The 71248-nt window shown below is 48.5% G+C and overlaps 5 protein-coding genes across 5 annotated transcripts; 1 reads left to right on the forward strand and 4 right to left on the reverse strand.

Moving 5' to 3' along the window:
- Positions 1-9416: 9416 nt before the first annotated feature.
- Positions 9417-13823, reverse strand: PtA15_6A28 (uncharacterized protein; the record flags this gene model as incomplete). Its single annotated transcript, XM_053169979.1, has 14 exons — positions 9417-9484; positions 9586-9735; positions 9835-10551; positions 10709-10750; positions 10817-11151; positions 11234-11391; positions 11480-11803; positions 11912-12127; positions 12193-12294; positions 12372-13063; positions 13141-13219; positions 13301-13498; positions 13576-13749; positions 13821-13823. 14 exons carry the CDS (start codon positions 13821-13823, stop codon positions 9417-9419), a joined length of 3258 nt encoding a protein of 1085 aa, XP_053020955.1.
- Positions 13824-15514: 1691 nt separating this feature from the next.
- PtA15_6A29 (uncharacterized protein) lies at positions 15515-15820 on the forward strand (the record flags this gene model as incomplete). The annotated part of the gene is made up of 1 exon (XM_053169990.1): positions 15515-15820. The coding sequence occupies one exon, from the start codon at positions 15515-15517 to the stop codon at positions 15818-15820; it is 306 nt and encodes a 101-aa protein (XP_053020956.1).
- Positions 15821-16770: 950 nt separating this feature from the next.
- PtA15_6A30 (uncharacterized protein) lies at positions 16771-17046 on the reverse strand (the record flags this gene model as incomplete). Its single annotated transcript, XM_053170002.1, has 1 exon — positions 16771-17046. The coding sequence occupies one exon, from the start codon at positions 17044-17046 to the stop codon at positions 16771-16773; it is 276 nt and encodes a 91-aa protein (XP_053020957.1).
- Positions 17047-21865: 4819 nt separating this feature from the next.
- PtA15_6A31 (uncharacterized protein) lies at positions 21866-22359 on the reverse strand (the record flags this gene model as incomplete). The annotated part of the gene is made up of 2 exons (XM_053170013.1): positions 21866-22200; positions 22278-22359. 2 exons carry the CDS (start codon positions 22357-22359, stop codon positions 21866-21868), a joined length of 417 nt encoding a protein of 138 aa, XP_053020958.1.
- A 76-nt stretch (positions 22360-22435) lies between these two features.
- PtA15_6A32 (uncharacterized protein) lies at positions 22436-25041 on the reverse strand (the record flags this gene model as incomplete). Its single annotated transcript, XM_053170024.1, has 2 exons — positions 22436-23317; positions 24991-25041. The coding sequence occupies 2 exons, from the start codon at positions 25039-25041 to the stop codon at positions 22436-22438; spliced, it is 933 nt and encodes a 310-aa protein (XP_053020959.1).
- Between the last annotated feature and the right edge of the window lie 46207 nt (positions 25042-71248).

A 71248-nucleotide genomic window follows, 5' to 3' on the forward strand; every position in this document is an offset into this window, starting at 1 on the left:
TTCTCCATCATTGTTGGTACCGGCTCTTTGAAGAGGTTGGTCCCGCTGTTCTTTGCCTTAGCTGCATTGAAAGATAATCCTTCCGCAGGTACAGCTGTTGTCTTCATAAGAGATCGAGCAGATTTATTTCCGCACGTAGGAAAACGGACGTTGACAGCAGGGATATTTGAAGAGACATGAAAATTGGAAACGTCGGAGATGTTTGATTGAGAGAAAGAAGAAATAGAAGAAACAGGAGAAAAGGAAGAGGATTGAGGAACAGGAGAAGATAAAGTGTCGAGAAGAGGAGGTAAAGTGGAAACAGAGACAGAATAGGAAGATAAGAAGATAGAGACATCATCCCCTGCCCCTTCGCAATGCCGATCATCCTTCACCATGTGGTGTGGTAAATACCAACGGTTGCGCTTTGCTTCCCATACGCAGCTGAAAGCAAATTGGCAGTTTGCCGAAAAAATATCAAACTGCTCTACGTCATTGTCATAGAACACAAAGGCATTAGCTTTCCGCAGTGCAGCCATTGAGATCAGTGTAGATCTGGCATCCTCACAGTAGAGTACACCACGAAGTACGATCAATCAACCGGATGGCTCGAGGAAATGGAGGCTTCCCACACCAGTGATGAAGGATTGGTTGCTGGCGGTAGCTACCGACAGGGGCAAGGGCTTAGAGAGTTGTTTGAAATCATGAAGAAGCTGGCGCATCCCAGTGAAGTGGTGAGATGCTCCAGTATTGAAAATGGCAGGATTACTTACAACATCGTCCCCAAGCGCCATATTCTTGAAATCCAGCTGATCGAGATCATCTGGAATCTCACCAATTTCCATGAGTTGCGCAGACGCCCCCCCCCCCCCCAGCTGAAGTCGTTGCATTTGAAGTCGAGGTCATTGACGCTTGCTGTTGATTGGTGTTCGCAGCGTACCGGGGTTGATAGTAGTCGGCTAGTCGTTTTGCTTGAACTTGAAGGTTGGACATGGGGGGGGGTCTGGAGTGCGCCAAAGGTCGAGCTGAGGGACTGGCGGGTTGGGTGTACAGAGAACCGACGAAAGTCGCCTGGGTTCTGGTTGCTGGTTGTGGGAAAGGCGACACACCCGGACCGCGAAGACGTTTGTTGATTTGATTTGACTTCACCCGCTGCGGACATTCTCGTAGATAATGATCCGCCGCCCCGCATTGCCAACATCGATGCGCCGTTGCCGCATAAAAATCTAGCGCATCCGGCCAGTTGTCTTCCGGAACATCAGCTAGGAAAGCTTCGAAGTCGAAATCATCGCCATCAGTCGTCGCCATTAGTACCGAAGGTGCCGACGAATTTGCCAAGGTTCCTTCGGTGGCTGTCGAGTCTTCATGTTGTTTTCGGCAGACATTGTAGGTGTTCACCAAAAAATCGAATTTTGGCAAACTTTTGGACTGATCATTCTGCATCGAGTTTTTGATGCGCTGCTCGAAATCCTTCTTGAAAGGTGCCGAGGATTTCAAGACTGCCCGTTGGAAAACGAAACCAAAGAACGCATCCAAGTGGATCCTGACGTTGAGGTTGTTCCATTCGGTGTACAGATTCCTCATTGACGACGTCAAACCCGTACTCTCGCAGTCGTCCACGGAGAAGTTGAGGAACCGGTTGAAAACATTCATCTGTGCCACACAAGAAACAATCGAGAATCGCTTCTTCAGGAGAGACAACATTTCAAGTGCGGAGTTCACACGTTGAAGATCGGGTACCAAGGAACTATGGACACCCTCGAGGACGACTATTCTGGCGATCTTCTCAAAGGTCATGTTGTCGATTGGTTTGAAGAAGAAGTCGCCATTCGACATATGGGCGGTACCGATTTCGCTAAGTTCGTTCAACCACCTCGCCAGATTGGACCCATTCGCAGCCAGGCGCTTTTCGTCGTTCCATCGGTCATTGATCAGCTTAGCCGTTTGACTAACTAGCTTCGCCTGTTCAAGCTGTAACTTCGCCGCGAGGAAATCTTGCTGGGCCCGCGTGAGATCGTTTGCTGGAGGTATCGGCCCGGTCGGAGGTTGTGTTTGGTGCGGAGCTGGTCCTCTCAAATGATGAGAGCCCAAGCCAGTTGCAGCAGGACCGGTTTGCTGGCGAGTCCCCAATGCTGGTGGTCGGATTGTTTCGTCTCCTGTACGGTTTCCCGTCGAACTCCCAGCAATCAAATCGAAAAGGTTGGCCATTCTCTCCCCGCCATCTGGTAGAAAAACTTCGCCATCGGAATGGATTGAACCTCGTCGAGACATTTCGCCGGAGCCGGAGGGAGAGGGCAAAAAAAAAGAGAAGTAGACAGGAAAGGATAATCGAAGTGTGGAAAAAGGACAGAGCTACTCACCGCAACACTGAGAAGTACCCACGTTATAAGAGATGGAGGAAAAAGAGGGAGTAGAACGGTGCGTCACAAGACGTCCCTTTTCTGCACCGGTAGGTGGGCCACACCACCGTAATAAGCAGGATGGCTAGTCCGCTTAGCTTATTCAGGTAAGTTCGATCAACACCGTTCAGAGACAGAGATTGGGAATGGCGGAGTCTGCTTATACCGAAGTACCTCACAGTGTTACGGCAAAGTAACACTGACCTTCCCGATGACGGACGATTACGCTCTATCCTGAGCTACCGGTCAAAAAGGTATAACCGACGAGTCGAAGCGTCGATTTGTGAGTTGTATCGGTCGAGTTTTGAGTCTGAGTCCTTGATTATAGATCGAGAGGGCTCATAACCTATTGAGACAATGAGACACAAACTCTGTAGATTCCGTAGAGAACTCTCCTACGCCCGGGATTGTCCCGGGAAGAGGAGTATGGTTCGTGCTGCGGCGAGTCACGGAGATGCCTGTGACATCTATGTCACAACATATACTAGATTGCCGTAGGCGTTTCTCTCCTCAGTGAATCAGAATCATCTCTTTCCTCACTCCTGAGTGTCACTAGACTTCGCATCTGTGAACTTCAGTGTTCATCTCCTGTCATCCTCAACAGGTTATGAGGCCCATTGCTCAGCCTGCTTGCGACAAATTTTTTTTCTCATTCACCTTTGAACTCGCTCAACTTCTAGTCACAATCCAAAACTCGCTCGATAAGTCTTCACTAAGCTCACCAAATCAAATAAAGAAATGCCTCCACTATTGATCCAAAGCCCCTCGGCCCTCATCAGTAATGTCCCAGTCCTCAATGGGAACTCGGTCGGATTTCCTTCCTGGCGCACTCGACTAGAGGAGCTCTTTGCGATCGTGGGGGTGCACAACATTGTTACCGGCAAACTCCCTCGACCCGAGACGGATTACAAGGACAAGGAAATTAAACCACTCACTCAGGGTTCCCAGCGCCTTTACTACGCCGAAGAGTCCGGTTCCGACTGGGACACCCTCTCTGACATGTGTCGGGCGACCCTGAAGATGACCCTATCGATCGATCTGGCCATTCGCTACAAGGAGACGAAGCCGGTGAACGTCCTCTTCAAGACAATCTGCGATGCATACAAGAAGAACACCCGGGCTAGACGGATGATGCTTCAAGATGCTTTCTGGTCAGCTCGTCACGACCCGAACAAACCCATTGCCACTTGGATAGCTTGATTCAGCAACACCGCCTCCGATCTGAAGTCGGTAAAGCTATCTCCAGCCAATCAACAGATCTGTGACCGGCTCCTCCGCGGTCTAGACGAGAGCTGGAAACCAATTCGCGATCACCTTGTATACTTGCTGAACGAGATCTCGCTCGACGATGCCATTGGGGCCCTCGAAGCACACAAAGTTTCCATGCAGGTCTCCTTTGATCAACCCCCGGAAACGTTTGCAGCTCCAGCGGTTGTTAGGAAGAAGAAACCTGGATGTTGGAACTGCGGCCAGGTTGGCCATCACTCCTCGGCCTGTCCCAACCCTCCGGCGAAAAATAAAGGAAAAGCACGATTTGAAACCCGGGCTGGTGCGACGTCGGTGGTACAACTAGGTGGAGGCAATCAAAGCGAATATGAGGAAGACAATTTCGACAGAGAAATCGACGTCGTCTGGGGATGAACTCTGAAGTAGAAAGAACTTTTAATTCGTAGGAAGGGCAACACCGGCACAACCTGATAGCTAATTCCTCATGGCGATATGTTTAGTATATTTGTTGTCATGACAGTTCCCTGCTTCATATTTCCACTGGATCTCTGGCTTGATTATACTTTTCTTCTCTGTCCCCCATTAGGAAATATCACTACCAGTTAACTTATGTAGTTCTCATTATTTCAATTAACTTCGTTCTGTTTTCAGCAAGGGGGTGTGTTGAATTATGCTTATATTCATTATACAGTATGCTTCAAACATAACACTAGCAATCTTGTATATAGTTTATACTAGATTGCCGTAGGCGTTTCTCTCCTCAGTGAATCAGAATCATCTCTTTCCTCACTCCTGAGTGTCACTAGACTTCACGTCTGTGAACTTCAGTGTTCATCTCCTGTCACCCTCAACACCTTCTGGCGTACAACTCGCCCTCACAATAGACTCTCAAGAACCACTCCCCACCCCCGGCCCGGACCCACAGGACCCGGTAGACGCCCCCTCCCCGATGATCCCCCCCTCCATGACCGACTCAGGCCTCCAAGCCCCAACAGACACGACTACGGCGGGCGCCTCGGGAGATCCCGGAGCGGGACCGGAAACTAAGCCGAGGGACTCAGACCAACCAACAGACCCAAAAACAGGGTTTCAAACCAACCCCCCGCCTGCCCCCACCCCCACCTCCCAGCGCCTCCAGCAACCTCTCCACAAGAGATTGCATGAAGATGCTGATGTCCTCCCAACACGCCAGCATCGCTCAGGCTCACGTGGATATGGTGGAATATGCGGCCTGTCTGGCAAGAGCTGAGGAGGCCGCCGCCAATCGTACAGCCCGACTGGAGGAAGAATTTGCAAGCCTCCTGGATAGTTCTCTGGCTTTGGGTCGGTTCACTGCTATACCAAGGGACCAAGTGGATCACCGTTGATTCAACACTGCCGATGCGCTGTGAGAACTCCTTTGGGACGGGTGGCAGTTCTGTGAGGGGGAGATAACAAATATGATATATGCAGTTAAGCAATATTTATGTTACGGGTGGTTTGAAGGACCTGCCCCTCTATTGTACTACACAAGGATTCTGACAAAAAAATTTATTTATTTGTTGTGGCAAAACCTTGATAGAGATTACCATGTGTAGTAGGCTCTATCAGACTTAGATCAAACAATGCAGATGATGTGCAATGACACAAGCTATTTGAGAACCTGATTATGATCACAGATGTTGGGTGAGTGGATGTTTGAGATCACACTGTCAAATGAATGAGTGACTGGTTGGTTGGTGGCTGCTATTCACATGCTGAATTCAAATGAGGGGGGAGGAAGGGCTCCTTATATAGTAAAATGTGAGGGATTTTTGCTGGTGGGGAAGTCAGTTGAGGGATTTATGCTGGTGTGACTTCTCCTGTGAGTGATTTTTGCTGCATAGAAGCATCCGTTGAGGGATTTTAGCTAGTGAGCCTTCTGATAAATGTGTGATCCAACATGTGACTGATGATGTCATGCAACCATACAGGGGTACGTGTGTGCACCTGTAGAAACTACACCCTAACTATGTACTTTTACTTGATTCTATACTATGTACTACCAAATATAATTCTATAGTATTTGATTATGTTCTGTCACAAACCATTTAACCAAAATAACTTTTGACTGAGTGGAGCTATCCTAGTGGTTAAAGTGAGTGACTAGGGGTTAAATGACCTTCAGAATCTAAGTATGCAATAATAAATCTAAGAATATATCTCCTTCTCATGTATTCAACCATCACTTTATGTAATTTGATACTTGAAACAGATTTGGCACACCACAGCGCCAAAATATGTAGGCCCCTACATGGAGGTAGAGCCTTTTCTACTTTGGATCAACGCCGTGGAAATCTTCTTCACGTCAAAAGACGTCACCAACAAACACGACAAACTCCTCATCATCGGCCGTTTAATTTCGGAAACGAACCTCCTGTCCTTCCAAGCCGAGGCGCAGAAGATGACCGGAAGATCTTGGGCTGAGGTGAAGGCAGATCTGTTCAACGCGGCCCTACCGTCACAATGGATTTCCGACCTTCAGAGAGAGGTCCGCTACCTCAAGATGATGGACTCCAAGTCCTTCAATCAGTACACAACCCGCGCGCGGACGCTCCAGCGGATGATTAACTTCAACGGCACCTCACTCACCGACTTCCAACTCGCAGAGGGGATGACATTCGGTCTCCCACAAGAGCTTGAGAACGAAGTCAAGAAATCAGACATACTCAAGCCGGAAGGGTTCAAATTCAAAGAATTTGTCAGACAAGTGGGGAACTGTTACAATGCAATGCCTAAGAAGATCCCACGCTCCCGTTTTGGAGGATCAAACTTGACAGCTCAACAAGGATCAACCCTGAGCTCCTTGCCTCAAGAGGAATACATCTGGCGGATCCACTCGTACCTGGACTCGGTGGGCAAGTGCCATCATTGCAAACAACATTGCGGCAACGCGGCCGGCACTTGCCCTGGACCGGTCTACCGCGGCCCCATTGACGTTCCTCCCTCCTTCATTGTGCCACCGAAGCCAGCTGATTATGTGGCCCCTAGGGCGTGGATTAAACCGCAGACAAACGGAGCCAAGGGAGGATTCTCACAACCTGGACGCCCAAGTGGTAAACCGGCAGGAGTAGCGGCAGTTGCCGACCAGGGGGACGACTTACTGGACCCAACGGCCGTGATTGACGACAACACCAACTTTGATGAGTATCACGCGGCGGCGATAACAACGGTTGACAACATAGATTCCTCCCTCCGTGACGACACAGACGTCGGACCTCCCGGCTCGTGCTTCACCTCAGTTGCTGCTACGGCAACGGATTCAATCATTGAAGCGGAACGTCAAGCCTTCATGGAAGGCGAGGCGCTCATGCAAGACTACCCAGGATTCAACCCGGCCCTGCTCGACGAACTGGCGGTGGAGTTCGCCGAGGACGATTTGGCTGATGATGGGTATGTCCGCCCCCATTCACCCCGACAGAAGACACTCCATCAGTTTCACGCTGGTAGGTGCTTACAAGGCACTGTTCATACAGGTCAGAGGATTGAGCCACCAGGATTGCGCCGGCGACCCCAGGAGCTGATGACCGGCCTGACTCCACACAATGCAATGCTCACCATCCGACTCCATTCGAAATTTCCGACATTTTTTGTCTGCGCAATGGACCCAACTATCAATTCATCCGCTACCCACCTGACTAAAAAGCCCGTTTCCACTAAAAACACTTGCAACCAATCAAAACCCCCCGCGACGCGCCCCACTGCACCGCCTTCTGCTGCTCCAACCACGGCAGGCTTGCGACCATCTTCCTCTTACTCTGCGACCCAACAAATATACCGCTGCGCCTCTCAACCGCCCTTGTCCCAATCAACCACTCGAGCCTCCTTCCCTTTCAATGTAGGGGGGGAGACTGTAAAACCCCCGCGCCGGAGGCGCCGCAGATTTCACAAGCCTTTCACAAGACTCCACTTTGACCCAATATAGCCTGTTCCCCGGTCTCATGCTAGCTCAGCAGAGATCCCAACTGACTACTCATCTCTCCTGAGCTAGGTGAGCCTCCCATTTCATTCTTCCATCTTCCCTTCCCTTTAGTTGTATATAGAGCAGAGATCCCAACTGACTACTCATCTCTCCTGAGCTAGTGCAATAAAAGACCCCACATTGGTATCAGAATCTCAAGACCATTGTCTCCTCAGGTGTTCCGGCCCCTAGCCCAGTGAAGAGTGTCCCGCTCTTACACCCTACTGCTTGCGCGTACAATAGGGTGACAAATCCCACACCAACCACATTCTGTTTAGGCCACAGCAACAGGTACATGAGGGTGAAATGGTCCCAACACCATTCATATTGATGTCACTCTCCGGTACAAACAGTGTGTGAGTGGTGCTTTACACTTTAGTTAAACTTGGTTACAGACATGTGGTCCATGTGCACCTTTGAATGACCTGTTGAACAGGCCATCCAGAGGGTTGGTTGTACACCTCCGGTGTGCAGTTGTGCATTATGCAACTGGCCTAGTTGGGTTTGCCAAACAGACCTGTGATAAGTGGACTCCAGGAGTGTTCTGGAGTGGATGCACCAAACAGACAAATGATAAATTTGCTGGCAGCACAATTATTTTTATGAAACCTGCAATTAATTTTGGGTGTTATGAATTTTATTCACCAGGAAAAAACAATGATCACTTGTCTGCAGGTGACACAGCAAAGTACAAAGGGGCCTTTTTACTATTTCATGTCACTTGTAGGCAAGTGATCATTGTTTTTTCCTGGTGATTACACCATTTATAATATCACACCAGGTGTCCAAACGGGGCCTAAATGAACAATACCGCATAAGTCCCTCCGGACGTGGAGGCACTAATTTGCGCCCCCACCTTTGGACTTAGTTAAGTTTGCTGCCTGGAGGACTCTCTGTAGGAGAGGCTTATGAATAATGTCTGAAAGCTGGCAGACAAAGGAAGGACATTCACCCCAGAAACACAAAAACACTATTTAGAAGTCAACAACACATGTATGTACAGAGGCTACAGGAAACAGTGGGCCAATACACTAACATTATTTGTTAGTGTAGTGTATTTTAGCCAAAACCAGCTAACAATAACAACATTTTCAGTTATCTTGTTTTTTTGTTGCTAACAATACAGGAACTTGCCCAGGAAATAGTGATGGATATTAGCAATAACTGTTATTGTATCCTGTTAGTAGCAATAAAATGCCTGTTATTGTTGTTATTGCTTTTATTTCCTGTTATTGTTAGTATGGATACTTGTATCTGACATAACAAATAACATGAATTTGGGAGTCAATAAAATGGCTACACTAACAGTTATTGTCCAATAACGTTAGTGTCGTGCAGTGGCCCATTGCTGCTACAGGTGTAGGATCTGCAGATATCTGCAAGGTTGTGAATCCAAGATCCACAAGGCATGACGGTTGTAGATCCTTGTTCACATCTCTTCATCCTTTTTTATTTTTGGAATATTAGTACAGGTAGAACGGCTGGGATTGAAATTAGACCAGTGCCAAATGAAAGCTGAGGTCCAGAAGCATCAATGGCTCTAGGGCAGGTCCGCAGGAGCTGAGGGTGAGGCTTAAATGTTTTTCCTCCAGCCATTTGTGATTTTGTGATTTCTTTGTCAGCCACCCTTTGGGAGGGACAGCTTCGCCGCCAGCCACAGCAAACCTCCACCAGGGGGGGCTTGTGTTAAGTTAGGTGCAGAGCCTCTGAGAGACTTAACTGTCAGATCATCGATAAATAGAGAATTGTCATATGTATATCTAATTACACCAAATCTCTACTCAGAACACGGCAAAAGAAATATGAATGTATAGATATACATTGAGAGGGATTTAGAATTCCATTTTAGAACTTTTCTTTTCCTTGACCCAAACCTCGATTTTTTCTTTTAGCGACACATCTGGGGAGCAAAAAAAGGCAACCGGAGATGAGTGAACGATATGCACAGATTCTGGGAATATCGGATATCAGAGAGAAGCGGGATTTGAAGGAGACACAAACCAGGAATAACATCTTCGATCTTCAACGGCATTCGATTGAAAGGATCAGTAGCATCGCTGAGGAAATGTTGCTTGATGGTTGACAAATCGACCGTCGTCTTGGAAGTGGGTAAGATCACCGGCTCCCTCATTAAGGTAGCCATCAACGGATCTATAAAAGATCAAAAGCACAAATCGGAAAATAGTTCAGTTAGAAGCGAAATTATTGAATTATTTGGATAGGAAAGAGTAACCAGTGTCAACAACCAACCTAAAAATTCATCAGGGATGTCGCCCAACTCCAACTCTTCCTCTGCTTCTAACTGCTTCAACTCTTCTACCTTTTCGACTAGCTTGGCCAACTTCTCAAGCTCCTCGGTCGATTTTAAGTTTGCCTTCCTGGCGATTCGATCAGCCCTTTCGAACAATTCTTTGGTGTAACTTCTTCCATCGTTTGCGATGGCTTCATGAAATGGCGCTCGATCCCACAAGTTCAAATAGACTTGTAATAAATCAGATAATAAGTCCTTAGGTTGGAAGTTATATTTTTTAGGATCTTTCACTTTCAGCGTTTGGCATTTGGGGCCGGCTAATGTGTTGAGATTGTAGTCCAGCATGGCGGCCAATCGAACGACGATTTCCGATTTCAAGAACGCATTCGGTGTCTCTTCTGTGAAGATCTTGAGCATCCTAACATTTTCATTGGCGAGACTCAAGAAGCTGGGGCAATGGCGCTCGCACGCCAACAACTTGCCTTCTTCCTCTTTCCGCTCCGATTCTGGGAGGCTTTGCCAGGCCTCTCGATCGGCCATCATAGTTTCGATCCGATGGACCTCTTGGAGCTGTCCCAGGGTATCGTCCAAAAGGTATGTCACATCGTTCATCAATAAGTTCGCAAATCGGATGAACGAATCCGTCAATGACTCCTTTTTCAGAGCTGCCCGATGTGTTTGATTGTCCCACACTTTCCGAAGGATTAATGCAACATCTGATCAAGCGCAACATAGGCATACCAGATACGCGTCAACATCACTTTAAAGGTTGCCAAAAACCGGAAAGAGCTTACATCTACGAGAGTAAACTGAAAACCGACACCAACTACTGTCAGAATAGATTGATAAGTCACTACCAATGAAATGACTGACATTTATCATAGAATTGAGTGTGGCTGCCGGTGATTTCCACCTCTTTTCCAAAAATGACAAGTTCCGGTGAGCGCTTTTCAGATAACAAAACTTGAAAACTTGACTTACCCACGTAAATCTGCATCAAAGCAGGCATGAGATGAGCCAAGGCGAGAGGATGGTAGTCCAACGAGTCGCCCAGAATACCGTTCTTTCTATTCTGAATGGGCAAAGTATTATAATATAGGATCTCGATGAACTTGGATTTGAGGTGGTAATTTTTGAGATAAGGCGTGGTGAGGAAGACGAGGGTGAAGGTCAACAGTTCGTCGATCACCACAGCTGATTGAAGAAGCGTTCCGGGTGAGTGTCGGGAGATAAAAGAGTAAAACTCAATGACATCTTCCAAGACATATTCGGGTAACATTCTAAACTCCAATGGACACTCATTTGGTAGGGGTAATCTGAGTCACATTGATCGCATATCAACGAGTATGATCAACTTTAAGATCAAGAGATCAAAATGAAAAAGGAGGGTTTACTAACTTGATTGGAACTCGTGGGTGTTGGTGAAGAGGATCGACCATCTTGACACACCAAGTCATTACAAAACTACAAAAGCTGTTACATTTACTCAAAAATTCGGGGTCACACATTTGGACTTCGTAGGCTACTAGCTGTGACTCCAGCTTTAAAATCTCTTTCTGACTCGGGAGTAGGTTTGAGGAAAGGAAATCAAGGAATGTCAATCCGATACTCAAGTCCAGCTAGATTACGACAAAAACGGGAGACCTTGAATTTTTCCAAACTGGCTTTGCGGGCAGATTCCTGAGGCGTCCCATCCCAGCGTCGATCGGCTTCCGCACGAACCAATTCTTTCTTCATATCATCAATGTCCCTAGCTTTCGTGTTCCAATTCTTGGCAATCGTCAAGATACCGAGGCGGAAAATAGCGACATTGAGGAAGAAAATTTCACTGATGAAATTCACCGGTTCCGGATTGGTGGATGATCCGAGAAATTCCTCAGATTCTTGTAGCGTCGCGTTGATTTTCGTCTCTTCTCGGATGTTCAATCGAGTTGATCGTTTGAAGTACAATGGGTCAACTTTGTCAATCTGAATTGATTACGGCAGCGGATATCCCCAAGAAACATGTGTTAGATGTGAGAGGATCTCAGACGAAACGGCTAAATTAAAAATGCCCTGTGAACCTCAAAAGCAAACCTTGCTGTATTGTGAGTCTAAGAAAGGGGCAGCAAATTGTAACAGGACGGCTTGCGTGTTGATCATCGTTCCATCTGAGGCTACCGCGTTCTTATCAACTTGAATCGCCGCTCGCTTGTTGTTCAGCTGTATAGCCTGCGCCCAAAACTCGAGGACAGCCTCACGAGGAACTGGTCCAGACCGCACAATCCGATCAAAAATATTAAACAGACTCAACTAAGGAAACCAGGGGATTAGTAAGGGACAAAGGCAGGAAGAACTATTCATCTAGATAGGCCAACCTGTAACGAATTCAGAGTGGCTTGCAAGCCTTTTGAAGCTGATTCGAGATCGGCATGAGGCCTCTCCTTGGAGTTGCTGAAATATTCGGATGCTATAGTTGGCTGTATGCAGAAAATTGTGATGAAAGATCGAAATCAAAATCCATCGGAGGCGTTCAAGCAATGTTAAGGGGTATTACCACTCGGTCTGGGAAAGTGGATAGTGACATGATCGGTCCAAATAGCCAGAAAAATTCGATTCTCCTTCCATTATCGTGTGAGTTGGCGAGCGGCATCCAAGCCGGAAGATTGGGTACCATGCGTGCGATTGGCTTGACTTCCATCAAATCTTCAACAGTTCGAACGGGTACTCGCCATTCATGGCCACCGATGTGCCATTTCGAGGTTAAAAGGTTGGTGTCCATTGCTATTCGAACCAGAGTGGGTCCGATGACATCTTCCAATCCATCATTATCAAACCGATTTGCGAGCTCGTGAATGAGTGTCCACTTATGGTGGATCAAAGGATCGGATGGGGCAGGATTGATGAACAGATTGACAAGTTCATCTGTCCCGGATTTCGCATTTTCCGAAGTTGGGAACATACTCGGCTCTACAGTGACCAGCCCAATATAACTGACGAGGAGTTCTTTTATCTTCTCGATCAGCCGTACCTTATTCGTGGGAGATGACTTGCTAGCCAAGGCCTTAGAGCGCTCTTCCAGTGCACGACTCCAACTCTTGGTAAGATATTCGAAAGCGCTTTGGTTCCGTAATTGGGCTTGAATGGCCCCCATATTTGGCTCGGGAGACGGAAGATCCGAGGGGTTCAACGATAATCGAGCAATCAATAATCGGTCAGCAATCTCTACTGAAAGTAGCTTTGATGAACCTGAAAAGTAACCATATACAATTTTGATGACCATCAGTTTCTTGATATATGTAGATGGTTTGATGTTGGGTACGTACCAGGCTCTTCTTCCTCTATTTCATTTCGAAACTCTTCCAAATAAACCAAATCCGACTGATACTTGGCAGAGACTTCTTTCTAAATCAACCGAAACCCAAAAAAGCATCAGTAACACCACTGTGTCGCATGTTTTCCTACAGGGTGACGGGTAATCTTCACATCTAAGGTTGCCTTGAAGATCCTAGTCATCATGCCATGTTCCCATTGACGGAGCTCTTCCGGACTTAATGTACAAGGCTTTGAAGTGGTATTGGAATAGGATCCAGTTTGTGGGGTGGCAACTCGTGGGAGTAGTTTTTCAGGCTGTTTTGGGGCCGGAGGCTTCGCGAAAACAGACGAGGAAGAACATGCTGGAGCCTGAATTCTCGATCAAACGATTGATTAGCTGGTAGCATACTTCCGCGGGCAAATAAAGGAGAAAGGACGAGACATACCGCCTCTTCTTGTGGTTTAGGAGATGAGTCTGAATCAGTCAGGGATGATTGTAGTTTGGCGATTCGTTTGAGCCGAATCTTCTCAGCATCCGACTTGGTAATCGTATCGTTGTTGCCCCCGTTTTTACCTCCTCCCATAGCGCTCGATCTTCTTGGGAGTTGTTGGAGTTGAAGCTGGAATGCGGAGGATGATGCGGCAATGATAGGATCGTGGGTGTCACAGATCACGGGTCGCGAGCGGTCACCATGTCACCAAATATCTAGACTCCCAGGCCCTTGGTCTCCCTTTTCATAATTTGGTTGAAAGGATTTTCCGAGCTTAGCTAGTCCCAAGCCCGCTGCATGTAGCGCAGCTGTGGTGTTGTTGAAACTGATGCTCAATAAGTGACTGGTGATCTGATTGATGAAGATAACCACTGGTGATATTTGGACCCCACCCCGAGTTGAGACCATAAGTGTTATTTCATAGAGAGGTTCTAGTAGGGGGGTTCATGATTGAATTTTACTAAACTTTGGAGCCAAATTAAAGGCCTTTAGAGCATCTGCATTGGGGCCTAGGGATTAGCTTAAATTAAGCCCGCAACTAAGTCCGGACTAGCACTAATCCGCATGGTCAACCACATTGGTTTCAGACTAAATATTGGATTAAGGGCTTAATCTGGTCTAGCCCCGGCATCCACATCAACACTATTGATTTGCACACTACATACTCCTTTCCTCCCTAGCTCCATGGACGAAACAGAACACAGACCCTTAATACAACATCATCTTCAACTTGGACAACAGATGATTCACAATCTCCTCAAAGATGAAGCAACCCTCCAAACCCTTTTTGAAGAACTGGATTCTGACTCAGATGGCGAAGAACCCAAAAATGAAGAACGTCGCAGAAGAAGGCCAAACAAATACCGTGACCGTTACATTTTTCATGATAAGCTCATGGCCGATTATTTTAATGAGAACTCAACCGTTGAGTCAACGTATGGATGGTCTTGATTTTTTACAGCCCATAATTAGCTGATTGAAGCTGACCTCAATGATGATTGCTTCTAGGTATGATGATTGTGCCTTTTCGCGACGGTTTCGGCTTGATAAGGAGGTTTTCATGCGCATCCTTGAAGATTTGAAGTCAAATTATCCTTACTTTGTCCAGAGGCCGGACTGTACCGGCAAGCTTGGACTCAGCCCAGAACAGAAAATGACAGCCGTCCTCCAACAGCTAGGCTATGGACTCCCGTTCAATGCAACAGATGAATATTGCAGCCTTGGAGAAACAACAGCTTGAGTGAACATGTCAATGTTCTGTGTGGCAATCCAAGAGCTCTATGGTCCAATCTACTTGGGAAGCCCAACTGAAGACGATCTCCAACGGATTCTGAGTCAGAACACCAAACAAGGCTTTCCGGGTTGTCTTGGCAGTTTGGACTGCATGCACTGGGGTTGGAAGAACTGCCCAACTGCTCATTCTGGGCAGTTTAAAGGCAAGGAGAAGGGGCCAACTCTTGTGCTCGAGGCAGTTGCAACACAAGACACATGAATTTGGCATGCCTTCTTTGGCACTTCCGGCTCTCTTAACAACATCAACGTCCTTGATTGCTCACCTCTCTCCCAATCTACAATTGCGGGGACTTTGTGGAACATCAATTTTACTGTTAATGAACACAAGTACAACCACGCTTACTATCTGGTCAATGGTATATACCCTAGTTGGTCAACCCTTACTGAGTCAAAGGGCCTGGCACAAGATCGAGCAACTCAAAACTTTCCTAAGAGTCAAGAATCAGCTCAGAAGGACATTGAACGAGCTTTTGGGATGTTAAAAGCACGCTGGAAGATACTCACCAAGCCCGCGCTTCAATGGTACCCCGGCGATATTGCCGCCATCATGAACACATTCATCATTCTGCACAACATGATGGTGGAATATCAGTATCCACCAATGCATTTCACTCGGTCGGACTCTTTCAAACTCATTCCACCCTGTGAACAGCCATTCACTATCCGGGAGCAAATAATCCAAATGGTCAAAATGAAATCATGTGTAATCCATGACAGGCTCCTCCGGGATCTCATTGCCCATGGATGGAGGCTCAACGGGAGATCTGAAGAGACGGAAACGGATTGGCAATTAGATGCCAAGCTTGATGCCCAACTGGACGCCGATTTGGACGCCCAAAGGGCCAAAGAATCTGATTCGGACTCTGAAGATTTGGACACCCAAAGGGCAGAAGAACCCAAGGTCTAATTCTCTCATCTATGACCTCTTTATCTCAACTGAAATGCAAGCCAGGTATTTATTGTGAGACAACCAAATGTTTCAAAGAGAAATGAATACAACTTTTTTTAATTGAGATCGTTATTTGGTGAGATTGATAAGCAGGAAAAGTGAGACCATTTAATTGAGATTGTTATTTGGTGAGATCAATAAGCAGGAAAAGTGAGACCATTTAATTGAGATTGTTATTTGGTGAGATCAATAAGCAGGAAAAGTGTGACCAACACTAGATAACATGATCCCTAATTTTTCATTGAGCTTCTTATTCGGTGAAATCAATAAGCAGGAAAAGTGAGAACAACACTACATAGCATTATCCCTAGTTGTTGTTTGGACTAGGGAAGCATGATAACAGACCCAAAGAACATTACAACAAGGCAGGATTGATGTTGTCCCTGTCCGCAAGCGAAGGCGACAAGGTGCGTTGAGGGCCCAAGGGTGTCTGAAAGGCTTGGTGAGAGTCAAAGGGACCGCTGCCCTCACCCGTATCTTCATGAAGAGAACTCGGCGCCGCTTCCAAAAGATCTGGAGTACCAAAAGGATCCGATCCTGCTTGATTGTCAGGATCCAAAGTCGCAGATTCATTCGCGGAAGCTGTGGCCAATGCCAAATGGACTTTTGCAGGTGGATTTTGGATTTTTTCAAGGATGCACTTCCTACGAGCAGTCAGTCATTCATGCAGCTCCTCTTCTCCGCACTCAGTGAGGTCCTGTGACATCAACTTCAGGTTGGAATTTTGCTCCTTGGTTGCTGCAAGTCGCTCTTGGATTTTGTTCAAGCGATTAGCCGCAGCAATTCGTTGGTTGGCGTCCCTGGTTGCTTTCTCAAGAAGCTTGAGTTTCTGACGACGAAACTCACTCTCCTCAACCTTTCTTTTGGCTTGTTTGATCCCTTTGGGTCGCTTCCATCGAAGTTCAGACTCATCGGCGCCTTGAGGTGTAGAGGAGGGATTTGGCTGAGAGCGAAGGTGACTCAGCGGATGTTGAGTTTGCTGCTGAGTGGGATGAAGGGCGTGGAGAGGGCCGAGCACCGTTTTTTGTGTGTCCAGTCATCAATTTCTTCCACTTCGGCGCGTCCTTGACGATATTCCAAGCTGATTCATGGGTGAAAGCGCGATTTTCAGTCTGGAGATACATCTCCTTTGCATTAATGAGCCAGTCCAATGGGGAGGTTCCAGAAGCTGGATTATTGGCCATTTGATTGTATATCACAGCAAATGGAAAAAATGTTCATAAACACCTTAAAATGGGTCCCAAAGTTTTGTAAATTTCAATCGTGAACCCCCCTAGTATGTTGACCAGGTTGTGCACCAAGTCATTTTTTTTGATGTGATATTAAGCTTGCTGCTGCCCAAGAATATATACCAAAATTTTAGGCCCTGTTTGGCAGCGTGATTATTACGCAATAAATAATCTTGCCATGTCCCCCTACATTGTGTAAGACACTAATTTTCCGCCTGATCTTTTGGAAGTAAACTGCCAAGCCTTATGAGGGTTTACTTTTGAAAGATTATCCTAAAAATACATGTTTTACCATATATAATGTAGCATGTTTCCTATTATTACGCTGCGTAATATGACACTGCCAAACAGGGCCTTAAGTATTTTGGGAAAGAGTGGGATAAATAACAACTCACATTGCCTCCAAGAATTTTTGGATAATAGATAGTTGCACCAGAGTAGATTCCACCTACTCCTAAAGTCCCACTCAACATTATGTGGCTTGGAACAGTCTTTCTTGCAACAGATGTCCACCAAAAGTGCCTTGGAGTTTGGCAACTTGTCCAGCTTCTGTGAAATTGCTTGGAACTGCCAAAATTAAGCTTGGAGAAAAGGATGCGGCAAAGGGGGGGCTATCCTGAAGAGACCAATTACAGGACCAAGGAGCAGCCAAGGGTGGCAAGGTTGGAAAAATGGTGCAAAAAATACAATACATGTATTTTATTTTTTGTATAGCATATACATTGCATTTGTATTGTATTTTTTATCCAATACAATAAAATGTATTTTTTGCATAATTTATTGCCCTCTCCAAATTTAATATATTGTGGATTGGCATGGTCAATTGTAAGGACTCCAATTAGGGGTCCTTCACTGTCCGTTTGAGTGGGGGCACAGAGGGTGAACCTCAAGATAAGTTCTGGTTCACGGGCTATGTATTGCTCAGGGGAAAGGGAAAAAGAACCTAGCCGGGAGAGATGTGTGTCAGGGATCTCTCTATGAGTACATACAACCAAGGATAGAGGGGGAAAGGGGAGCAGAGAGAAGTAGGAAAGGAGGGGAAAATAGGGAAACTAAGGATGGCTTACCTAGCCAGGAGGGATGTGTGTCAGGGATCTCTGCCGGCTAGGAGAAGTGCGAGGACCGGAGGACATAGTCGAGTGGGAAATGTGCCTGTGATTGTCCTTGTGAAACCTTGCAGTACGCGGAGGCTTCACAGTCTCCCCCCCTATAAAAAAATGAGGGGGAGGGTCCCTCCAGCTCGAATTTGACAATTGGGAGGGAAGGGAAACAGCGGATCGGGTGGACGGTTGGTTCTTCTTAGTCGCAGGGTGTTTGATCCGTGGTCGTCTGCATGCTGATGGGTTGGCAATCCCGTTGGTCTTGTACGGTGAGGGCGATGGAAAGGGGTTTTGGTATTGATGGAGAGGGGCAGCAGGGTGGTGTTCCCATGCCACATGAATTTCGCAGGGACAACCGCGTCTTAGTTGCGTTCAGTGAGGGCATTGAGGACGGTTGCTTCAAGGTTGGTCTGGGGGTTTGCCATTCCAGGATCAGCGGGGGTGATCATATCCTCCGCATCAGTGGGAGTGATTGTACCCTCCGACCTATGGGAGACCCTTGTAAGCATTGCCCTCTGTGAAATTGATGGGTCAATCTGAGGGGAGACAGTACATACTTGGCGCTCCCACCTTTGGCGATGGCACCACAGGCCTTGAGGAAGGAGGCCTGATTGAACTGAGGGACTTCAGGGACAAATTTGTCATCTCGCGTGGCTGCCGAGCTACTGAGCATTTTGATTGCGTTGGGTCTCCCGCTATAGTTGCTGCCTGAATGTTTTCTTCCACGGCGGTCAAGTGCCAGTTTGCAAATCCATGCGCCAAGTCGTCTAAGTGCCCGTCAACCTGCGCCAGGCATGAGGTGGACAATTTGTCTAAGTCAGGCGCTTTGTTTGTGAGTCCTGCAACACCTGCGGGGCGGCCAATTGGGCGGCCTGCGGTCGCCGGATTCGTCTTTGTAGGGCCACTATTCTTTGCTGTCCACGCCACTGGGGGGGCATAGTCTGCTGGTTTGAGGGGTGGGACAAATGAAGCCGGTATGTCCACCCAACTCTTGTCCATGGGGTTGAGGCAAGCTTTTGGGGCGCTCCCGCAGTGTCTCTTGCAGAAATGGCACAGCCCAACGCTGTCCAGGTAAGAGTGGAGGCGCCAAACCGTGTCTGCCATCCTGCTAGTGGCAGTAGTGGTGGATGCGTTGCGGCGTAGTCGTAAGGCAGGCGATTTATGTAGGTTGGAGTAAAACCCACTAGTGCAGTTTTTGAATTTGCCATATTGAAGTTTGCCAATCACAAAGTTTGATGATCATCTATTTTTGCTTGAAGGAACTCCGGGAGGCCAAAAGTTACTGCCTCAGCTAGCTCGTAGTCATCAAGCAAGTGTTTGTCAAAGTTGACCAAGCTCTGGAGCGTCCGACCACAGGTACTGAACTCCAGAAAGGTTTCAGTGTCAGCCATCTTCATTTGGGCAATGTTGCGTTTGAGGGCCGTCTTCCATTTGATGGGGAGAGAAAATTCAAAAATTTGTTCCTTGAAGTCTTCCCAAGACTTCCCTTTGTATTTTGAGAATTTGTTTGAGTAGAACAAGGGAAGGTTTGTCTCAGAAATGAGTCCGCCCACAATGAGACGCTTATTGTCTGCATGCGTGACCAACTTTTTTGCAAAAAAGATTTGAAGGGCTTGGATCCAACAAAGGAAAGCTTTGACTCCTTGAAAGGGGCCTTTAAAGTACGGGCCGTCCAAAATCTTGAATCGTTGAAGGTTGTTGCGGCCCGGAGCGAGTTGCGGGGCCGGAGTAGACTCAGTCTTTGGGTTAACGTTCTTGCTCCAGGCGTCCAGTGCGGCCTTTACATTGGCTTGAGCTTGGCTTTGAACCGCCTTCAATTTGGCTTGAGCTTGCGCCGCGAGGAGCTGCTTGGCCGTGTTTTGTTGTAGGACCAGGATCTCCTGGATCAGATTGTTGTTGGACATTTCCTCCGGCGCCAATGGGTTGCCAGAGGAGCTTTGTTGATTGAATTGGTTCATCAAGCTAGTGTTGGGGTCAATGAGCACACAGGGATCAGTTGAGGCGCTTGGTGATGGGATGTTAATGGCGTTAGGTGCGGCGAGAGTGGCTTCCAAACAAGCACGGCGCCTGATTTCCTGGGCAAGTTGTCCTGGGTCTTGCAGAGGAATGAGGGGGTTGGTGTTCAACTGACGGGTGCTCATAAGAGGAAAATCCAACTCGTCAATTGCTTGCGTACGTAGTTCAGTCGTCTGTGGATGTCAGGGCGCGTCTCTTCAGTGACGGCACCCTGAATCAGACAAACAGCTAGCAGTCACAACAACGGAGTTGGAGCTCTACTCAACCGCCTATGCGGGAGGATAAAACCACGCCTCCTATGGGAGGGGCTGTTGACTCTGGTCAACCGGAGGCTAGAGGCGCTCCTAAGAATTGGATAGAGAGAGGAAGGAAACCTGAGACTTGAGCTTACCTTGTATCAGCGAGGTCGAGGCGCAGAGTCAAAGGTTGAAGGAAAATAAAAGGAAAAGAGATGTGATCAAATGCCCCAATCGCAGTGTTTGATGAATGTCAAAAACTACAAAATGGCAGGCTTGGTATAATCAGATCTGGGGAAAGACTCTGAGTCAGAGTTCTTTCCTTCACTTATACTTACTTGCGGATCTGTCAATCCGTGACATGTTCTCTAGCTGACTTGCAGTCGTCTGTCAACGGCTGTTGGGCCGCGCGCAGGTACTTCCTGTCGCGGGGCTTCTTGGCCCGCTCTCTTGAGCGGGTCTGTCAGTTTCAGCTACTACCAAGCTAGCTGGCAGCTGACAGTGGAGGGGGTGGTTGCAGTGATAGTGAGCAGTGAGGAGGGCAGCCGTAGTGGCAGCGAGCAGTGAGGGGGGCAGTTGCAGTGGCAGTGTGCAGTGAGGAGGGCAGTTGCAGTGGCAGTGAGCAGTGAGAGGGGGCAGTTGCAGTCAATCAGAAAAAGAATTTTGCTCGCCAAATTGAGGAGTTGGCGAAGGGGTGGAACCAGAAAAAAAAAGTGTAAGGACTCCAATTAGGGGTCCTTCACTGTCCGTTTGAGTGGGGGCACAGAGGGTGAACCTCAAGATAAGTTCTGGTTTACGCGCTATGTATTGCTCAGGGAATGATTATGAAATAAAGAAAATGAAAAATGTGAAAATTATCCAATTTCTTGCAAATTTCTCAGAATGTTCATTACTGTTCAAACCAGGGGGGGAAAATTAGAGAGCACAGTATGGCATGCAACAAGAATGATAAAAAATGAAAATTCTTGAAATCATTGCTTTATTGGATAAAATAAATTGAGTCAAATTAGTGGTGATTTGGGCTACATGGTCCCTGAGTTCAAATGAAATTGGTTGATAACCCATCCACCCAAAAAAACATTGAAAATGGTTTCAAAATTTTTCATTTTTAATTATCACTAGAGGATAAAGCGGATGCGCCGCTGCAGAGCCCAGGTGCCCAGCTCAACTCCTTACTCTGTGGCATTAGCTCATGTGTGTATGCTTTTTAATTCTGAATATACAGAATGTTTTTAGATAAGGGAGCAAGACTTTGTGGTTGTGGAGCAAAGATTCAGAAGGTGCTTGCAGTGAATTTATATTGGTGAGGCTGAGCTGCTGCCCGCGCCCTTTGTCATTTCTGCATAGGGGCTCAGCAGCTCGGTCTTGGGCCCGTCGACACTGACTTGAGGCCGTCTCGGCGCACCATGTACACCCTCAACTTCAAGTGATCACATTACGCAATGACAACGCATGTAGTTGTGCAAGCTCAATCCACGCACGCGATTGGGTACATAACATCATCATCGATCGTCTGATGAGAGTCCAAGCCGGCCTTGCTCTTGCCATAGATCTGCTTGACAAGATCAATCTCCTCCTCGGGAAAGTTCGAGAGGATCTCGGGGAAGTCGAACGACGAAGCTCGTCTGCTGTGATGACACGGAGACGAAAATACCGAGCCAGCTTGGCTGTACTCGATACCCATCCATTGATCGAGCAGAGTCTGAGAAGGATGATCGAGCTGGTGCTTGAAGCCGTGGCCGCTAGAATGAGCGCTGCTGCAGGACGGGTGTTCGAGGCCATTTTTCTCTGAGCCAGTGGAGAGGAGCGGTATTGATGGGGGAAATACACTTACCGGTAGGAGAACTGATGGAGGCAAGGCCCAGATGGTTGAATGACTCGCCAACGGGAGGAAGCGAGCTTGAGATCTTAGCCATCCCCAGGGTTTTGATAGTGTGCTGATTGGTGCTGCGCTCAGCTGTGGCGAGTCTGTTGACGTTTAATTCAGAGAGGTTAGGAGAGGAGCCGTTGATGAGATAAATAGATGTTTTGATTTGGAGCTTTCGAGTCGGCGGTCTCGTTGGCAGAGATGGCAGAGCCCTTGATGGCCTTCCTCAGATCCTCGTAGTTTGAGCGCCGGTTGGGGTCGAAGTCGAGATGGTCTTCGAGCACTTCGACGTGGATCAAGAACGGGGCCCGGTTGGCGCAGTTGAGGACGACAGACTCGTTGGGCGAGATCCTGACGATCCGCTGGTGACACGTCTTCTTCCGCTTTGAACTTCCGCCGCCGCCGACGCCCAGCTCGGCCTCCATGCTGCCACCCCCCGACTTCTTCTCGCCCTTATCACCCTTGTCACAATGATCTCCGCTGCAGTACATTCCCAAGCAGCAGCCTTTGGGGAGGCTGTGGTTGAGGACGGTCAGCTCGGCACGCAGAGCTGAGAGTCTGGCTTTCTTGGACACGACGACCATCCGAGTAGCGATATCCTGAAGAGTGGTGATTAGATCCAATTGAGACCTCATCGATTGGGATTTGAGGACCTGGTCGAGCAAGCCGTGTGGGATTTCGTTAGGATCCATGAAGAGTGCGTTGAAGAGATGGCGGATCGGACTACTGTTGTTTGTGCCGCCCGCTTGATGGGTGAGTTTCCCGTTTCGGTTCATGGCCAATGTGCGAGGGTGGTGGAATCGGCTGTCCCGTTTGAATTTCGAGAGCGCTTCGGGTAGGGAGGGGGCAGATTGAGATATTGCGGCGGAAGTATGAACTCTGGGGGAAGAGGTGGAAGCAATGGAGGCAGTGCCGAGTTGAGCTGGATAGTGGGGTATGGTGGGCAGGGCATAGTGGCTGTCTGTACTGCCAGGCAGTTGTAAGAGCAGATGATCTAGGTGATGGCCCTGAGGGACATTGGGCAAGCCATCTCGGGAGGAGAAGGGATTGGTGGAGGGGAGGGGGGCAGTGTCAGCCACTGAGAAAATTGTCCATGTGTCTACAATTAATAATTACAAGTCATGTAATTCACCACCTGCAAATGGGTGTGCTTTTCTCCGCAGCCACACCCAGTGGTTTTCCAACTGAACTCGCGCGGCCCCCGGGAACCATCATTCGGGGTCCATGAGAACGGCGCCTAGCTGTACATTCTTCGGAGTGACAAGTCGTGGGGGGTTCCCTACGCTTGTCCTCCTAGGGCGACCCGAGCGTCACGTTGCCGTGTGTAGCTCCAGGTCGCCCAATGTGTGGGTCGACTGCGTGAGGCGGCCCCTCGAGGCTGGGCAAAAGCGTGGGGTTCCCATAGCTTTCTGCCCAGCGCGTCTGCGCGCACATTGCGCGTCAGGCGGCGAGTGGCCAGTCCTCCGCGAGACAGCTTTGAGCGCTTAGCCGGAGGCTTCTTTGAGGAGGGCCTAATGTAAGCCCCAAACCTCGGCTTCTGAGAGCCTGAGACATTAGGTAGGCCCATTACTCTAAGAAGATGACTAAACGAAAGCTTTCCACAGGACAGGGGGAAACGGGATAATCTCGACCACACACAGCATTTAAAGGAGAGAGTTGTTCAAGATGGACAAGGCGGAGGCCTTTTCTACTCGAGAGTAGTGTCGGATGTACAGTTTGTAGCAGCTGGACGTCCACCTGCCTAGTCGGCAGATCTGGGGCACGGGGACCCCTAGAGCGTGTCGGAGAGACGCGCCTCCAACCTGAAACGAGTGGCCCGAGAGGCCGTGGAAGCCTCCTGCTTGCAAGAGGGCTTGGAAAGCCTGTACCGTGGTGGGGCGCCTCAGGTTATGGCGGTTAGAACCATCGGAGTAGCCGAAAAGCGCGTCGTCCGGGGACTGCGCGTCTGCTAACCGCCTCTGGACTGCCGCCACCGGGCAGAGTGGCCCACTCATGCGCTTTAGGTGAATTACTTGGACCTCTCCTGGCTTGGCTGTCTTTGCTGCTCGCAACGCGAGTGTGACCCGAGTCGGGAGGTTGGACATCAGTGACGTGTGGAGCGTCGCGTCCCTTGCTAAGAGGGAAATCGCCTCGGGGGGTTGACCCCCCCCCTCGGAATACGTGAGTTCGGCTAGCCGAGCCATCCCCCAGAACGCCACTACCGCTAGGTCGAAAAGTGCTGAGTTGAGAGGGGAGCCGCCTCTCAAACGGCTTGCCAGGAAGAGGAGGTGGTGGAGTTGTATTGCCGTCTTGGCCGGCCGGGCGGGAGAGGCGGCATCCAACCAGGCTGAGGACCGGAGGATCACGACCACCTTCGCGGCTGACTCGTATGGGTAACACATGTCGTGGTATATGTGCCAGGCCTTCAGACCGAAGAGGTATCGTGAGATTGTTCGCGCCGTCACCTCTCTCGCTGTCTGCCTCCCTACTGCTCGGCCCGCCCACCAGCAAAATAGATAGATGTCGTGGGATGAGGCGGGTAACAATGAACGGGCGGCGGAAGTCTCCCGTTTGAAGCGGATGTACTTTTTTTTTTTTTTTTTTTTTTTTTTTTTACGTCGGCTTTGTACAGGAGCAGCGTGTTCCATCTCCACCCTAAAAGGGTGTGTATATTTAAGGCTGAAGGGGTTTTTGCGTTTACTCCGTCGGAAAGAAACGCTGCGATAGCTGGGAGATGGTACTGGGCAGGCATGGTTCCTAGATACCGAGGGGAGTACAACGGAAATTGGGCGGAGAGTTTAAATTCTGGGAGGGAGGTGAACACAATGCGTAGGAGTAAGGAAACAAGGTGGAGGCATGCCAGCCTTGGGTTTTAAATACAAGAATGATTACTCTTACAACACCTCAGTCACGAAGGGGGACAAGTCTAAAGGGACTATGACCCGGATTTGGTGTTTCATCTGCAAACCTGCGCGGTCCCCACGCGACAAACCGTCTGCGCGGTTGTTAGCGGAAGTGACCGTTGTAAGACTCAAAAGTGTTCCTGAGAACCTTTTGCTGAATGGAGAAGGGGATGATGGAGGTGCAAACTCTGCCCTTCTATACTATCAGATAACAAGACCCACCAAGGTAAGCTTGGCAAGTTTTAATGAAGTGATAGGGTTGGTTGGTTCAAGATGAGCTTGTTGATGACACTGAATAAATTGTTGTTATTGTTAATGTAAGGGTTGTTATGTAGGTTGTTTAAGTATATATATAAGGCTGAACTGTAAATGTTGGGGTGACTGTGATTGGTGAGTAATGAACTGAGGAGCTGACAACTGGGGAGGAGGGAGCTCCTTATATAGACAAAAGTGGAGCCCCAGAGGGCTTGTGGGTTAGGGTTTTGACTAATCTAGACAACAGTGTGAGGGATTTTAGCTGGTGGGAGTAGATACAAATGATGTCATAATGTGTCAGGGGTACATAAATGATGTCATAAGAATGCAGTAGGGCCACATGAAGGCTGCGTAAAGTGACAGTAGACTGCATGAGTTGACAGGTGGATGCAGGGGGTGCATAAATGAAGTCTGAGGCTGCAGAGTCAGTGTGTGATGACATCATAATATGGAAATAGAAGAGTACTTGATAATATGTAATGACTGCAGTCTGATGGGGAGATGTATGTTTGTATCCTGTGATTTGTATAAGCATAATGCTGTGATCCTTGAATTGAGGCTGGTGACAGGCTGGTGACTGGGTATGTTGAACGTGTGATGGGTGTCCAGTGTCCAAAGAAGTGTAGGTTCCAATCCAGCGGGGTTCAGGTGATGCTTTCAGTGGTGACTAGGGGTAAAATTGGCCGTAGAATCCATTTCTGAGGTCTGTTTGATGGTATCTTGAGGCGTATTGTGAGTAAATATATGTATGCGAAAAAACTTTTGATTTTTCACTTTTCCGTCTACCACACCGTCCGTGCCATCAAGTCGATATCGTGCGATATCAGGAGGTCTTGTATTACTTTCCATTCCTCGTTCACGGCCACGTTACCTGCGCGGCGTTTCTGAATGACGGATTTTGTGGACGAGTTGTCCGTTTCCACGAAGAAAACTTTCCCGGGCCTAGCATTCATTGACAAGAGGATAATCAAGCCTAATCGCACTGCCACCGTTTCTAGCCAGGAGATGTCCCTCGGCATTCCTAGATCTTGATTCCAGCCCTGCGTCACTTTAAACTGGGCCCATCGTCCTGACACGATGACGCCTATGCCAAATGAAGTGGAGGCGTCACCCACCCAGCCTACGTCTGTCGGGTGGGGGCTGGCGATAAGCCTGGTCAGCCGTTGGGTGGTCAGGGTGTGCACCCAGCGTTCTACGTCATTGACCACGTATGAAGGCGGGCATCGGGGGTGGTGTCGGAAGATCCAGCTGTTCATCCACCGATAGAAGCCGTTAATATAACATCTCATCTGCGGGAAGATGTACGCCGCGTGACCCAGACGTCCCGCCATGATCTTGGCTTCGTCGTAAGTGAACGGCCGGGATTTGTCGAGGAAACTCTTCATTTGGGAGAGTCAAAGTTCTACTTTTGCGTCGGGTAGGCGAACGGTCTTGTCTTTCCCGTTCCAAATGAACCCGAGGAACTTCTGCTCATCAGCGAAGGGTGAGTACTTGGATTTGTTCGTTAGGACGCCAAGTTCGGCTGATCTTGTCGCCACGTTGTCCATGCACACTGAGGATTCTGGTTCTTTCACAAACAAGTTATCATCGACCCACCTAAAGATCGTGGTGAGATCGAATTCATGTAGCATGATGCGTTTCCATCCGTCGGCTGGCCTGCCGAAGGATCCGCATCCAGCGACACCGCCGAAGGTGATCCTGGTGTCTAAGAGAAGCTTGTCGTCGAATGTCAACGTTAAGAGGTAAGGCCATTGATCCGGTCTAGTCGGGATTTGTCGGTACGCCTTTTCCCAATCAAAGAGGGCTAATTGGCAAGGTTTGTCCCGTGCGCGGAGGAAAGCTGACACTACCCTGAAATCATCCCAAGTTGTGGTGAAGTCGGCCTTATCAACAAAGGAGTTTACAGAAGGAACTCGCGGGTCGTGCTTTGGGAAGGATAGGTCGTTGATCGGCCTTACCGATCCATCACCGTTCACTACAGCTCCCAGCGGACTGGTCCGGAAGAAAGGGAATCTCTCTGCGACTTGCTGATGGGAATAAGGCCCATGCATCCGGCCGCGCTCGAGTTCTAGTTTGAAAGACTTTTCAATCTTTTCTTGAGCTAACAAGGAGGACAAGTGGTTAGGTGGGGTATACCAACGTAAGTCATCCTCTAGGCGGTGCGGGGGAATTCCCTGGTCGAAGCCGTGCTTGAACCCCGCTAAGACATCATCAAACTCGGGTAGAAGGCCTGCATTAGCCAAGGCTTTTTCCCACTGTGGAATGTTCATTTCGCACAAAACCTCCGTGGGCCATAGCGGTTCTAGAGCGAATTGGGTCATCATATCTCAGTAACGTTCTAATTCCATTAAAGGAGAAACGGTGGTAAATCTTGTTTCATCTCTTTCCCACTTCTTTTTTTTTTTTTTTTTCGAAGACTTACCGGGGTGTCCCTCTTCCTTCTCTCCTATGATCTTAACATCTACTCTCCTACTCTTAGGGGCACTCTCACTGCACTGGGTGGCACTGCCTCTGCTTATTGGAACGGGCCTGTCAAGTCTTCATTAAACGGATAAATCCATACAACATTAAACATGAGAAAGAACACCATGCGTAAGTGGCCAAAACAAACAATTGTGCGGAAGGAAGAATTATTAGGACGCTTGGGAGGAAGGGCAATGGGAAGCTTAAAGAAAGGGGGAGTCCATGTGTAACATATGATACCGGAACAGGATGCGCAGCGCGGGCAGGTGACAAAAACCATGGAGACAAAAAAGAAAGAAACCAAGCAGGCCTACAATGGGGCTGGGTTGTTCTGGGCAGGACCGCCTCGCCGACCTCTGAAGTTCGCAGGGGGGTTGGATCTTCCACCTGAAGGGTTGTAGAAGGCCCGGTCTCCTCCGAAATAGCCCCTCGATCGTCCGCCTCTCTGTCTCTGAAAGCTTTCGCGTGACGGTCCTTGGGCCGAACTCGACTGGGAGAAATCCGGTCGCCCCTTCGGAGCGCCTGTCGCGGGGTCCCACCCACTACGCTCTCCTCCAGCAACATACGGGTTGTCTTCAAAACCTAGCTCGCTCTTCTTTCTCACATCGTCGTAGCACTGGTCGGCGATGTCCTGACGGAAGACGGAGATGTTGGGAACAAAGGTTTCATCTCCAACAGTGATGTGGTGGGCGAATGTGTTGGCCCGCATTTGAATGTCGTAGCGGAGGGCCGCGAGAAAACAGACATTCAAGTGGATCCTGTCACAATTAGCTTTGTGAGCTAACAGCCATTCAGCGAAGATCTTGAAACCGTATACGTCCCGGATGCAAACATGAAATTCTCTGTGAGCAACCGTCCAAGCTCCTAACGACAATGACCATTCGCTTGGATAAGGAAGACCAAAATATCTCAATCCCTTCTCAGAGCCATTTTCTTCAGATCTGGACCGGTTGACGGCATAATACAACATCACATCTGCTTGCCACTTGCAATTGAAGATCGTCAGAGGGATTGGGGCCTTGAGCTCTTTGAGATTCTTGTTGAAGAACGGAGTGAAGCCGACGCTGACGTGTTGATTTGCACACCCGATCTTGAAGGAGAGGCCTTTCTGCTTTGACTTAGTCTCTGACTGCTCGACCGAGATTTGACCGGAAGTGGTCGGCGGAGGGGTTGAGATATGGGAAGGGTTCACTGTAATGAAGCTTGGCATGGTGGACGGATGGGTGGATGTGCTGTCGATGGTAGTAGACTGGGCTGGCATCTTGCTACTATTGACAATAGAAGTGTACATATTGTAGAAGAAATTGGCTCGCTCTACGTCGCCGTCGTTATCCGCTTCATTAGCCTTGAGCCATATTGCGTCCCTGTTGTCATTTGAGGGGCCTATTTTTTCAATAGGAGGAGTTTCTGCAACCGGGGGATGACAAGTGACGATCTGAAAGTCCTTATCACCGAGCAACTCTAAGATCTCTTGCTCCGGATCATCAACCAGGTCGTCGGCAGGGAGCCTGGGGGCCTTCGGGACGGCTTGCTTATCAGATTGATCTGGCTGCTTCTTCGTCGACTTCTTCTGCTTCACCGCAGGATTCGCTTTAGCTCGAGTGTTCTTAGCAGGACCGGATACGGGTTCAACTGCTGGAATATCTGATTGTGGTTCTATATCAGTGACTATCCGACCGGTAAGGGAGCGGATTCTAGTCATAAGAAATCTAGCTTACCTTGGGGCACCAGAGATTCTTTGATACTCTGCGCTTCTACTTGTGAAGCCTTACCGGCCGACGTGAGAGGTAACTCATCACTAGTAGGTATGGGTTGACTCGTGGCCGTAGCCGTCAGATTTGCCATCCCTCCGGCAAGGGTAGGGAGGTCTGAGAGCTTCTCTGCTGGAGCTTTAGGAACAGAGTTCTTGGAAAGGGATTCGGACATGGCTTGATACGCGATTGAAGTCGGTGGGAAGAGGGGAGTAAAGAGGACTGGTCGGTGTTGCTGATGAAGGTGAAAGGGGAAGAGTGGAGGAGTCGAGTTTCTGAAGGGAAAAAAAAAAAAATGGAGTAGCTGAGTTCGTGGTTTCAAAGGATAGCGGTCGACTCTTCTGATGGAAAGCGAGAAATCGAAAGAAAGGGGAACGGCAATGAGCGATACGCGCTCTGAGACGGGAACGAAGGACTGGGTGAGACTGATGGGTCGGAAGCCGCTGGTCGTACCAGTGGCTTAAGTACTCACTCGTCTGCCCTGGAGCGCCCTTGGGCGTCTCTGCGGTCGGTCCTCTAGTCCGCATGTGGGTTCGTCTGCGGTCCTCGGTCCCGGGCCATATCGCGTAACTCCGCCTCGTCGTACGTGCGCGTATCGTGGTTTGTAGTTCGGCTAGGTGTCCGGTCTCAGGGTTCGTATGAGAGTCCACCTAGCTGTTGAGTGGAGGGGGGCGCCTAGCATGGACCTTAGCCCCTTCTGCTGCGCGCCAGTAACTCCCAATAAACATAACTCGCCCGGGCCGGTCATCTGGCTGGTCACATGACGACCAGCCAAGTTGTACAGCTTGATGAACGGCGAGCCGCGGGTCATCAGGACGCACCGATGACCGGACAGCTGGGCGGTCATCAAGGTATACATGCCTCGATGACTGGTCAGACGGCTGGTCGTCAAGGCAGACAGCTCGATGACTGGAGCCGGCCGGTCATCAAGACGGTAGACACTCGATGACCGGCCATCTAATCGCTCATTAAGGCACAGATACAACTCAATCACCGGCCAGCTGGCTGGTCATCGAGGTGTTCTTGATGTCAAGGTACATGTACCTTGATGACCAGCCATCTGAGCAGTCATCGAGGTATACACCTCAATGACCGGCCAACTGGCTGGCCATCAACATATGTATCTCGATGACCAGCCAGCCGGCTGGTCTTCGAGGTATGAATGTACCTTGATGAACCGACCCGAGCTGGCCGGTCATCAAGGTGTATGCCTTAATGGCCGGTTGGCTCCGGTCATCAATGATCAAGGCCTTGATGACCGGCCGGCTCCGGTCATCAATGATCCAGCCTTGATGACAGGGATGATCAAGGTGTATGCCTTGACGACCGGCCTGCTCCGGTCATCAAGGTGCCTGTATACCTCGACGACCAGCCAGCTGACCGGTCATCAAGGTACAATTTTGATGGCCAGCCAGTTGGCCGGTCATTGAGGTGTATACCTTGATGACTGGTCAGACGGCTGGCCATCGAGGTATACATGTACCTCGATGACCGGAGCCAGCCGGTCATCAAGGACACTTCAATGACCAGCCAGCTGGCCGGTCTGAGGTGATCGAGGTGTATCCTTGATGACCGGTCATTGATCAGTGTCTGCCTTCTTGATGACCGGCCGGCTCCGGTCATCGAGCTGTCTGCCTTGATAACCAGCCGTCTGACCAGTCATTGAGGCATGTGTAGCTCGATGACCGGCCAGCTGTCCGGTCATCGGTGTGTCCTGATGACCCGCGGCTGTCCGGTCATCGGTGTGTCCTGATGACCCGCGGCTCGCCGGTCATCAAGTTGCACAACTTGGCGGGTCGTCATTTGACCAGCCAGATGAACGGCCCGGGTGAGTTATGTGTATCATCACCCCGAATGATGGTTTCCGGGGGCCGCACGAGTTTTCCGGGGGCCGCGCGAGTTCCGAGGGAAAACCACTGGCTGTGGCTGCGGAGAAAACCACACCCATTTGCAGGTGGTGTAACCCAATGGCTAAAGGCTACCTTAAGATTGACCTTGATCTTGTGTAAGATCCTGTGCTCAAGTCCTCCTGTTGTCTTATAATATTACTTTTATTGCAATCATCAATTTATATGTACTAAACTGTATGATTTCACACTTATTATGTATTTACCTTGATTGAGAATAATAATTTACTAATGGAGTATATCTCTCTATGGATTTACCATACATAGAGAGATTACATAATTATTCATGTAATTCCTCCTCCGAATTCCGTGGACCTCTTGCCCCTCCTTGGAGTTAAGGATCCCTCTGGGGCCTTGACTCAAAGGAGGATCAGGTCCCTGTAATATAAAAGGGGGGGATCTTTCCTCTGGAGAGATCTTTCCCCCAAGATTATTACCATACAAACCCGCCAACCTTACTACAAATCAATAGTGAGTGGGGTTTACAATAATCAACTAACTTTCTCTTTCCCTTACAGCTTTTCTTCGACCTCAACTCGTGTATTTTCTAGTTACAGGTGATTGTTATCACACCTGTAACTTAGAAAATACCCTCTCATTGTTTGAAGCTACAGCGCCTGGCTTGAGTCATCGCCGCGTCCCCTTACATTTGTAAGGGAGCTAGCCCCTCCGCTGCTCAGCGTCAAGGTGTGGTTTATTCCCACTGGCTGTAATAGCTATAGTGCGGCCCTGATTCCGTTAGCCGCTGCCCAAGCCGCTACCGCGTGTAGTCCAAAAACCCATCAGCCCCTCGTCACATAAGAGACAGGAGCTGACAGGCAGTCAGGATGGAGGGTGAGGCTGAAGCGATGGCCAGGTGGGTCTGGACCTGATCGAGATTGATTCTGGGGGCCGATTGTGGCGACAAGAGTCCAAGGAGGTGGTGGCGGCGGCTAGGTTGTGCTGAGCATTGGCAGAGCTGTCATGGCTGGGCTTTTGAGATTCCTGTGCGAGGGCACAACAGTTTTCTGGCTGGCCTTCTGTCCCTGCTCGACGCACTCAGCCAGCAGCAGCAACTGGCTCCCAAAGTCCGGGTCCTTGTCCTCCTCGTTTTTTGGCGGTGGTTGTCCTCGTGGTGCTGACGATGAGAAGAACCAGTCCATATTGTGATCGAAGGGTCTTGCCGTTGTGGTGGCCCCCAGGATCATCAAGACTCAAGTTTATTTTCACTTCCCAAGACTCAATTTCCACGCTGGGGTGGACAGAAATCCGTCATTGGGTCCCGCGACTCAATGAAAGTTGATTAGGTAATCCAACATTGGGTCCCGCGACTCAATGAAAGTTGATTAGGTAATCCAACATTGGGTCTTGCGACTCAATGAAAGTTATGGTGCAGTCCCGACTCCCCAGGCCTCAAGATCTCTTCTCATCACATTTCCACCTTCAACTGGCTCCCCTATCTCTCCTTTTCCTTCTGTCCATTTTCCCATCTCCCTTCCTTCTCAGTTCCCCATGCCTCTTCAGCTTTCTTGGTCCTAACACAGCGCCTGATGTGGGTTTATTTCCTTGTTTGTTTCTGATTTCTTTCTCTTCTGTTTGTTCTGCCTGTCTTGAGTGTTTTCTGTTTTCTCTTTCCTCCCTCTGGTTCTTTTCTTCCTGACTCATCAAGCTGTGTTTTCCTTAATTTTCCCTTGTGTTGTTTCCTTTCTTCTTTTTTATCTTGTTTGTTGTGAGTGTGTGCGCGTGTAGCGCGCGGAGGATGTGATGAAATGTATGTGACATGTCGCCTGGAGTCCAAGTTCAGCTCGAACTTGGATGATGGGTGGCCATGGCATTCTGATCCCCGGAATACGGACCATCACTGAGCTTATAGATCCTATCTTCAGAGTTTCAACTTACGGGCTCCGCCCGCCGATCATCCTTCATCAGAGTTTTCCGGATCTTTTTCCTTCCTCTTCCTTAAGATCACATCTCCCTTCCCCTCAAACAAAACAACTGCCGCCGAGGATCCAAACCCCCGGCAAACTTCTCAAAACCACCCAAAACCCAATAGCTATCCCTGATCCCCCCCATTTTCAGCGCTCATCACCACGGACCACCCAGCCACGAGGGCAGCCTAAACAGCACCCATCCCCTCACACGACTGCCTCCGCTTGTACGGACAGGAGTCTCTCATTTGGTCCCCCAAGCCGGGATCAAACCAGCGACCTCAAGATTTACAGTCTTGCTACTGTGGTTTTGAGGCCGTTTGGCGGTTATATCTTCTTTGTTTTTTCTTCTTGACACTATCATCCATCGAAATTCCTGAGAATCTTGGCTGAACCTATTTGGCTCTTCTCCCTCCGCCACTCTCAAGTACTGACCGCATCCGTCGCTCGCCACTCTTCTAGAGGACTAGCCCTTGTTTCATTGGATCAAGTAGTTTCAGGATCCGGCTTCTTTCTTTTTCTTGTTTTTTTTTTTTTTTTTAGGTGTTCAGCAGCGGGGCATTAGGGGTATAAAAGTAAGTCCCCTCCACTTAGTAGCACCGCCGAAGCTTCTACATTGTCAAAGCATCATCGCCACTTCGTGAGCCGCCCCCGTTCGCCTGGCTGTTTCCAATTTCAGATCGCTTGCAATGGCTGACGCGGTGGGAGATCCTCGACCCGTCAAAATGAAGAAAATAAAACCGCAAGACGGTCTGAAGTTTGACGGCTCAAACGTTGAGCGGTTTCTAGACGACTACGAGCTAGCGGCCGAGCTAGACGAAGCCTCAGATTACGACAAGGCCCGTCAAGTCGTGCGTTTCGTCGAGAATGGCGAGACAAGAGCTGTTCTCAAGACTTTGGAGGGGCATAAGCCGCCCGACTGGTCCAAACTGAAGGCAGCCATGCTCGCCTATTGGGCGGACGTGGACACGGCAGTTTTCACAGAGCGCGACGTTGCAAATCTAGTTGATAAATGGACAAAGAAGGGCGGTGTCTCCTCTGTAGCGGATTATCATGACTTCCGCAAATCGTGGGACCCTATCCAGGCCTATTTAGTCTTGAAAAATCATGTCGAATCCAAGGAAGAGCTGAAAAAGCAGTTCTATCAGGCGTTCTCAACAGGTTTTCAGGGTTGCATTAGGGATCAACTGATCAAGGATAACACGCTGGTGGTGACGGTCGATAACCGCGCCAGGCTCCCATCCTTCAAAACCCTCCGCAGCGCTGTAGATACTGTCATGAAGGGACAGATCTCCCTCTCCTTTGAGGATACGCGATCATCAGCTCCTGTAGCGGCTCCCTTTCAGGAGGCGAACGAAACTATGAAGAAGATGCTCTCCGATCAGCGGCCCCCAGCCGCTTCTTCGTCCCCCAAACCAGAAACATCAATGGAAGACCTCACTAAAATGTTTAAAGCATTCGAGCAGTTCATGAAGCAAGGAGGCGCGAAGACGAGCTCATCGACGGAAAGGGGGCCGATGATTTGTTATTACTGCCATCGAGAGAATCACGGAACCCTCCGCTGCGCCGAACTACAGAAGGATCAGGAGGCGGGTCTAGTCGAGAAGAAGGGTAATAACTTCTTCCTGCCCAACGGGGCGCTCATTCCTTTCGATCGCACTCGCCCAATCCGCCACGTAGTGGCCTCCTTTCCATCCAATCAGGCGTCAAGTTCTCGGGCTCAGTCTCCCGGGCCTCGTCCGTCATCTCACTCGGCCTCCGTGGAGTTTAAGGCCAGCTGTGGGTCTTTGGAGCAATGGTACCCCTCTGCGGTTTCATCTCAATCGTTCTCGGGTGGGTACGACTCGGAAGCGGCAGGCAGGAAGAGACATGAGGAGTCGAGGCCTTACAAAGCTCCTTTGGCTCCGCCATCCCAGGCTAAACGGCCGCTTCGTAAGCCAGCAGCTGCTCCTAGCGGTCCCACGGAGCCTGATGTAGTGGATGAGCAGGAACTTTTCGAGCGGATTATGAAAGATCCCGATCCCCAGCCCTCTCCGCCGAAGGACTCTCCAGTCAGGCCAGTCACACCGCCTAAGGGTGCGGGAGCGCAGCCGAAGGTCCGCTTCGAGCGGGACGTCTCACGGGACCACCCAGACGCGGTGGAGGGTTTCGTCAAGAAGATCTTTGAGCTTCCAGTCACGACGACAGTAGCGGAAATCTGCTCAGTCTCTCCGGCGGTATCGGATGGCGTTAAAAAATGGGTCTCGCGGCGTCGCGTGGAGGTAGGCCCAGAAGAGTTGAAGGTGCATTCGGGCACTTTGGCGGAGGGTCGCAAGTTCAGAGAATCCTTGCCGGACCCCTGTCTATACTCCTGTCCATTAGGTTATCTAGCGTGTTTGGTCGGAGCAGGCAAGAATACGGCGTCTCCGTTGATCGACTCAGGCTCGCAGCTCAATATCATCTCAGACAGTCTGGCAAATCGTTTCAACCTCACACCGCGGGTCAATTTTAGCTCCGCGGTATATGGCATCAACAATCAGGCCTGCGAGTTGATCGGAGTCGCGGAGGACGTTCCGATCCGGGTAGGAAAGACCATTGTGGGCAACTGCCACTTCTGGATTACCCGCCAGGAGAGTCCCTTTATCCTAGGTCGGCCTTTCTTAATGGATTTCGAGGCAACCCTTTTGTTTTCCCCCACCGCGGGGGAGAGGATCATCCTTCCCGATTCCGAGGGCAGGAACATGGAGTTCTCACTCTGCCCGGTCAAGAAGGGTCGGTGGGAGCGGGAATTTCCGGCGCATGGTCGGAAGGCAGTCTTGACTCACTGTGGGCGCATTCTGGAGTTGCCCGAGGGGGCGGAGGACCCGTCTTTTTTATGAAGGGGGTTGGTCCACTAGCCGGCAGTTTTAATTTAGGGCCTCGCACTCTGTCAGCGGATTCAACTCAACCCCTAGAGGCCCACAGTGGTAGTTTCTTTTCAACTTGTTTTCAAACTCCGTCTTCCATTTCGTCCGCTCAAAACATCAAAGCTCAAAAACATCAGCAAAATCAAAACCCATCAAAAAAATTTGTTTCGTCGGTCTTTCAGTCTCCGTTTCCGTCTCTCTCAAAATCGCCTTCTCTCGACTTTTCAAGAAGGACCCTCCGGCCGCGCGCTGCTAGCGCGGGAGTGGATTTGCAGCATGGGCTTTCCGCGGGGGCACAAGGTACAAAAGTAAGTCCCCTCCATGGTATGCATCTCCGGGTAGATTCTACCGTCAAATCAAAAACATTACCATTGGCCACACTCGTGAGCGACTCGCCGGACCTTTGTTTGTTTCCCAGTCCAGGCAACTCCCTTCCTCTCTCATCTCGTCTCCGCAACAAGACTAAACTAGCCCTCGACTCTCGTCTCCGCAATGAGAATAAACTAAATTCATCCCTCGACGGTCTCCGCGAAGAGAATAAACTACTCCCCCTCCGTGAAGAGGCTAAACTATTTACGTCTTGTGACGGCCTCCGCAATGAGGGTAAACTTCCGAGCCTCCGCGACGAGGATAAACTAAAGATCCTCTGCAATCAGGTGAAACTAGGTACTTACCGGCTGGAATGCAAGGGTGGCGTGTCGGAATTTGGTGTTTTGCGGAGGTTGGGAGACGTAGAAGTAAGTTCCTCCCATAGTTGCACCCCCGAGGGTCTCTCTGCACGTCGTAAAAACCCTACTCTAGCCACACTCGTGAGCCGCAAATCTCCTTTCGGTTTTTCGTTCTCAGAGAAGGCGGCGTTTGAAAATGGCGCGGAGCATCGGACTTGGCGTTTACTCGAGTATGGCCTCAATCACGGCGCTCAGTCAGCTCTTGTGGATGCGTGGAGGGAAGGCTCCTTTCTGTCCTTCGCCGCCAAATACAAGCCTGTGGCTCGGAAAGTCAAGCCGGTGAATCAACCCATGCCACAAAACCTAAATCCTCCGCTTCAGCGCCCTCCTTTGTCTCGCGATCCGTACCAGAAACTGCCTCGCTTGTTGGCGGGACCTTTTGTTCCCAAAGGAAGAGTTACGGCGGAGCGGCTCTCTGTCGTCAATTTCGGGCCCGAGGGTTGGCTGTACCCGGACGAGCTGAACCTCATCAAGAATGTTCTTGCGGAGCGCAATATGGCCATCGCTTTCACTGAAGCGGAGCGAGGGTTGCTGAAGGAGTCTTACGGGCTCCCGTACATCATTCCGGTCATCGAGCACGAGCCTTGGCAGAAGCGCAAGATCCCCATCCCGGCCGCGAAGCTTGACGAGTATACCAAGCTGATTCGAGAGCGGGTCAAGACCGGCCTATATGAGCAATCGACATCTTCTTACTCAAGCCCGGTATTCTGTGTCCTCAAGAGCAACGGCAAACTGCGCATCGTCCACGATCTTCAACCATTGAACAGGGTTACGGTTAAGGACGCCGGTGTTCCCCCGGCTACCGAAGAGTTTGTAGAGTCTTTTTCTGGTCGAGCATGCTACGGGCTTGGCGACATCATGGGCGGCTACGACGAGCGCGCGCTGGACCCTATTTCTCGCCCTCTCACGACCTTTGACACCCCTCTCGGCCGATTCCAGCTCACACGTCTCCCTCAAGGAGCCACCAACTCTGTTGCCGTCTACCAGGCGCAGATGTTGTGGATTTTGCAGGAAGAGATCCCCGATCACGCGGGAATCTTCATTGACGATGGGGGCATAAAAGGCCCCGCTTCTGACTACCACAACGAGTTGCTCTCTTGGCATCCCGGCATTCGTCGGTTCATTTGGGAATACGCCGAGACATTGGAGCGAATTCTGTTCCGAATCGAGGAGTCAGGCTTGACGGTGTCCGCATCAAAACTGGCCGCCTGTGTCCCCGCGCTGGAGATAGTTGGACATGTAGTGTGTAAGGAGGGTCGGAGGATGGCGAAGAGTAAGGTCAATAAGATACTCTCGTGGCCGACTCCAAAAGACGCGACGGAGGTGCGCGGGTTCTTGGGGGTGGTAGTGTATGTCCGCCTTTTTATCCCGTCCTTATCCCAAATCTGTCTACCGCTTCGACGTCTGACGCGTAAAGACGCGGATTTTGTTTGGACTGCGGACTGCGAGGAGGCTTTCAAGACCTTGAAGACGATAGTGGGAAAGGATATTGTGTTGGCGAAGATCGACTACGGGCCGGAAGCAGGGCTGATTAAGCTTGCCGTGGATTCGAGTTCTCATGCTGCGGGAGCCGTGCTCACACAGGCGGATTCGGAGGGCCGAGATTGGCCTGCCCTGTATGAATCTCTTCTATTTTCGGACGTGGAGTCTCGCTATTCCCAACCCAAGCTGGAGCTCTGCGGGGTGGCTAGGATACTAAAAAAGCTACAGACGGTCCTGTGGGGTCAGCACTTCGAGCTCCAGGTCGATGCGCAGTCACTCATTCAAATGATTAACGCGCCGAGTTTGCCGAACGCGCCCATGACCCGTTGGGTCGCCTTCATCCAGCTATTTTCCTTCTACATCGTCCATCGGCCCGGCAAGGCGTTCACATTGCCCAATAGTCTTTCTAGGCGCCCTCAAGGGGACGCTGACTCCGATCCACCTCTTTCTGACTTTGACAAAGACACGCCGCACGTTCGATCTCTGCAAGCATACTCAGTCGGCTCCGACCAGTCTTATGACGGGTATCAGGAGGGTTTCTGGCGGAAGCTTGAACAGTATCTCATGATGTTGGTTCGCCCGCCTGGCTTGAGCGCTAAGGAGTTCCAGGCGCTCAAGCGCAAATCCTCAGGTTTTTTTGTGCAGGCAAAACGGCCCATGAAACGATCCAGTCCGCTACCTCAGATTGTTGTTACCTTGTCTAGCAAGCAAGAGGAGATTTTGGAGAAGCTACACGAGGATCTTGGCCACCGTGGCGTCGCAGAGACCTATCGTCGGATTGCGGATTGATTTTGGTGGCCGGCACTTAAACAGGCAGTCGCGCGTTGGTGTCAAAGCTGCGAAGCCTGTCAGAAGAGAGACGTACGGCGGCCTCTGGAGCCGCGCTATCCGACTGGAGAAGAAACGGTGTTCAGACGAGTATTGATGGACGCCGTCCACATCAAAGCGGGAGGTGCCAAGTACTTGATCGTCGCTCGAGACGACTTTTCCGGTTGGGTGGAGGCGAAGTTTCTCAATAATCTCACCTCCGAGGCGGTCGCAACTTTCCTCCAGGAAAACTGGACTATGCGCTACGGTTTGGCGCGCTCTTACTCAACGGATGGTGGCTCCGAATTCGGCGGAGCCCTAGCGGATATGCTGCGGTCATTGCCGGGTCAGCATCGAGTCTCTACGCCCTACTACCCCGAAGGACAGGGTATGGTTGAGCGGGGACACGGCCCTCTGAAAGCGGCGTTAGTCAAGCTGGCGGGCGAGTCGGGCAAGAACTGCCGGAAGTTCCTGCCTTTGGTCTTGTTTGCCGATCGTATTTCAACTAAGCGCACAACGGGTTATTCCCCGTATGAGCTTGTCTTCGGGCAGCATGCGGCCCTGCCAATCAATTTGGACATTGAATCCTACCTCGGCGTCGACTGGGAAGAAGTCCGCGACACGACGGATCTCTTGGTAGCACGGTCCAAGCAGCTTGAGAGGAGCAAAGATTCTCGGCGTCTCGCGTACAAGAGGATGATGAATTCGCGTGAAGAGTCCGTTCGATACTGGCAAGAGAAGAACTTCGGGAAATTTCGGCATCCGCTGCAGTCTGGCGACCTCGTCCTCGCCTACAACCGATCTCTAGAAGTGCAATGGGGGCAGCTTTTTGCCCACAAGTGGAACGGCCCCTACCGAATTGTCAAGCAGGTTCAAGGGGGTTCTTGCGTCCTCGCGGAGCTTGATGGGACGGAGCTCAAACGCCGTTTCGCGGCGGATCAGGTCAAGCGGTGTAAGACTCAAAAGTGGTAATGAAACCCTTTTGCTGAATGGTGAAGGGTATGGTGGAGTTGCAAGCTCTGCCCTTCTGTTATCAGTCAACAAGACCCACCAAGCTCAGCTTGGCAAGTTTTATTAAGTGATAGGTCTGGTCTGTTCCAGATGAAATCTGTTTGACTGGCAACGTGTAAGTGCTTTGATTACTTTGTTATAAGGGTTGAATTGTTGTTATAAGGGTTGATTTATTGTTATAAGGGTTTTAGGATTTGAGTGTGGATGAGTGTTGGGTGACTTGTGAGTTCTGGGTGAGGAACTGGGGAGCAGGCCACTGGGGGTGGAGAGAGCTCCTTTTATAGACAAAAGGGGAGCCCCAAAGGGGCTTGTGGGTTAGGGTTTCAGCTAATCTAGACAACAGGGTGAGGGATTTTAGCTGGTGGGAGTAGATACAAATGATGTCATAACCCCTCAGGGGCGCATGAATGGTGTCAGAATATACAACAGAACATTCTAACGCATGCATGAGGTGACAGTAGACTGCATGAGCTGTCATACAGGGGGAATTAGTGTATACACAAGTCTGAGGCTGCAGCAACAGTGTAAATGATGTCATACTATGTATATAAAGGAGTGTATGTAGTTAATATGTAATGAGTGTAGCCTGACAGGGAGATGTATGTTTGTATCCTGTGATATGTATAAGTGTACTACTGTGAAACTTGGGTTGAGGCAGGTGACAGCTGGGTTACTGGGGCTGGCCGTGTGATAGGTGTCCATGAGGTGTAACTTCCACACTAGAGGGGGCCCAGGGGTGCTTCCAGTGGTGACTAGGGGTGAAATTGGCCGTAGAATCCATTTCTGGGGTCCATTTGATGGTATCTTGAGGCCTAGTATGAGTAATTATGTGGTATAGAAAAAACTTTTTATTTTTCCACTTTTCCGTCTACCACAGCGGTACTTTCCGCGTGGGGGCATTACTGACCAAAAGTAAGTCCCCCTCCTTAGTATGCACCTCGGGCTCTACTGCCACCTTCGTCGTAAGCTCTACTCCAGCCACTGTCATGAGCCGCCCGCGGGGACCCCTCCTCTTTCCGCTTTCTTTAGGTTTTCCCTCTCTCTCTTGGCCGCGAATCCGTCGAAGGAGTCTGGGGACAGACTCCAAGTGGTGGGTGGATGTGGTGGCCCCTCTCGTGGCCAGCTATTCAGGAGCATCACCGCCGCCAGCAGGATCATCAAGACTCAAGTTTATTTTCACTTCCCAAGACTCAATTTCCACGCTGGGGTGGACAGAAATCCGTCATTGGGTCCCGCGACTCAATGAAAGTTGATTAGGTAATCCGACATTGGGTCCCGCGACTCAATGAAAGTTGATTAGGTAATCCAACATTGGGTCTTGCGACTCAATGAAAGTTATGGTGCAGTCCCGACTCCCCAGGCCTCAAGATCTCTTCTCATCACATTTCCACCTTCAACTGGCTCCCCTATCTCTCCTTTTCCTTCTGTCCATTTTCCCATCTCCCTTCCTTCTCAGTTCCCCATGCCTCTTCAGCTTTCTTGGTCCTAACACAGCGCCTGATGTGGGTTTATTTCCTTGTTTGTTTCTGATTTCTTTCTCTTCTGTTTGTTCTGCCTGTCTTGAGTGTTTTCTGTTTTCTCTTTCCTCTTTTTATTTTCCTCCCTCTGGTTCTTTTCTTCCTGACTCATCACGCTGTGTTTTCCTTAATTTTCCCTTGTGTTGTTTCCTTTCTTCTTTTTTATCTTGTTTGTTGTGAGTGTGTGCGCGTGTAGCGCGCGGAGGATGTGATGAAATGTATGTGACATGTCGCCCGGAGTCCAAGTTCAGCTCAAACTTGGATGATGGGTGGCCATGGCATTCTGATCCCCGGAATACGGACCATCACTGAGCTTATAGATCCTATCTTCAGAGTTTCAACTTACGGGCTCCGCCCGCCGATCATCCTTCATCAGAGTTTTCCGGATCTTTTTCCTTCCTCTTCCTTAAGATCACATCTCCCTTCCCCTCAAACAAAACAACCGCCGCCGAGGATCCAAACCCCCGGCGAACTTCTCAAAACCACCCAAAACCCAATAGCTATCCCTGATCCCCCCCATTTTCAGCGCTCATCACCACGGACCACCCAGCCACGAGGGCAGCCTAAACAGCACCCATCCCCTCACACGACTGCCTCCGCTTGTACGGACAGGAGTCTCTCACCGTGTACGCCAAGCTGGTCAAAACGGGGGCTGTGGAAGCAAGACATGGAACACCTGTGTATAAAAAGGAAGGGCTTGATGAACATCAGTACCCCCAGGGCGTCCTCTGCCACTGCAACTTCCAGCAGACGGTTTGTCCTCGCCCCCCTCCGCTGTTGCATGCGTGCAGTCTGAGGGGCTGAAGAGTGGGCCCCCCACGGGTCTGCAGCCTTAGCTGCGGGCCGGGGCCTTCACGTCCATCACTTTTGACCCGTGCGCTTGACGCGGGCTGGGGTGATGAGCCTGGGGGCACGGATTTGCCGATGTTGGAAGGCTGGTAGAGATTTTCTTGTCAATAAAATTGGATTTCTCTTGTGTGAAATCCCCCTCCTTGTGTATCCTGGTTTTTGTAGAGGGAAAACCCAACCTGTTTTTTTTTTTTGAACTTTTGTTAATGGGGGAACCCATGATGCTTTTTTTCCTCATTTTGAATAATTTTAAGGGGGAACCCTTGATCTTAATTTTTTTAACTTTGGCAAAACTGTGTTTTTAATCAACTTGGATTCTTGTTGTATGCCATACTGTGCTCTCTGATTTTCCCCCCTTGGTTTGAACAGTAATGAACATTCTGAGAAATTTGCAAGAAATTGGATAATTTTCACATTTTTCATTTTTTTTATTTTTACTTTTTTTTATTTCATAATCATTCTTTGGAACTTCTCTTCCACCTCTGTGGCCAATCTACTTGAAGGCTGTGGGCTGAGCTTCTGCATTGAAAAATGTGGTGCCAAAAACATTAGATGACCCACTGTACAAGCCCTGCCTGCAAGGGTGAAAGCGCTGCGCTTCAAAAAGCGCAGCGCAGCGTGAAGCGCAGCGGTTTTGGTGGCCGCTGCGCTGCGCTGAAAGTAGCGGCCCCGCCCGCTGCGCTACCGCTTTTTGGGTCTGGCAAGAAGCAGGGACCCGCTACTTTCAGCAGTAGCGCAGCGGAACCATCGCTGCGCTACCGCTTTTTGAGCTGGCCGCGTAGCGCTCCCCCGCTGCCAGCCAAAAAAGCGCAGCGCAGCTGTTTTGGTGGCCGCTGCGCGCCTCTGAAAGGAGTGGCCCCGCCCGCTGCGCTACCGCTTTTTGGGTCGGGAAAAAAGCGGGTCCCCGCTACTTTCAGCGGTAGCGCAGCGGGACTGGCGCTGCGCTACCGCTTTTTGGGCTGACCGCGCAGCGGTCCCCCGCTGCGCTGCGCTAAAAGACCGCTTTTTTGTAGCGCAGCGCAGCGTTTCAGCCTTGCTGCCTGCACCAAAATGCTCCTGCAAAGCTGCACCAACTCATTAATACTGTTGGATACTGCACTCAAAACATAGGGTGTTATGAGCCGTAGCGCGGGCTCTGCAGCGCAGACTTACATGTACATGGACTACACGTACATGTCATGGACCATACTCAAGGTTCAAGAGGCTGGAGATCCAAGCCTCTTCCTCATCCTGCAATCTACCATCTTGGATCCAGAACCCCCAGAACCCCAGACCCCAGACTCCATTTTCCTCTCCCCAGAACAGACCATAACATATTGCAGGATCTACTTCACGGAGACAAAGATTAAGAACCCAACAGACCAACAGAAACCAGATCGCTCCGCCTCCAAAACCTTGAATATCCCAACTCTGAAACCTTGAATATCCCACACTCCGCTCTTAGAAACCCGACTCCGCTCTTAGAAACCTTGAATATCCCGCTCTGACATCACACCCAACCCTTGGTATCAGCTATACAATGGATGCCTCCAAAGCCGCCAAACTTGGACAACAACTGGCCGACATCACCAAGAAGGCCAATGAAGAGGAAAAAAAACACCGCCAGGCCAAGGCCAAGCTGGAGGACGCACTCCGCATTCAGAACCCACCCCTCCCCCTACCAACCGCCAGAGCAGAGGTAGTTACAACCAAGGCCCCCAAGGTTGCCCAACCCAACAAGTTTAATGGCAAACGCTGAGCGGCAGCGGAGATGTTTGCCCGCCAGGTCAGCATCTATATGACCTTGAACAAGGCCTTGTTCCCAACCTACGCAACACAAATCCTATTTGTGTCCTTGTACATGACCGTACCCGCGGGCGTATGGGCCGCCCCGTTCCTCAACCAGGCAGCAGCGGACCCGCCCACCCTGACCTACGCAGAGTTCACGGCGTCCTTCCGGGCCATGTTTTTTGACCCGGAAAATAAGACAAAGGCAGAACAAGCCCTCCAAGCGCTGAAGCAGACCGGGTCTGTGGCAGACTACACCCACTCCTGTGTCCAGCACGCTTCTGCAGCGGGATGGGAAATCCCCACCCTGATAAGCCAGTACCGCCAGGTCCTGAAGGGGGACATCCAGATGGGGCTCACTGTTTCCCGCACCTCATCCAGATGGGGCTCATTGTTTTCCGCACCTCATCCAGATGGGGCTCATTGTTTCCCGCACCTCATCCAGATGGGGCTCATTGTTTCCCGCACCTCATTTGCAACTATTAACAAGGTTGCTAGCTTGGGGCTGGAGCTTGATGGAGATTGGAACACAGAGCGGAGACCGGAACAGCGCTGACCAAACAGAAGATTGACCCCGACACCATGGAACTATTGGCGTTAAACGGCCTACTCTCCGACTCTGAGAAGGCCTGGATGATGCAGGAAAGACTCTGTTTCCGATGCGGAGTACAGGGCCACATCTCCCGCAACTGTCCGACCAAGAAGGGAAAAGGCCGCGGGAACGCCAGGATTGCAGCAATGGAGGATCAGATCCGCCAACTAGTGGAAGGGATGGTGGCAATGGGCGGAGGCGGAAAAGGCCAGGTCAACTTGTCAAAAAATGGAGGTGCTCAGGAATGAAGGTTGTGCCTTTCCTGAGCGTGGCAGAGCTGTCTTGTAGTATTGATGCTAGTCAAACATTAAACAGAAATGAAATTGACCCCCAAAGTTTCATCTCTTGCACCATCACAACTCCCAGAGCCACACCCCAGACCCCCTTACCCCCTACCTCCTTCCTGATTGATTCTGGAGTGACCCACGATGTGTTGAGTGAATCCTACACCGCCGCGGCGGGATTACTCCGCAATGCCACCGTCTTGGGATTTGATGGATCCACATCCCAAGGGGCGTATGCGATTGACCTGACCCTGAATGAAGAACCCCGCCCATCAAAATTCATCATCACCCAACTGAAAGACATTTACAGTCACTGGACAGAAACATTGGTACCACCAAAAGTTCATTCTAGAAGGCCAACCAGCAAACTTGAAGTCATGAGGATTTGAGAACAAGTGTGTAAAATGACTTCAGAAGAATGAATATAGCAAAATAAAAAGTATTTGGAACATCACAAAACTCACAAAATTGCTTGCTTTAAATGATGATTTTGGAAAATCTTCAATACCATTCCAAAAAAATAATGATTAATCAGAATCAATAGATTGACATGTGGAATGAAAGATAATAAATGAAAAAAATGAAGTCCAAAATCCATTCTGAAATTTTGCAGGCAGTGAAAATACTTCAAACACTGATTTTTTGTTGCCTGCAGTGCAGTTTTGTACTTTTTGATGTGTTTTCACTGCCCACAAAATTTTAGAATGGATTCTGGACTTCATTTTTTTCATTTATAATCATTCATTTCACATTTCAATCTATTAATTCTGATTATTCATTATTTTTTTGGAATGGTAATTGTTGAATTCTTGGCTGTCATTCACCGGAAAGCGCACAGCGCGCACATCGCAGCACTGAAAGACCGGTTAGGGTAATCAACAAACCTAACAATCGGATGTCTAAAACTTGCTCCGTATCATCATCCAGTTTCATCATCGATCTTCAACTTCATCAAAATACTCAAACCTTTTAACCTTTTCGACCGATCAATCACCTCCGACAACTCAAGATCAAGACACTCCTTGGCCCTCACGGTCCGATCTATCTCTCGCACTCTCAGCAAAGCCTTAACTCTGGACAGCCTTCGTGGATTCCAACTTGGTGAGAAATGCATTCGCATTTCCTCGTCACTCATCCTCTCGGTCTTGCTCCTCCTTCACAATCAACAACACTAACACTCTCTCACTCCAACTTTCCATCAGTCTTAGATCCTTGTCGTCTTCCTTTCTTTCCAATATTCTTTTCCAGTTAACTTCATTACAGTGTTTGTTGTTCCTCGCTCTTATCATTCTCACTCACAAACTTCACTAACTCTTATCACCTCCATCTCAGTCTCTGGCCCGTTCTCCTCAGTGTCCTCTAGCTTCTTGTTCATTACAGATTTTATACAGCAACCCAGGGTTTGTTTAATATTCTCATATTTCAGTTCCTTGTGCATTATTCTTACCTTCATTTGTTAGCTTCTGGTTTTTGGTTCTTAGAAATAAAGTCGTAGATTTCACACGATTAACAGTCAAACGTGGGCGACAATCAGTTCATGTCCGACACTGTACTTCCTCCTCCAAACCCACCTCTACCGACAAAAACCCAAGACCAGAAACCTGCCATGGCAACTAACCGTGTGGAAAAAATCCCCTCCTCAATTCTCAAAACTTTCATTGAGGGAATCCCGCAGCTTACTTTGGACAACTATACACACTGGAGAATCAGGATGAAAAATTTCTTGGATGTTGTTAAAATCTACAATGCTTTGACTACTGATAAAGATCGGCTATCAACAGAAGAAAATGACTTTCTGAAAGCTATTGTTGTTGCCAAACTTGAACCTATCGTCCAGGCCAACGTCATTGACTCAACCAATGAAACTGACGCCAAGAAGATATGGAAATCAATCGTCAAATTCTTTGCATCAACGCAAGCATTGAACAAGTCTAGAGTATTCCAAGCCTTTCTTCGATTTCCTTACACTCCTGAAGATATTCCTGGATTTATCACCTCAATGAAGACATTTCAATCTCAGCTCATCGAAGTCGGTTGGAACTTTTCCGACAACGCACTCGGTCACATGGTTATTCATAAATTCCCAGCTGATATGAGTGACATAGTTAACCAGATTACTCACTCTGACAAGGAGCCTACCATTGACGTTGTTATTGATCATCTGCGCATTCACGAGACCAATGTTGAGATTCAAGAAGGTGCTAGCGGCTCTAAAGCTAATCCAATCACGTTGTACACGGACGATTCAAAAAAATGTTGAAAGAATTTTCACAATCCTGCCTCCGATCACTTGAAAGAAAACTGCTGGTACCTATATCCGAAGAAGAGAATCAAATACATGGAAAAGAAGGCCGCTGCATCAAAGAACGAGTCATCGGTCAGTAGTTTTCACTCATCAATCTCAAGCTCCCCATATCAATTCATACTCGACTCTGGATCATCTGCTCATATGTCTTCAAACTCTCAACTTTTTCACACACTAGAACTCAAAGACTTAGGATGCGTTCAAACAAGTTCATCACACGATCAACTCAAGATCAAGGGTATCGGCTCTATCAGACTTAAAAACAAATATGGCGAGATATTTCTCCACAATGTCCTTTTCATTCCCAACATCTTTGTAAATCTTCTGTCCGCCCGATGTCTCATACTTGACGACTATGTTGTCAATCTCAATAAAAACTCCTTTCAAATATTAAAAAACAGTGAGATTAAGATGACCGGAAATTACATTGGAAATCTTCCTTGCCTACAATTTGAGAACTTCCCACACTCGAGCCACCTTTCAGCAGCCGAATTCCTGCATAAGTCTTTGGGGCATGTGAGCTATCACCGACTGAGAAAGAAACTCGGTATCCCTCTAAAAATTGCCAACAACTGCAAATCTTGTGCTGTAGCCAAAGTCACCAAGGCCTCTTACAACTCCGTTCATAAACCAGCATCGACTCTGTTTGAAGAAATTCACCTTGATCTGATTGGACCAATCTGGCCACCTTCTCAAGAAGGACATCGATTCATTCTTACCATCGTAGACAGTTGTACTCGATTCTGTGCAGCAATTCCCATGAAGAACAAGAGCGACACTCCCAAAACTCTATTCTTTCTGCTAGATGTCGAAGCCAAACGATTCAGTCATTATCCCTCAATTATTCACTCCGACAGAGGATCAGAGTTTTTAAACTCGACTCTCAGTGATTACTGCAAGAAACATCTGATCAAACAACGGACTTCTGACGCTTATACGCCTCAACAAAACGGTCTTGCTGAACGATTCAATCAAACAATTCTTGAATCCATGAGAACTATACTAGAGGACTCTGGTATTCCTCGAAAGCACTGGAATGAAATTGCCAAAGTTAGCTCACTCACTCTAAACCAAATCCCGGCTCATCGCTTGAAAAAGTCACCTTTTGAATTGTTCAAAAATCGAACTCTTCCAATTAGCTACTTTCATCCCATTGGCAATCGTCTTTCCTATCTGCTTCCTAAATCCTCTCAATCTAAACTCAAGCCAAAAGGTAAACTTGGAAGACTCATCGTCTACATTGATGAACTACGTTCGTATCGGATTCTCACCGATGAAGGAAGGATTATTGACACCAAAGACGTACATTTTCTGGAATACAAAGCCCCAACAAAGAATTCCGACTGGGACATCGAACTTAATGAAAAGACTGAGGATAGTCAGAGTCAAGATGAAGAGATAGAAATCAGTGAAGATGATCATTCCGACAGTGACGAGGATGTAGCTATCAGTCTCACTCCCGCTCCTGTTGTCAACCGAACGCTCCGCAAACGGAATTCCAAAGTCAAACCTACGAAATACTCCTACCTGTCATCTGATCCAAGCTCTTTCAAGAATGCGATGAAGTCAATTGACAAAAATAAGTGGTTCAAAGCAGCCAAAGAAGAACTGTCAAACATCGAACATCATCAAGTTTGGGAAGACATGTTCGAGACTCCTAGCTCATTCCTCCGTATGTTATGGATATTCAAGACCAAACCAGCCACACTGTCATCGGCTGAACGTAAAAAGGCTCGCCTGTGTATACAAGGATTTCTTCAGAAAGAAGGAGAAGATTATGGCAATACTTTCGCTCCCACAGGCAAATACACTACTCTCCTCGTCATTTTGATGTTTGCAATCAACAATCAACTTCCAATGAGGCAATTTGATGTAAAAAGTGCCTTTTTATATGCTCCTCTTAAGGAGGAGCTTTACATCAAAACTCCTGAAGGCTCATCTTGAAAAGCTCCATACCTGCGACTGAAGAAATCCTTGTAGGGCCTAAAACAAGCACCCGCCAACTGGTACGAGACACTGACCTCGTGGTTTGAAGAAATCAAGTATCATCAATCAGCTTCGGATCCTTGTCTATTCATTCATAACAATAAGAACTCATTTATATTCTTTCACGTGGACGATCTAATCGTGGCCGGGAATGTAGATCAATTTGAAAAATCCTTTCTCACTCGATTTCCAAACTCAACCGCTCACAACCCGGATACACTCCTTGGAATGGATGTTACACTGACCAACGAATCCGTATTGCTCTCTCAAGAAAAACTGATCAACAAAGGTTTAAAAATGCTTGGACTGACGGACTGCAAGGCAGTAAACACCCCGCTCTCCGTGGCTGTACAACTCAAACCCGCGACCGAGTCAGAAAAAGAGGCCTTTTCAAAACTTAACATCAACTATCAATCATATACCGGAATGCTCAATTATCTCTCATGTCAAACTCGTCCGGATCTTGCTCCTGCAGTCTCTATCCTCTCTAGCTTCAATAATGAACCTGGATTAAATCACTGGAGAGAGGTACTTCACTGCTGGAAGTATGTAAAGGGCACTCGAAATCTCCATCTCACTCTCCGCCCAGATGCCAATCAGCCTCAATCTCTTCAAAATTTCACCGACGCCACCTGGGCGGATGATCTAGAAACCCGTCTATCCAGGAGCGGATCTATCTGTTTTTGGAAAAACACTGCCAGCATATTTGGCTGGGTTGAAGTCATCCCAGTTTAACTGGGATGCACTCAACCAATTTAAACTTGGTTGATCTCAAACAATTTAATATAAACCCAAGGGGGGTACCTTGGATTTATATTTCATCAGTTGAGATTGCCCAAGTTTAAATTGGTTGAGTGCGTCCCAGTTTAACTGGGATAACCTCAACCCAGCCAATTACACTGGCAGTGAAACTTTCCAGTTGCCTGGAACAGCAAAAGACAAAGAAACATCACTCTCTTGTCGACTGAAGCCGAACTCAACGCTCTTGCAGACGGAGTCCAAGAAAATCAATGGATTAAATTTCTTGTAGAAGAACTATGGAATGAAGAAATCAAACCTTCCACCTTTCACATCAACAATCAAGGCCTGGCGGAAAAGCTGAAGAATTTTGGCTCCAATTCAAAGACCAAACATCTCGACATAAAAATGAAGTGGCTGAGAGATTTAAAACTCAAGAATGAAATTGCAGTCACCCTTATTCCATCTGACGAGATGATAGCCGACTCACTCACAAAAGCCAGCAATGCTGACTCCCTCAACAGACTCCGGGAGAGATGCTTCTTAGTGCATTACTCACCAAGTTGAGGGGGGTGTTGAATTCTTGGCTGTCATTCACCGGAAAGCGCACAGCGCGCACATCGCAGCACTGAAAGACCGGTTAGGGTAATCAACAAACCTAACAATCGGATGTCTAAAACTTGCTCCGTATCATCATCCAGTTTCATCATCGATCTTCAACTTCATCAAAATACTCAAACCTTTTAACCTTTTCGACCGATCAATCACCTCCAACAACTCAAGATCAAGACACTCCTTGGCCCTCACGGTCCGATCTATCTCTCGCACTCTCAGCAAAGCCTTAACTCTGGACAGCCTTCGTGGATTCCAACTTGGTGAGAAATGCATTCGCATTTCCTCGTCACTCATCCTCTCGGTCTCGCTCCTCCTTCACAATCAACAACACTAACACTCTCTCACTCCAACTTTCCATCAGTCTTAGATCCTTGTCGTCTTCCTTTCTTTCCAATATTCTTTTCCAGTTAACTTCATTACAGTGTTTGTTGTTCCTTGCTCTTATCATTCTCACTCACAAACTTCACTAACTCTTATCACCTCCATCTCAGTCTCTGGCCCGTTCTCCTCAGTGTCCTCTAGCTTCTTGTTCATTACAGATTTTATACAGCAACCCAGGGTTTGTTTAATATTCTCATATTTCAGTTCCTTGTGCATTATTCTTACCTTCATTTGTTAGCTTCTGGTTTTTGGTTCTTAGAAATAAAGTCGTAGATTTCACAGTAATGAAGATTTTCCAAAATCATCATTTAAAGCAAGCAATTTTGTAAGTTTTGTGATGTTCCAAATACTTTTTATTTTGCTATATTCATTCTTCTGAAGTCATTTTACACACTTGTTCTCAAATCCTCATGACTTCAAGTTTGCTGGTTGGCCTTCTAGAATGAACTTTTGGTGGTACCAATGTTTCTGTCCAGTGACTGTAAATGTCTTTCAGTTGGGTGATGATGAATTTTGATGGGCGGGGTTCTTCATTCAGGGTCAGGTCAATCGCATACGCCCCTTGGGATGTGGATCCATCAAATCCCAAGACGGTGGCATTGCGGAGTAATCCCGCCGCGGCGGTGTAGGATTCACTCAACACATCGTGGGTCGCTCCAGAATGATGGTGCAAGAGATGAAACTTTGGGGGTCAATTTCATTTCTGTTTAATGTTTGACTAGCATCAATACTACAAGACAGCTCCCCCACGCTCAGGAAAGGCACAACCTTCATTCCTGAGCACCTCCATTTTTTGACAAGTTGACCTGGCCTTTTCCGCCTCCGCCCATTGCCACCATCCCTTCCACTAGTTGGCGGATCTGATCCTCCATTGCCGCAATCCTGGCGTTCCTGCGGCCTTTTCCCTTCTTGGTCGGACAGTTGCGGGAGATGTGGCCCTGTACTCCGCATTGGAAACAGAGTCCTTCCTGCATCATCCGGGCCTTCTCAGAGTTGGAGAGTTGGCCGTTTAATGCTGATAGGTCCATGGCGTTGGTGTGGTATGCTTTATGGTTACCCATCTAGCTCATTTCAAAAATTCCTTTTTTTCTCATATGTACACTCTCAAATCAACCAATACGGCAACACCACTGGATTCTACGGCCAAAACTACACAGCACACCATGGACAACACACCTTACACCTCTGGATCAGAAGACACAACCCCTTCAAGACACCACCAGCCAGTTTCACACACACAAACACCGTACTCAGGTCATGTAATCCGTTACATGAACCACACTTACCCAGGACATGTAATCCGTTACATGGACCACCCTGACAGCTTGTCTAAACCTTTACATATACTTTACCTCATCAGCTGCACTCATTTCATTGTGCTATGCACATGTCATGCAGTGTCATGCAGTGTTATGCACACTTGATGCAGGCTTATGCAGTCTTATGCAGGTGCATGCAGACTAGTGTAATAGGGGCTGCAGTCTGACAGTTGACAGATGACATCATGCAGGTGTCAATATAGCAAAAACCCCTCATGCAGCTTGCAGATGACATCAGTTGACAGGCCAGGCCAGCTAAAATATCTCCCCTCCTATTTCTTACTAGCTGAATTCCCTCATATGACAGCATGACCTCATGTGACCTGTCAACCACCAGCCAAAATACCTCATTGTAATCTTCAAGGCAACTAAAACCCCTCATTCTCTTGTTCCCCTGGAGCTAAGATGTCTCACTCTTTTCTATTTAAGGAGGCTCTCCTCTCCCCAGTTGTAATTTCTCTTAGCAAACTACTTGCACTCAGCTTACCCCATAACAGTACAATACTTGCTCACTCTACAGTATTAGCCCACTCTATATTGTGGTTTACACCCTTACATACAAATTACAACCTCATTACAACACTTACACATCAGCTACATCACCATAACCCTTAAGCCACCTGCTCAAAGTAGGCTATCTTTTGATACACCTCCACTATCACTACATAAACCTTCCAATCGTAGATTGGGGGGCTTGTTTTAGTGTCTAGTGACCCAGGAAAGGCAGAGGTAACCTCATTCATCCCTTTCCGCACTCAGCAAAAGGTTCTCAGGAACACTTTTGAGCTTTACATCGGGGTAAATCTTCTGTTTGCCGGTCTCCACTCTGCTCATTTGCTGTTCTGGTCTCCATCAAGCTCTAGCCTCAAGCTAGCAACCTTGTTAATAGTTGCAAATGCGGTGCGCGAGATCTTCAAGTTGGGCTTCTATGGGAATGATCCAGATGGCATAGTTGTCCGTAGTGAGGAGCAGTTGATTGGATTTGGTTTTGTTTTCAGATGATTTTTTTTTTTTTTTTTTTTTTTTAAAAAAAAAAAAAAATTAATGGGAAGTTGATGGGGATGCATCAGCTTCAACTGTTAATTGTGTTGAAACTACGACTTCGATTGGATAAGATGAAGCGAGATCAAGGCTGAGATGGCTCAAGAATGGGGGCAGTGAGGATGACAGGGCTCACCGGATGCGGCGCAAAAAATGAAGGATGAGAACCAATGGTTTGATTCACATGTAACTAGTACGGTAACTAGTACGGTATAAGTATACTATGTACATGTGGTCAAACAGTGGTTGAGAGAAAAATGAGGGTATGAATAAAGAACAGCACCATAATGAATAAAAATCACACAAGAAGACAGGTTACACTAGGAGAGTTGATAAGCCGATAATGTCAGGGTTCATGACAACAAGACGTTGGTCAGACATACATATCTGAGATGCAAACAGGCTATAATGATGAGATCAAAAAGAGGGAGAAAAGGTAAGGAAAAGAGGGAACTGGGAATTTGGGATGATTAAGAGATGAAATTTCAACACAGTCATTGGTGGCCATTTGCCGAGTTCCAGGGAGCGGGGAATGGGATCCGGGAGGTGGAATTGATGGGGAGAGTGGGGGAGCTGGATCCAGCCGCTGCTGGGGGGGGGGGGGGGGGCAAATTGGTCCGGGCGGACATAGGATGTGGCTACTAAAAGAATTGGAATAACTGAAATTTATATTCCTGAGTTAGAATCTAATGAATACTAACTAAGTACAACTATAGAGAAGTAAAAAAAAAAAACTATTAAGTTTATTTACCTGAAATCAGAACAACAGTTCATACTCTGATAATAGTCTTAGGAATGTGCAGTCTAGGCTGAGTGAGATCTGTGATAAAAGAAAATTATTTAGGTTGAACAAGGGTCTTGGACTATCAACAATGTTGGTGATATCTTGTCTCTCCGTCTGTCAACCAATGTAGGGCTAGTCAGCTCCATAAACCTTTTGCTTTTCTTTCTATGTCTAGTTCTTTGTTCTTTGAGACTTAAGAGTAAATAGCTTGAGTAGCTTATTTCAGCTCTTGTATTGTCCTGTGCGTACAGTGGCGTAGCTTCTGGGTCCTGTCTTTTCTGGAGTTCTATTGGACACTTAGCGTGCTTACCATTGATTTACTCCAAGAGCACCAGGGGAGGATTTGACGCACTCTCTAGAGAGTGCCTGACTGTGATTTTATGTTGTTCTGGGTCTGATGTCAGTTAGATGTGTATTAGGAAATGATTGATAAATTATTCAGAAGTCAATGGGAAGTCTTTCATAATTTATGAGGAAGTATCACAGGACCTCATGCAATGTTGTATAGAACTGTTTCATTCCTTAAGGATAACTCAATTACAACCTATAATGAAATGATATTTACTCAATGCCCAATTATCAATCATTTATGGTGAATTTATGTTGATCAATTTCTCTATGTGCAAGGGGTTTCACACAACATAAATGTGACTAGCTGGGGCTTTTATAATGGCTTTCTGACCAGTTTTTAATTGTCATGGAGCTGTGAAAGGCCCCTCTGGTGATCTGTCACCACAATGTACGCGCGTACACAAAGGTGACATTGTAAAAATGGAAAACAGCTCACATGCATGTGCATGGAGACATTGAAAAACAAAAAACTATAAAAACAAATCACAATCTTATATGTGTTAATAATCCAGGTTGTCTAGCTGAAATCTGGTACAAAAAAACTACAAGCTTGACTTGACACATACTTTCACCCTATTTTCATCCTTTTTTGGCTCAATTATAGATGATACCTGCTTTTATTTAGGGAAATATGACAATTCAGGTGGGCCTTTCACATCATTCTAACCGGTGTGTATGTGTTGTTGATCTGAAAGAGGCCCAGCCTACAATTTGTAACAACATTTTACGCGCGCACATGAGGGAGAAATTAGCAAAGTGAAAACAATGAACACCTTCATGAGCATTTGAATAATATGAATTGAATCCCAAGAAATCATCACAATCAACAAACAGGTCAAATTGAGTTATGATTTAATTGTGGCCAGTGTGTCTTGGTTGTTTCAACTGTGTTCTGATTGAGTTCCAGTTGAGTTCTGCATGAATCCAGGATCAGTTTCAGAACGGTTGTGGATGAGTTCAAGCATTGTTCATTATTTCTTACACTAATTTCACCGAAAGCATCCAGCACAGTTCCAGAAAAAGGGTACAGTATAGCACTCTCTGGAGAGTGCGTCGAAATCACCCCTGGTGGTGGTTGTCGGGGTTTCTGGCTTGTTTCTGAAATTGGTGAACCAATACATCAGCTTGCTAGTTGGGGTTTGGTCTGGGCAAGTGCGGAAGGGCTTACCTATCTGTTCTGCTGTGCTTAACCGCGCGTGCTTCCTCTTGGGTTGCAGTGGGTCTGGGGACTGCGGAAGGGCTTGCCTTTCAACGCAGCTGGGTCTAAGTTCTAGGGACCGTGGAAGGGCTTGCCTTTCAATGCAGCTGAGTCTAAGTTCTGGGGACCACGGAAGGGCTTGCCTTTCAACACAGTTGAGTCTGACCGTGCAGTATTCCATGATGGTTCCTGCTGCCGGTCCCGTATTTGTCACCACACCGGTGCCGCCAGAGTGGCTGGCGGGGCTTCTGGGTGTGTGGTGCTGCGGAGGAAGGGGGCTACGTGATGAAAAACAGGTTTTATTATTGAAACTAGAACCAGGTCTGAAATGAAAAACAAGTTAGATATCAAGAATTGTTGAATAGTAGCACAATAGACTGTATTCAAAGAGAAGGTGAGCATACCACGGTGAGAGTGAGTTTTTGAGGGGACAAGCACGGAAAGACTAAGATAGATAAGATCAAACAAGGAGATATAGTAGACACTGAAAAAGAAAGAACAAGAAGGGAGGTTCAGATGGTGAGTAAGTTGACGACCGGAGTTTATTGACAAAGGCAGGATAGTGTTGTTTCTCACCAAATTGGAAAGATCCAATTGATGAGGTCTAGAGAGTGGGTCGGAGCCACTAGAATCAGAGGAGTTGAGCTTGAGGTGTGACCGAGATTGGGTCAAAAGCGATGAGATCGGATGATGATTGAAAAGAGAGAAAGGATGTAGAGTAGAGTGGATGGGAGGATGCAAAGGCGGATCGGAAACTTGAGGATGGGAATGGTGAGTGATGTCAAGGGTGAGAGTTTGGAGCGGAGGCCGAGCAGAAGGGCTGAATGTTGAAGTCCAAAGTTGAGAAGTCTGCTGAGGAGAGGCTTGAGATGAGCAAACGAGCTGCTTTTATAGATGAGAAGCGAGTGGCCGAGTTGTGGTTGCAGAGATTGCTTCAGTTGGCCAGCTTGTGGTTGTGAGAAGGTTTCAGGAATGACACGGCGGAGCTGGTGAGACTGGTCGATGAAGGTGTTTCAGGGAGTTTTGGGGAGAAGTTTGAGGAGAGAAAGAATGGAGGAGAGAACGGAAATGAGAGGAATCAGGAACCAATTGGGGACCCCGAGTGATGCACAAATCAGCGCGCTGTTGGTGGCGCAGCCAAGAGAAGGAGATTTCAACACTACGGATGCCCTAGGCGCGGCGCGGATTAGAGTTGAGGAGGTGGGGCGCATTACTTGAGCGTGGAGCCGCGGTTGGATGTGAACTTAACACGAGTCCCTCCCTGTGCTCGCGGGGCGCAAGCAACCTCCCGCTTGCGGGAGGGACTTGTGCCATTTGGCCTGAGGCTGCCCAGCCAAATGGCCAAAAAATCCTTCTAATCCACATATCACCGCATACCCCTTGTATTTCTTCACAGCCTCCAGTACCATTAGAATCAGCTCCTTGTTGTACATGTTACCATGTATCCTCATCCCTTTGAAGTAATTTTGATTTAAAAAAACTGCCTTGGGAGGTCTGGTGAGCCAAAATTGTGAGAACCTGTCCAATCTTGACCAGCAAGTGGCCCGATGGGTCCATCACATTGCTCAGAAACAGCCCTGGCGAGAATGGCTGCTGAGCAGCCAATTTTTGTTGAGAATACTTGAAAAGAAATATGTACAAGATAGCTGAGATCAAGGGCTACAACATGGTCAGCTGGGATTTGGAGTAAAACCGTAGAGCTAATCATAAAATAGATGTAAATACAAAATTGCTCATTTTCTTCAAAAAACCTTGTCAGCCTCAGGCCAAGAATCCAACTTTATGTTGAGAGAGACGAGGGGGGAAAAACCTGAAGTTCACAGGATGACAAGACTGTGACACTTGAGGGAGTGAGAAGATGGTTCTGATTCACTGAGGGAAAAATCCCAGTCACAATCTTGATGTAGACTATGAACAAGATTGCTGTGTTTTGTTTGAAGCATACTATGTAGATACTATAAGCATATATCTAGCTCAACACGCCCCCTTGCTGAAAACATAACTAAAGTAAATGAAATATCCAGACTAATCAGAGGTGAAGTTTGAGAAATATTTCCTATTGGGGACAGAAAGGGTAAAGAAAATTTTGGGATAATCGGGCCAGAGATCCATTGACGACGGAAGACAGGGAGATATCATAACAATAAGTATACCTAACATTGCCAGAGAGGAATTGACCGTCAGGATTAGCCGGAGTTGCCTTTCCTACGCAGATAAATGTCGTCTACTTCAGGGTTCATCCCCACACGACATCGATTTCTTGATCGAAGTCGTCCTCTTCCTCTTCATCGCTAGGACCGCCGTTTCCAAGAGCTACCGTCGAGACCGCGCCGGCTCAGGTTTCAAACCGCTTCTTCTGTTTGTTCATGGCTGGTGGGTTTTGACAGACCGAGGAGTGATGGCCAATCTCGTGGCACCTCCAACACCCCTGCTTCTTCTTTTTCACAACCGCCGGGGACGCAAAATTCTCCGGAGGTTGATCGAACAAGACCTGCATCGATACCTCGTGGGACTCAAGGGCACCAATGGCGTCGTCGAGGGACATCTCGTTTGGGGAGTAGACTAGGTGGTCCCGGATTGGTTTCCACGATTTGTCTAGACCACGGAGAAGACGGTCACACACTTGTTGATCAGCAGGCGCGAGCTTAACGGACTTGAGGTCGGATGCCGTGTTGCGAACCCGAGCGATCCAGGTTGCAATCGGCTTGTTTGGATCATGTCGAGCCGTCCAAAAGGCGTCTTGAAGCATCATGCGGCGTGCTCGGGTATTCTTTTCATACGCATCCACGATTGTTTTGAAGAGGGTGCTGACGGGCTTGACGTCTTTGTATCGGATCGCGAGGTCGACCGATAATGTCATCTTCACGGTACCTCGAGCCATCTTGGACAGAACATCCCAGTCGGTAGCGGACTCTTCAGCAAAATAGACCCGCTGAGAACCTTGAGTAACCGGTTTCGAGGCGGCGTCTTTGTAGTCGGACTCGGGGCGGAGACGCTTGCCAACGACAATGTCGTGTATTCCAACGATTGCGAAGAGTTCCTCAAGGCGGGTCCGCCAGGCGGGAAAGCCGACTGAGTTACCGTTGAGAGTTGGAACGTTATTGATGAGTGCGGCGGGGTTTTGGATTGATCAAGCAGGCATCTTGAATGGCCGTTGGTCTGTGAGAGTCCAAGATCGGGGTGTGAGTTGATTGTAATCGAGGTATCGGGTGGTTCGCGAGCAGGTTGAGCGGATGGGCCTCATAACCTGTTGAGAGAGACGAGGGGGGAAAAACCTGAAGTTCACAGGATGACAAGACTGTGACACTTGAGGGAGTGAGAAGATGGTTCTGATTCACTGAGGGAAAAACTCCAGTCACAATCTTGATGTAGACTATATACAAGATTGCCGTGTTTTGTTTGAAGCATACTATGTAGATACTATAAGCATATATCTAGCTCAACACTTTAGTCCTAAGCCTCTCCTTCGGAGAGGCTTCGCGCCTCCTTGGAGAGGCTTCGCGCCTCCTTGGAGAGGCTTCGCGCCTCCTTGGAGAGGCTTCGCGCCTCCTTGGAGAGGCTTCGCGCCTCCTTGGAGAGGCTTAGTTGAGCTCGGGTCGCATGCGGCGGAGTTGTGGCGTGCGGAGCAGAGCAGGCTGCGCAGTCCAGGCAGTCCAGCGCAGAGCTGGGGGAAGCCGCGGCAGCTGAAGCGGGTTGCGCCAGCAGGCGCAGCTAGGGCGGAGGCGGCGAGTAGGATCCCAAGCCTCCGGAGGCTAGGCAGGGGCGTGGATGATGGACACGGCGGAGTTTGGCGGCTGTCTACGGCGAGCAAAGGAAGCGCAGAGAACGGTGTGGGAGCGGCGGTGACGGCGTGCGTGGGATGGGATGGGGATCTGTTTTATTGCTGTTGTGTAGTTTTAGTTCTATGTGGGTATGGGATGCGGTAGGAGTTTTCTCACGGGGGGGGGGGTTCTGTATACAGCAGAGGGAGGAGGAGTTTTTTTTGCTGACTTACTTATTAGGGGGGGGGGATCCTGGGGTATCTGGGAGGATCATCATTGGAGGATTTTGATTATATTTTTACTTACTTTTTTACGGACTTGACTTATTCTTTATGGTTGCGGATGCGGAGAAAGTACTTATACACTGCCGAGTTTGGAGAACCCTTGATACACTCGGGAATCTTGCAGGAGGAATGGTGCTGCGGTCATTATGTGACGGAGCACCACTTTCTTCTACCACACCAGGTAGGTCTTGTTCTGTTGAGAGATTTTTCTCTGTGGCTCCAGACGTGGTTGTCTGTTCACTTCAACTACTTCAAAATTCTTCAGAAGCCTTATGTGGCTTTGTGAGGATTTTCCCCTCTCAGGGACTTTGCTGAGGCTGTAGAGGCCCCAAGCCCAAGAAATAGATAGATTTTCATCCCTACTGAGTAGTGGTACTGGCCACATCTGGCCAGTATAGTATTGAGATTTTTTTTAATTTCTTCCTTCATTTGGATATAGTATTTTCAAAAAAACAAAAATCCTCATGTAATTGGATATATTGTCTTTTTCAAGAAGCTTGGATTTTTTTTTTTTGCATTTGCAGATCCTCCAACAATACATACAACCCTAAGTTCTAAAAAGCCTAACGCAGATAATCCAAGGCAGGTTAGAGCCCACATGAGACTGTGTGGGGAAGCAAGCCACATGACTGGGCAAACCATCCCCCAACTCAGAATTCTGCAAGTGCCATCAAGGTCACACAACCCCATTGGCTGGGCCAGCCAATGAAAAAAGTGGGTTGGTCAATTGGGTCCACGGAGTTCTTCTGGTTGGTGTGTGCATCCTTACCCCTGTTGAGGGGAACAAAGGATGAACACTGAAGTTCACAGACGCAAAGACCTGTGACACTCAGGAGTGGGAATGAAATGGTTCTGATTCACTAAGGAAGGAAACCCCAGAAGCAATCTTGTAGATACTATATACAAGATTGGTTTGTGTTATGGTTGAAGCATACAGATATGGATATAAGCATACTATCTCAACACACCCCCTTGCTGAAAACCAGAACTAATATAAATGAAATAATTAGACTACTTAAATTGACTAGTAGGTTATATTTCTTATGGGGACAGAAATTGAGAGTATAAGATCAAGTTAGAGATCCAATGACACTAAAGAACAGGGAATTTTCATGATAACAAATATACTCTGAAATGCCATTGAGGAATTAACTATAAGGTTGTGGCGGAGTTGCCCTTCCTACAAAATTAAGTCTTTCTTCTACTTCAGGTTCATCCCCACACGACGTCAATCTCTGGGTCAAAGTCGTCTTCCTCTTCTTGTTCTTCTTCATCTCCGCTGGGACCACCATTGCCTAGACGCGCAACAGACACCGCACCAGCTTGAATCACGCTTTCGACTTGTTCTTTGCTGGAGGGTTGGGAAAAGCCGATGAGTAATCACGCTTTTGACTTGTTCTTTGCTGGAGGGTTGGGAAAAGCCGATGAGTGGTGAACGACCTGGACGCAGTTCCAACAACCCGGCTTCTTCTTTCTAGTAACCGTTGTGGTGTGCCAAATGTGTTTCAAGTATCAAATCACATAAAGTCACAGTTTAATATTGAGAAGGAGACATATTTCTAGATGTATTATTGCATAATTGGATTCTACAGGTCATTTAACCCCTAGTCACTCACTGGAACCACTAGGCTAGCTGCACTCAGTCAAAAGTTACTAGTATTACACTGTGTTCATAAGCATAATTACATACTGTAGAGATATTTTGATAGTACATATTATAGAATTAGACTCAAGGACATATTTATAGTGTATGTAGTGGCGTGGTTTGGCTCTGCCCATGGCATGGTTCCACCTGTGGACAACTCAATGATTGTTGTTTGGCTCCACCCACGCACCATGGCATGGTTCCACCTGTGGACACCTCCAGGGTTGTTGTTTGGCTCCACCCACGTACCACAGCATGGCTCCACCTGTGGACACCTCCATAATTGTGTAGGCTCCATGGACACCACCACGTGGACACCACATGGACACCACTACCACAACCACGTGGACACCATATGGGCACCACCACCACAACCACGTGGATACCATCACCACATGGACATCTGTATGGTGGTCACACCAGCAAAAATTCCTCACAAGGATCCCCACCAGCAAAAATCCCTCACATTTTACTATAAAAGGAGGACCTTTCCCCTCCTCAGTTTGAGCATGCCACTCAGGCAATCCTAACCAGAACACACATCTCACTCAGAGTTACAAGCCTCATCCACATAAATTCAGCAGTGTGATCTCAATCAAGTTGCCCATCAACATCTTTCATTGTAGGTACCCGAAGCTAAGAATGCAGCGGGCAGGCTTCAGTGCCATTGTTAGCCCAGATCCATGGCTTGGCTAGGTCCGCGCGGCCATGGCCCCACCCACCCAGGAACCTTTCCAGCCACCTACCCACCCACCCAAGCTATAAAAAACATCACCGCTACCGGTAAGCCGCTTGTTCCCCCTTCTCTCTTTGGACAATCAGCAGGGCCAAAACTGAGCATCATCTGGTTTTTTCACATTGAGTGCTTTGATCCTGACACCTATCATGTGAGCCCCAGATGTGCTGGTGGAGAGGAGCAGCATTGGAGCAATGTTGGAGCTGAAAACAAAGCTGCATCATGTCACTTGCCATCAAGTGACTACTTTTTTTTCCTGGTGCCATTGGATCTAAGCAGGACAAAATAAAGGGAGAGAAAGCAGTGGGTTAGAGCCATCTCTAACTCAACTGGGCAGTCCAAAACAGGAAAAGGGGGTATGGCTGGCTCGCTGGTTGCTGTTTTTGTTGCTTTGGTTGGGTGCTCTTTGATGACGGAAGTCAAGGGTAGACCCGCTGATCGCGGGCAAACGGTGTGGGCCTAGAAACAGTCGGTGAGCTGAGTATTCCAAAGCAAGAGGAAAAATAGGCAAACAGCTCACCATATTCCCTTGATTGGTGGGTTTTTGGGGGTGACGGAATCAACAGGTCAATTGTGAAGAAAATATGGCCTAAGGCCGAGGACTGATGAGGGATGAGCTAGGAAGATCAAGAGCACAGGATTCTCAGGGACTCAGATCAACAGAACAGAAGTCTCCAATGGAGCAAGTCTGGCTGCTATGGGCTCGGAACTAAGTGCGGGTGTATTTCATGAGGGAGTAGAGATAGTCATTTGGGACCCGGGTACCGCACCGCTTTTTGGCCAATTTCAGGTACCTAGTACCGCACCTGGCATCGCCTGGGAGGTACCACGGGTACCGCTGGCGGGTACGGCAGGTACCACCTGTGATATTTTTTGGTGTGGCAGCATCCTGCTGTCCTGCTTGCTCCATCCAGTTTGTTGCCATCCTTTGCAACAAGCTGAAGGGCAAACAGGCCACTGTTTGCCGGGAGGGACTCCTCCCGGCAAGCACTGGCTCTCCTCTTTGACCGGAGGAATCCCTCCGGTTGAGGAGGAATACACACCTCTGACCAGAGGAATTGATCCATCCGATTGGAGGCATGTACACCTCTTCAACCGGAGAAATGGCTCCGGTCAAAGAGGCAAGTCCACCCAGCAAGCTGGATATGCGTCCAGCTCGCCCGGTGGACATCCCTTGCCAAGCTAAATACATAATAGCGGTATTCAAGGTAGACCTGCGCATGCCACTTGCAAGGCAAGGCAAGCCGGCGTTCAACTCAAATGTTGAACGTCGACTTGCAGTCTCCCCGCAAAACTGGGTTATGCAAAGTGACCTGCATGCACGCGCGGGTCTACTTTGAAACCCCCTAATATGTATCCAGCTTGCCGAGATGACTCATCCCTCACCAAGATGGATACACAGTATCCAGCTCGGCTAGCAAGGTCTGACGGTGAGCTGGACACATCCAGTTCCCTTGGAAGATTCATCTTGGCGAGCTGGATTCACATGTATCGAGCTTGGCGAGGGGACTCCTCTCCAGCTCATCAAGAGGTTCCTTGGCGTCCGCGAGCTGGATACAATAGGGGGTTTCAAAGTTGAAATCAGGTTGCGCAGGACCTCAACCAGGTCCGATTTCCAGGAAAAAAAAAATCACTGCCAAAAACACAAACCTGGGGGCTTTACTTTGAACTCCCCCAAATGCAAGAATATCCTGATCTTGCACCCAGGAGTTCTCAACCTGCAAAAATTTGGGTACAAATCCCTTTTGTCCCTTGCAACCGGGGTCCTGGAACAAACTTAACCCAAGTCCCTTGCTGCTGCGGGCATCTGGTCTTGCGAAGCAAGCATCCGATAGCCCTCGGCAGGAGGGACTTGCGCGCTATCACCCCCTCTTGCAGAGCCTAGAAACTCCATTTGGCTGGGTGGTTTTTTTAAACCATCACAGTTCCTTGCCCTCAATACTTAAAACCTGAAAAATTTGCTTGGTGCAGAGCCTTGCTTCTTGCCTGTCATCTGATGCAATCTTAGTTATTTTACACAACTCCTTCAAATAGAAATAAATTTTCAAAGTTGACCAAACCTTGGAATTTACTGAAGTCGAGTCACAGAAGAGATCCGTGCTCAATGTGTTTTTTTTTTTTTGACTTACAGTCAAGCCTCTGAGCCCTTGATCGCCGCACAGACCCGCCATCAAGAACATGTAAACCTCTGGATGACCGGTAAAGACCGGTCATCGAGAGAGATATATACAACGCCCTGGATGACCGGTACAGACCGGTCATTGAAGGGATATGTAAAACCTCTTGATGACCGGGAAGGGATATGTAAAACCTCTTGATGACCGGTCTGTGTCGGTCATCAAGGGGACTCAACACTCAATGGCCAGTACAGACTGGCCATTGAGAGTATACAAACCTCTCAATGACCGGTCTGTGCCGGCCATCAAGGGGACTTGACACTCCCAATGACCGGTATCAACCAGTCATCGAGGGGACTTGACACTTCCAATGACCGGTATTGACCGGTCATTGAGGGGACTCAACCCTCTCAATGACTGGTACTGTGCCGTTCTTTGAGAGGGCTTTATCCTCTCAATCACTGGAACATACCAGTCATTGAGAGTGTTGAGTCCCCTCGATGACCGGTTGATACCGGTCATCCTGGCAATGATTTGGTTATGTTGATGGTGTACTTGTATGAGCCAATCTCATACATAGGCACAGGTTCATCACTGAGCACGGTCCTCAACTAGCTTCATGTGAAACAAGCTATGTATTACTTTGGGGGTCCGTGCTCTTGTGTCGTAAGGAATCTCTGCAATTCTGGCTTACAGAGTCGGTAGCACTCTTGAACATATTTTATATGGTATAATTTTTCAGGATTGCCATGAGTCTGTAAATAGAGAACAAAAAATACAAGCCTCAGCGCTTGCATGTTGTGCTGGTCTGGAGCAAAAAAAAAAAATACAATTTCTTGCGGAATGACAGAGATACACAAGGAAAAGTGAAAACAGGGGTGAAAATCCCATTCTCTGTGCGCCAGGATGGGGAGGTACAGTATGAGTCCCTCCTGCCGAGGGCTGTTGGAGGCTTGCTTCGCGAGTCACACGCCCGCAGCAGCAAGGGACTTTTTTAAGTTCGGTCCCGGAAGGACTTTGATCCTTCCAGTTCCCTGTGTGAAACCTTGTAGGAATGCCACATGTCACTGTCACTGCAAGCTTCCTCCAACTCAGATACTTACTCAAATAAAACTCATCAACACCCTTGTGAGGCTGGTCCAGGCCCACCCGGCCATTGAGTGTTGTGTCACTCAATGGCCCGGAAAGACCCGGCCAGCAATTGAGTGTTTGTCACTTGATGGCCGGTACCAACAATGGGCCTATACTATACTCTACAATAACCGGGCCTTTCTGTTATAGTATGGGTCTGGTTGTACCACCCTATAGTAATAACTGTACTAGTATTGGCCCTTGGTCCAAGTGGCCCGTATAGTATTCTGTATTTCTTTTTTCTGAAACAGAAAATACAGGTATAGTAAATTTTTTCGCCCCTGGTTACCACAATAACGCACTTAACCAGGTGTAAACATAAGGCAATGAAATGTGGGCTCCTGATGATTGTACAGGCAAACCATTCCAATTATCTGGTGTTGAGATAGTATGCTTATATCCATATCTGTATGCTTCAACCATAACACAAACCAATCTTGTATATAGTATCTACAAGATTGCTTCTGGGGTTTCCTTCCTTAGTGAATCAGAACCATTTCATTCTCACTCCTGAGTGTCACAGAACTTTGTGTCTGTGAACTTCAGTGTTCATCCTTTGTTCCTCTCAACAGGTTATGAGGCCCATTGCTCAACCTGCTCGCGACAAAATTTTTATCTTGTGCTCAATCTCAAACTCAACAATCTTTGAACTTGAACTTGAACTCGATCCCGCTCAATCAATCTCACTAGCTCAATCCCCCTCAATCAACCGTAACAATGCCTGCTCAATCAATTCAGAACCCCTCAGCGCTCATCGGAAACGTTCCGGTTCTTGATGGCAACTCGGTCAGCTTTCCCTCCTGGCGCACTAGGCTCGAGGAGCTTTTTGCTATTGGGGGAGTGCACGATATCGTTACCGGAGGACTACTTTGCCCGGAGACTGACTACAAGGACGTCAAGCCTCTCACTCAAGGATCCCAGAGGCTGTACTACGCTGAAGAGTCCGGATCGGACTGGGACACTCTATCCAACATGGCTTGGGCTACCTTAAAGATGACATTATCGATTGATCTAGCGATACGCTACAAAGAAACCAAGCCAGTCAGTGTTCTTTTCAAAACGATCTGCGATGCTTACAAGAAAAACACCCGGGCGAGACGAATGATGCTCCAGGACTCCTTCTGGTGCGCTCGACACGATCCCAACAAGCCCATTGCAACCTGGATCGCTCGGATTTGCAACACGGCTTCCAACCTCAAGTCGGTTAAACTGACCCCTGTGGACCAACAAATTTGTGATTGTCTTCTGCGCGGCCTGGACGACTCCTGGAAGCCAATCAGAGACCACCTTGTTTACTCGCCAAACGAGATCTCTCTTGACGATGCCATTGGGGCACTTGAGGCCCACAAGGTCTCCATGCAAGTGTTGTTCAATCAAACGCCGGAAACTTTTGCGTCATCAACGGTTACTAGAAAGAAGAAGCCGGGTTGTTGGAACTGCGGCCAGGTCGGTCACCACTCATTGGCTTGTCCCAACCCTCCAGCAAAGAACAAGTCAAAATCGCGATTCAAAACTAGAGCTGGTGCGGTGTCTGTTGCGCGTCTAGGCAACGGTGTGTAAGGGTCACGTGGACCCTCACTGAGATGTGACTAAGAAGTGGGACACGGGAACAAGGGCGGTACGCCAGGAGAGTTTCTAGGTCCAAACTCTGGGTGTTGAATTGCTCGAGCTAGCCGGGAGAGAGGAAAAGCTCTCTTGTTAGTCTAAATACAATATCAGGAGATAAGGAAGACTAGCGGAAGAATGAAACTGGAATCAGGCTTACCTAGCCGGGAGAGAGGAAAAGCTCTCTGCCGGACTAGGGAAGCGGAGGTTCAGACTATGTATACGGTGCGCGGGGGTTACGTAATCTCATAACCCTTTGTGTGGAGACCCGATGTCGAGAGGGGCTTCACAGTCTCCCCTCCTATGTGAAAAGGGAAGGAAGGCGGAAAAGAATGTAGATGACAATCTGGGCTGAGTCGGAATGAACAAGGAAAGGGGGACCGATATTGATGGGCGTGAGGAAAAACAGTCGTAAGAGAAGGGGAACGGAAACGGGGGTAGAGAGGGCGGGAGCGGAAGGGGGGGCCTGTCGGGATGGGAAAAACATGGCGATGAAGTCTTGTCTTCTCAATTGGTGGTCCGCATGATTTGACTTGGTAGGATTGCGTGTCGTGTATGTCTTTCAATCTTCCTCGGTCTGGGACACATGAGGACTGGGGTTCAGGGATGGAGAGAATTGGGCATAAAATGAAAGCAGGAACCGTTTAGTGTAGTGGAAGGAGAATGGAATTATTGGTCTTGACTATTGATGGAGCCCTTGGTGGCAGTGGTCGATGGATCTTTAGCTGTTGACGTGGGCCTGTGTGGGTAATGACGCGTAAGCGTCGCCCAGCGTGAAACTCATGGAGCTTTTGGGTGGGGAAATGTGCAGCAGGGGCAGTGAAGGGGACAGTGGAAAATGGCACATACTCCGTGGTCCCGTCGCTGTCCACGGGGAACCACTTATCAAGGATTGACTCCACCTTGTTATCGATCGCGTGCACATCCATAAGGTCGGAGGTGTCAGTAGGTTCTTCTGGGAGCAGACAGGCTTCGTCATCTGATTTCGGGGCAAGCTGGTCCTCTATCTCGATTTCATTGAGAGGTTGATCGCCGTACGCCAAGGCCGTCGCTTCAAGTTGCCCGTCGATCGCCGAGACAAGAGAGACTTGGGAGTGTTCAAAGGGCGGGGCTTCATCCATGCCCGCCACTCCTGCTGGTTTGCCAGTAGGTCTGCCCGCCGCTGTGGGATTCGTCGGCTTTTGATTCGCATTCGACCAGGCCCGTGGGGCCACATAGTTCGGTGGCTTTGGCGGCACTTGAAATGCTGGTGGAATGTAAACTCTAGATTGGTCGGGAGGGCCAGGACAAGCCCCTGCGGGGTTGCCGCAGTGCTTCTTGCAAAAATGGCACTTTCCTACCGAATCAAGATAGGCGTGCATCTTCCAAAGGTATAAATTGGGTTCAAGGCGGTTCGAGCCCAGTGGCGTGGCAACGGAACGGTAAGAGGGTTGACGGTTGCGAGGGAGATCAATGTAAAATCCATTGATTCGGTTCTCGAAGGCGCCGTATTTGAACGGCTTTTGGAGGAGAAGTTAGAAGTCACGAACTTTGCTTTGAAGAACGTGGGGCAATCCAAGAACAACGAATTCCGCCAGATCAAGGTCGTCAAAGACATCTTTCTCAAAGTTGACAAGCGATTGAAGGGTGCAGGCCCGGCTGCTATATTGAAGGAATGATTCCAACCCGGACATTTCGAGACGAACGATTGATCAGCGAAGGTCAGCTCGCCAGTCTTCTGGGAGACAGAACTCAAAGAGCTGGTCACGAAATTCTTCCCACAATTTTCCAGCAAACTTCGGGCTTTCGACTCGATAGAAGGCAGTGAGGTTGGTGTCAGAGATCAGGGAACCAAGGATGAGACGTTTGTCGTTGGCGTGAGTGACCGCCTTGGTATCAAAGAAGATAGTGACGGCTTGGATCCAGGTAAGAAAAATCTCGGCGTTCTGAAGAGGTCCATTAAATTGTGGCCCATCGGACGTCCTGAATTTGGGCAAGTCTACTCGGCCCGGGTGCGGAGTCGGGGCCACTTCCTGCTTTATGCCACCAGTCAATGCCGCCTTTTCGAGAGCTTTGATCCGTTCACGATTGATCTTGCGCTGTTCGGCAAAGCGGTCTGCCTCGGCTTTCCTTTGTTTGGCGTCAAGACGTCTTTGTTCCGCATCAATGTGTCGTTGTTCTTCGGCTTGCTTCTGTGCCGCCTGGAACTGAAGTGCCGTGTTCTTCTGGATTGTGAGGATTGCCTTCAGAGAATCAGTGATGGAGAGGTCCTCTTCAACCTCTTCTGGTTGGTTAACGGCCGGGTTAGAACCCGGATTCATCGTACGTTCCGTCGGGGGATCAGGGACAGTTGGGTCGTAGTTTAGATGATCAGATGGTGTTTCTGGTCGGCTGTTTGATGGAGCTTGTTCAATTTCCAATAGCGCTTGGGCAATCGCAGCGTTGTTCGATGCTGCAAGAGCGTCTAAGCGAGCCCGTCGACGAGCGGCACGGAGGATTTCCTCGGGATCAGAGATAGGTAGCAGGGGTCCCAAATTCGAGTTTCTCGTGGTCATCAACCACCGTGGGAAAACAGACCCTGATTTTCGATGACGAAAGGGGAAAGGAGAGGTTCTAGAGGTCACGAAGTCGGCGTTGGAGGAAAACTGAAAAAAAGGGGGGAGTCGAGGGCAGAGAGCGAGGCAGAGGTCGAGGCTCGAAGAGCAAAGCGAAAGCGAGGACAGAGAACAATATCGAGGGCAAAGGCGAGGTCAGAAGGAGCTGACTGGATACTGAACCAGAGAGCTTGCAAAGTCGATGAGTCTGAGCGAGGTCGATGATGAGACCAAGAAGGTCGGTTTGTTTGGAACAATAAAAAAAAAGTGTAAGGGTCACGTGGACCCTCACTGAGATGTGACTAAGAAGTGGGACACGGGAACGAGGGCGGTACGCCAGGAGAGTTTCTAGGTCCAAACTCTGGGTGTTGAATTGCTCGAGCTAGCCGGGAGAGAGGAAAAGCTCTCTCGTTAGTCTAAATACAATATCAGGAGATAAGGAAGACTAGCGGAAGAATGAAACTGGAATCAGGCTTACCTAGCCGGGAGAGAGGAAAAGCTCTCTGCCGGACTAGGGAAGCGGAGGTTCAGACTATGTATACGGTGCGCGGGGGTTACGTAATCTCGTAACCCTTCGTGTGGAGACCCGATGTCGAGAGGGGCTTCACACGGTGGTCCCAGCGGAGATGAAGAAGAACAAGAAGAGGAAGAAGACTTTGACCCAGAGATTGACGTCCTGTGGGGATGAACCTGAAGTAGAAGAAAGACTTAATTTTGTAGGAAGGGCAACTCCGGCACAACCTTATAGTTAATTCCTCAATGGCATTTCAGAGTATATTTGTTATCATGAAAATTCCCTGTTCTTTAGTGTCATTGGATTTCTAACTTGATCTTATATTCTCAATTTCTGTCCCCATAAAAAATATAACCTACTAGTCAATTTAAGTAGTCTAATTATTTCATTTATATTAGTTCTGGTTTTCAGCAAGGGGGTGTGTTGAGATAGTATGCTTATATCCATATCTGTATGCTTCAACCATAACACAAACCAATCTTGTATATAGTATCTACAAGATTGCTTCTGGGGTTTCCTTCCTTAGTGAATCAGAACCATTTCATTCTCACTCCTGAGTGTCACAGAACTTTGTGTCTGTGAACTTCAGTGTTCATCCTTTGTTCCTCTCAACATCTGGTCCTTGTGCTAATAGCACGGGCTTATTTAAGAATACCGGGTAACTCTTGTTCTCTGCGGGTGCAGATGTGTGTTGCTCCAGATGTGGTAGTTTGTTCCCTTCAACTATTTCACAATCCCTCAGCAGCATTATGTGGATTTGTGAGGAT

Source organism: Puccinia triticina, chromosome 6A (genome assembly GCF_026914185.1).
Source record: "Puccinia triticina chromosome 6A, complete sequence".
Taxonomy (NCBI): Eukaryota; Fungi; Basidiomycota; class Pucciniomycetes; order Pucciniales; family Pucciniaceae; genus Puccinia; species Puccinia triticina.